General features: G+C 40.6%; 1 protein-coding gene across 1 annotated transcript; it reads left to right on the top strand.

Moving 5' to 3' along the window:
- The first annotated feature begins 11,970 nt into the window (after positions 1-11,970).
- SERTM1 (serine rich and transmembrane domain containing 1) lies at positions 11,971-54,371 on the top strand. Its single transcript, XM_063429226.1, has 2 exons — positions 11,971-12,069; positions 53,306-54,371. Exon 2 carries the CDS (start codon positions 53,423-53,425, stop codon positions 53,750-53,752), a length of 330 nt encoding a protein of 109 aa, XP_063285296.1. The 5' UTR covers positions 11,971-12,069; positions 53,306-53,422; the 3' UTR covers positions 53,753-54,371.
- Positions 54,372-72,089: the final 17,718 nt, after the last annotated feature.

Genomic DNA, 72,089 nt, shown 5'->3' with positions numbered 1-72,089 from the left:
TGATGCAAGGGGATTGATTAGACTAACTGAAAGAATCGTAGATGGTTACAAAAAACACTCTATTGCTCAATAAACAATCAACATACTGCACAAGCACTGTCATATTGTATTTGTGGGCAGAACAAGTGATTGAGTGTCGATTTTCCTGATTCCACATGTGCCCCATGGTATTTTAAAACAAGACAACCCATACAGAGCCTACAATTACAATGTGTTATATTTGAAGGGGTCTCTTTTTTGCTTAGAGTGCTGTTTAAAAACATGTTTAAACATTTAAATTGTCCAAATAGAAAACAATTAAAAATCACTGTTTAGCAGATATCCGACAAATGACAACTTGCATTTTGTCATTGGGGTTATATCTAAAAACAGTTTGCAAATGCGGCAGAGCTCTTGTCTACTGCCTTCACAAGCCGTCCCCTTTTAACCCCACCCAGACTTTCTCTGGCTGTCCAATCACAGACTTCCCAAGGCTGCACAAATGAGAAGTCTTTGCGAGGCAGGTGCTCTGGGCAATTGCTGCCTCTTGAGTTCAGTGCAAATAAGCTAAGCAAATCAAGAAGTAACAGGACCTGCTGTCCATTTGAAAAGCCAGGATGGTGCAACCAGGTTAATTAATAAAGAGTAAAGTTTCATTGAAATCTGCACTTTTTCATTTTCAAATGAAAGAAAGAAGACACATTTCTCATACATAAAACTTTTCAGCAAGCTAAAGTGCTTTATGGGCCTGGAGTGTTCCTTTTAAAAGTTAAATGATATCATACTTAGTGTGACTACAGTCACATAGTTCTGTGATGTGATATAACTGCATACATATATTTATACTCTCTCCGTGTATATATTCCCTCCGTGACAGACAAGCAAGTGCTGGCCAACCAACCAGACATCGTGGTGGTAGACAAGAAACAAAAGACTGCAGTCGTGGTGGATGTGGCAATACCCAGTGACTATAACATCAGGAAGAAGGAACATGAGAAGGTGGACAAATACCAAGGACTGAAAGAAGAACTAGAAAGGATGTGGAAAGTGAAGGCAGTAGTAGTCCCAGTTGTGATAGGAGCACTCGGGGCTGTGACTCCCAAGTTGAGGGAGTGGCTTCAACAGATTCCAGGTGGGACATCTGAGATCGCTGTCCAGAAGAGTGCAGTTCTAGGAACAGCTAAGATACTGGGCAGAACCCTCAAACTCCCAGGCCTCTGGTCAAGGACCCGAGAAGGAGGAATAAACATACCACCCAGGAGGGGTGAGAAAATAAATTTAAATTTAAATTTATACATATATATATATTAAATATATATATAAAAGGTGTTACAAGATACGAATTGTATCTGTTTTATATATATATATAGTTTTCAGTGATCAGCACTCTCGGTCTTTAAAGGGTTAAAACCTGAAGTTTATTAAATATTCATTAAAAATTTGATCAATAAATTTGATCAATATACATATCATAGGTCCTCGGCACTTACTCATTTCGTTGCTGAAGCCTTGGTGCAACCAGCATACTGTATATATTTAAATTAAGCAAAGAGGTGCACTCATAGGTCTTAATCCAAACGTGTAGTTTATTCAATATTATTCATATGTTGTCCCAATCAACGTTTCAACCCTGTTTCGACATGAATAATATTGAATAAACTACACATTTGAATTAAGACCTATGAGTGCACCTCTTTGCTTAATTTAAATATATATATATATATATGATTAAGACATAAGACATAAACAGAAGAAAATGTCATTTTATATGGCAATATAATGTATACTAAGTCATGCAATTCTGGATTGTTTTTTATAGAGTTAGAACAGTAGATTTCCCTGACTGGAATGGTCAAATCTGCATATAAAGTGAATACCTCCATCAGAACTATGCAGGATCCTAGTTAAACTGGATAACATAGGCGTAATGTATAGCAGCAGTGCAATCATGGCAAAATCTTATTACGTAACAGTAGTCAAAAACAAATACTTATCTTTGCAAACAAAATCCAAAAGTATGTCAATTCTACCTCTGTGTCAACACTGGCAGGCAAAGGGAACACCAGACTGGCAGTGAGAAGTGTGCCCAGTTAGAAGCATTGGAGTCAGTGCTGCCGCCCATCCCATGTGTTCCCTATTAAGGGTTAATAAGTATGTAGGGGTTTAGAAAAATACCCCTCTCTGTCTCATTAGAGATTTTCTTTTGCCTGAAGCTGAAGCAAGCAAGGTGAATTGTTAGTATAGGGCCCACCTAAGAGGTTTGCCTTGACGTGGCAGGTGGGCATACATCTAATGGCCATTGGAGTGGAGCTAAAAACCTCCATTTATATAAATAAGCATAGGGATATGGAATAGTGTGCAAGTAACCTTTTTCTTAGATTTTTTAATTCCTTTTAGTATGGTTCTTAGCTGGTACGATGATAGTAAACCTGGTTTGTTTGGCCATTGACTTAGCATGTGATGTTGAATGCCTGTTAAGTATAGCTTGATGGTGTCATAGGTAAATTTTCACTTAAGGTGGTAAATGAGGTAAAACCCACAAAAGATTTCATAGCAAAACCATCTCGTATGTGACATTCTGCTAAAAACCCGTTAAATAATTGGAATGCCCTATCATAAGGTTTCCTAGTGTTAGAGAGTGACAATTGCGTGAAAGCATATTAGAGAGAACCAAACTACCATCAAGATGTGACATAAAACTTAACCACTAGATGGCCACTCTCCATGTCCTGAAACTGAATATATCCTTGAATACCAATAATACCAAATGCATTTCGGGTAATTAAACATTTTTGGATGAAAATAGGGGGATTAGCACATAAGATCTAAGGAGCATTCGTGTACATGTGCTCGAACGCTCTTTACGGCCATAGAGCGTTTGCGCATCAAAGAGACCAACCTATACAACCCATGAAGCATTTGTCTGTAAAGGGGATGAATGTTCCGCTGAACCACGTTAATGTAGACAAATAGAGAAAGCGTTCATGTGTTTAAGGAGCCAAATGGGACATCCATATGCATGCTTGCAATAAGTGTCAAATGCTCTCTTTGTGTAGAAGACAAAACTTTGTGTGAAAATTTAAAGCAAATGAAACATACAAAATTGAGCATTTGAGTAAATGAAATTAAGAAAACAGAGCCAAACCGTGATGACACTGTGCTACTGTGACCAAGGCGCAACAGCTGAGGCCTATGACTCACGGTTCAGAAAGATCTTCCAAGCAGGCTCTGTCGATTTGGAGGAGGAAGCGGATTCCTCAGGAAGAATGAGGCAGAGTTGGAAGAACAACTCTGCCAGAGGAGATTCAGTAAGCCGAGGAGAGGGTCCACATGGAACCAGGGTAAGTCCTGCCGATGGAGATTTGCCTGTGACCAGAAGTAGCCACAAGCAAATCACCAGACCAGGTAACGGTGTGGGAAACAGGATAGGAGTCCCTTAAAAGGTAACCCAGGCCCCTTTCACAACTACAGACCCATCTTTTTTGATATATATTTATTATTATTTTTTTATTAGAGTGTTCCTTTAAGATAATGTAAATAGAGTAAGGAGCACACCAAAAAACTTTATATATATGAAAAGAATAAATATTATTTACATGGGTATATACTCTGGGTCTGTCTCTTTAAATAGTATCCACAGAAATACAAAGTCATGCTATAATAAAGCATTTACCAAAACAACATATGTATACAGACACATATGAACACGCAATGCGTGGTATATAAATGACAGAAATATCATACAAACAGACCACTATAGTGATGCTCCCTTGACAAAGGCTCTGTAGCCGAAACGTTGTTTTTTTTTTTAAATGACTCTGTCCCTGCTTCTGACTTATCTTGGTATGGTTTTTTGCATTTTTTTATATGTTTGGGTTTTGTTTATACTTTATACTATAGTGGTCTATTTGTATGATATTTCTGTCATTTATATACCACGCATTGCATGTTCATATGTGTCTGTATACATATGTTGTTTTGGTAAATGCTTTATTATAGCATGACTTTGTATTTCTGTGGATACTATTTAAAGAGACAGACCCAGCGTATATACCCATGTAAATAACATTTATTAATTTCATATATATAAAGTTTTTTGGTGTGCTCCTTACTCTATTTACATTGTCATGTTTTTTGGGTTTTTCAGGGGATAGAGCCTTATGTGGGTGAGCACCCAGCAATTACATTAGCCTTTTCCTGGGGCTAATTCAACGTTTAGTCGAGTGTGCCCACCTTGTCTCATTTTTTATTACCTTTAAGATAATATGCCAAGTGTAAAAATTATTAAGAATGTCACTAATCTTATTCAAACTGTCTGCTAGTAAGAGGTTTATAATATGGAACCGTTTATTAAAGGAGTACTCCAAGCACCATGATCACTACAGTCCACCTTGGTGTAATTCCAATATAATTTGTCAAATTTGTTTTATAACGGTTTGACAACTTACCTGGGCCCTACTGTTTGCACGCAAAAGCAGTCCCTGCTTCTGGTATAGGAGAATACGGTTAGCTCCTCGAGGCTAAGCAGGGCCATGCAGGACTGCACTCACTTGCTGACAATGAGTGCATTCCTTTATCAGCCATGCTTTAACTCTATGGAGTCACCCAGGGTCACCTGCATTAGAAGAACGGATACACTAAAACACTCTTGGGATCTTTACCACTAAAGTCGGTTGTATTGGTTACGGTGCTTGGAGTGATCCTTTAAAGATTTGGTGATGAACCTAAAAAAAGTGTAGATACAGCGTGGACTGATTCGCTGTCAGAAAATCCAAACCAGAAATATAAGAAAGCTATACCAGGCACAGTAATTCTGACATTTATTAAAAAACAAATTGACCCTGAACTTGAGCATTCAAAGATTTCTAATCATCTTTTTTTTTAGCAGGTAAAATGTCTTGAAAAACTAATTAGAATAATTCTTTTCCATGGGGGATTTAAACCCATATGTCACATTTGATGGGCAATGTGCTTTCCTGGTAAACTCCTAGCTAATCATTGAAAATTAAACAGAATCAAAAGTGATTTAACATCTAAATGGCAGAGGATTGAGCTGTAAGACTGCAGGACATGATCTGCTACATTGAGCTAAAGTTATTTTCAAGCTTAAATTAACCCTTTAACTTGTGGGCTAGCTCCTCACACGTAAAGCAGGAAGGATAGGAAATAAAGTTCTGTTGTATAAATAGGACAGTTCTTTCTCTAAATATCGCTCTTATTAACTACCTCACTAACGCTATTTAAGGATGGGAACATAATACTGCCATGGTGATTAATCAGGAAAAGAAAATTACTCCGCAAAAACAGAGAATATGAAAACTCTGAGAAGGGACAAAAGCTTAAAGAAACTCAGTAGGTTGGCCTTTCGTTAGTCCCTGCTCAGGTCTCAAAAATCTTTTACTTACTTGTGCCATTACAAAGATTACCTATAGCATTGGCATATCAGACTGATCCCACCCATAAGGGCAGTCCAGAACCGAAATGCCAGCTAGTTCCCTCGTCATGAGAGATACAGCAACCCCGAACTATCATTTTGGCCTTCTTTGAGCCTCGTCAGCAAGGTGTAGCTGATACTCCTCTATGCACAGTGAGTGTAAAGAGAACTTGACGGTATTAGCAAACTTGAATATATAACTCCCAGATTACTGACTGGGACAAACTATAAAAAGTTATGAAATAGTGAAATCTCCAAGTTTCTGAGTATTTATACGCTGGTACATTCCTGCTCCAAACTAGTATATCTGTTAGGGTGTCATGTGTGCTCTGGTATCATCCCATGGTAAGTAGTCAAACTATTTTTTTGCGGCAAATTTTTTGGCACTTACCTGGGTTTTCTCGGGCTCAGGCAGTCCGACCCACTCTTCGGATAATGTTAAAGTAAATGTTTCCCTTAAGTAGATGTTTTCATTTGCTGGTGGAATTCATATCATTAATTCAAAAGTAGAGAAGAATCGTGTGCACAGGGGACACAGGAAAGTCTAACAGAATTTGATAACAGTTTCAAATGGTATTGTGGGATAGCGTCAGGGGACTCTTGGCAGCATAATTACAGTTAGTTATATGGAGCTAAATATTACTCAGCACTGTACAATAGGTAAAACAAGACAAACAATTCTAACAAAACACGTTTGACATATTGGAACAGTTTCGGTCTTGCCCAAATGAGCTTACAATCTAAAAGGATGAAGGACAAATACAAAGGAAGAAGTGAAGTAATCAAATCATCTGGAAATACCTGAAAGAATGGGAGGGTTTTTTGGGGAGAAGGAAGCTTAGTAGGAAGACAGCAGAGAAAGCTTATAAGGGATGAGTAGTTAAAGAGAAGCAGAGATGCTTCTGTAAATATGTGTGTTTTTAAGGATTCTTTGAAAGACTGCCAGGATGGGGAGAGTCACATGTGGCAAAAATCTGTTGTCATTTGAACAACCTCCCTCTGTATGTATTCAACTTCAGAATTCCATATACTATAAAAAATAAAATGGTGGATCCAAAGACGGACTTTAGAACCTTTGGAACTCTTTGTAAATGTAGTGATTAATAAATACACAAGGAAGTTTATCTCCCAATTGCTCCACGGTTTTATGAGTCAAGTTTTGGTGATTGATCGTATGAGTTTAGTGTTGACAGGACCGCCATCTTTTCTTACACAAAAATAAATATTACCTTTAAATATGTAGAAGAAGAGAAACTGAAAGAGTTTTTATCTATTATTAATAAGAATAAAAATATTGACCTATATTATAACAAGACCCTGTTTTATGCAAAGTTTTCCCAAAGAAACCATTACAGTTTTTAAATGAGTTAATAATAGAAAAAAATGGCCCCAACTACTCTACCTACAATCAAGAAAAGATTCGCAAATGTAATACTTTTAATACAATTTTTGAAAAAAAAAGTGTTTGGTCTTTTAAGTGTGGAGATTGCTCCACATGCCTATACCAAAAGAAAAATAAGAATACTGAGTTTAGAAGCTTTATAACTAAAGAGAAGGTTTATATCGTACATTTCATTAATTGTAAAAGCAAAAATTTTATTTATTTATTACAATGCGGCTGTGGGATACAGGACGTGGGAAGAACAGCTAGAACATTGCATGAAAGACTAGCGGAACATTTCTATGGGATTAGGAATAAAAGCTTCAAACATAGTGTCCCTTGACATTGCCACATTTGTATGGATTGTAATTTTAATAATTTTATTTAAATAGATATTGTTATAGAGGAGCCACATTAGAGGGGTGGTGATATAGCTCTGGCCCTCACAAAAAAAAAAGCAGAACTGATTTTTAAATCAAAGACATTGGGTTTTAATGATTTAAATGTCTAAAAAAATAAACTGGATATACTACCTTTTATGGATTAATAGGTTTTGTTTTTTCTTTCTCTAGATTTTAGATTCAAGATGTTTTATCGTGATTTTTTTTTGGTCTTGGATAAATATGTAAATTATTTATCTTATTTCTAATTAAAAATATGTATATTTCCACCACCACCCCCCCCCCCTTTTTTTTTTCTGTCATTCTTTTCTAACGTCCATTTTTAGATACAGGTGATTTTGGCATATGGGTTCAGGTATATTTAAGTTATACATATAAGTGAGTGTAGCCCCCTGGTTTAATATATATATATATATATATATATATATTTGCACCCCTCCCTTTCACAGGTGCCTCATCCCAGGGCCCTATTTAGCCTTGTACTGCAGAGAGCCCCAGATGGAATTTGTTCCCCAAGTAAGTGGGTTAATCTCATAAGAGCAGACATTAGGCTGTTAGAGTAGGACCTGACAAAGATGGGGTACATTGACGTTGTGGTAGGTTTATGCAATGTATGATCATATAATGTAACTAAACCCCCATTATTTTTGCCTAGATTAGGTGTTTTTAAAAAAAAAAAAAAATCTGTCAACATTGAAGTTGCTGTTTAGTAGATAGGTGAGTGCGCTGGATCTTGTGTATTGTATAAATTGGCCCCTAGCAGCACCCCATTTATGCATGTTCATGTGATGGCAGCCCCCTGGTTTCATATGTATATGTATAATTATGTATATATAGTATTTATACCCATAAATACATGTTGTTTTGCTTTTTTTTTCTCAAACCTTTTTAGGTATCTATTAGTATATATATTTGACTGGGGCCCTGGAACCGCCACCTCCCTCCTGGAGCCAAAAGGGGAAATTAGCTCTGACACCTCCAGGCACTGGACGACACTCAGTCCTGGCAACTCTGGAACCAAATGGGGAATTAGCTCTAGTCCTTACAAGGACTTTCCTTGTTGAATTTTCTGTAAGCTGGAACAGCAGACACAGGAGCAAATTGTCTTTCCCTCCATAACTGGACGATACACAGTTTTGGAGTGTAAGCAGGAATCTCTGTTTAATGAGGCACACTGGCCTTTCATACAATCCCTCCCCTCTGCCTGTGATACAATTAAAGTAAATAATGCAATAACCCAATTATCCCGAGGCAGAAAAACACACAATTTCCACAAAATACAGAAAACACCAGAAAACATAACATGTCCCCATATATATTACATCCCCTGATAGCCCTGATCTGGGTGAACAACATATCCAAAAATCACCCAGATCAGAGCAGGGGTTCAGGAAATTCCTGGAAGTCTCTTTTGACCGACCGCACGCATGATTTCATGCCCAAAACAGTTCCAGAGAATCAGGGCTTGCAGCCGGTCTAGTTTGGTAGTTTGCAAATGAACAAACAAATGAACAAACTACCGAACGGAGTCAATAGTCTTACCCTGGAGCTTGTTCCCTTTATCCAGACGAATGATCTCACCGAACAGTACCCTTCTGAGCTGAATAGAAACGAATGCAGATGATGATGGAAGTTCAGCGGTGTTCAGGAGTTTCTGTATCCGATTTTATTTCCAGGAGATTCATGCCCAAACACCTCTGCCTGCATTCATGCAAACAAGATGGCCGCCACTTCGTAGTTGTTCATAGGAATCGCGGCCGCTCAAACGAACAATTAGCACACTGCGATGAGAAACGTTCCAAGTTGTTAATAGGTGTTAACAAGCTCCAGGGTGGTGTCTGTTTGTGCAGTTGTTCGGTAAACGAACCATATAGTCCCAATTGCACAAACAGAGCCTGTTTAAAGTATATTAACCAGTTCTGTTGCAGGGGCCATAGTCACAGGGTAAAAGGCTGGCAAGTAGTCCCCTCCAAGAACTCGTGGCAAACTCACTTGAAAAGGGGAGTTTGTCACATATATATATATATATATTTACTGCTAAATTGAATATGATTGTTCTCATATATTTCCCCTCATCTGTAATATGTACAGTGCATAATTCCAGTTATTTAATGGGTATTTAATGCTTTTTATTATATAGATTTTTTTACATGTTCACTTATGGCATCTCTTTGTATTAATATTTTTGAATTCTGTATACATTTGATGTATTTTAGCATCAAACGTATAATTTTTAATTCACAAAAGAGGCAATATCAGCCCACAGTTCTCTTATGGCACACATTTACTTTGACCAATTTTAATTTACTCATAGAAAGAGATTGGTTTGTCTTCTGAGTGACCTAGAGTGATATGCATATATAAAGTTTTTTTTATGCAAGTGGTTTGTCCTTAAAGGGACACTCCATTCACCATAACAACTTTATCTAAATTAAGTTATGGTGCCAGGAAGCCCCCTGACGCACTCTTAATTTAAGGGATTAAACTGTTCTCAAATGGTTTAACCCCAAAGGTAGCCTCCAGCAATTATCTCCAGGTCCACCAGGGTGGCATACGGCTTCTGAATCTTCATAATTGGCTTCAGGAAGCGGTGAGTGCCTCTGTGCAGGGGCGCCACTGATTGTCTTGAACAGTCAGCCTACGCTTTGAGCCAATCAGTAGTTCCCCATTGTAACGAACCCTCATGTGGTAGCTATCGGTTCGTCTGTTTCCATCCGAACTGCTATGAGTATGAGTGATTATAGCTCGCAGTTTGGGTTTCCATTCATCTCTTTCTCCAGATCAGATACAGCTTTCCCAGCAGATTCTCCCATGGTAGTGAACAGGTACCCAAACATCAGCCAAAACTTGGTGAAGGATGTAACAAGACTGAACCTTTATTGGTGCCACACTGGCTTTTCTACAATTCCCCATGAAAGGGGCACTCCCCGTGGACCTTGTGGATAGAGACACAAAAAGTACAGCCAATGACAATGTAGTGACAAACTGTGACACTCCCAATACAAACAAGTAATTCCCTCCTCGCTGCCTGGAGATAATTGAGTCAGATAAAGTAATAACTTAATTAGCTCCAGGCAGAAAAAACACAATTTCCCCAAAACTTAAAAAGTACCCCAAAACAGACAGGATCCCCATAAATGTCATATTCCCTGATAGCCCTGATCTGGGTGACCAACATATCCAAAAATCACCCATATAATTTCAGGGGTTTTCGAATTTCATGGAAGTCCCATTTGGACCGACCGCACACGAGGCTCCTGCCCAGAAATAGTTCCATGAGTTTAGGCTGTGCGGTCGGTCTATTATGAAAAATCACAAGACCGAACTAATGCACAAACGGAACCCTCTGGCTCATAGTAGCGATTTTCTACCTGGTTTGTGGGAACCAAACTACCGAACAGCGCTCTCCTAGCTGTTCGGGAAAAGGATACAAGCATTCATATAGTTTGACTGGTGTTCGGGAAGTCGAGTGTTCGATTTTAGTTCCAGACACTCGACGACCAAGTCCTGCTGCTTCCTCTCGTCCAAACAAGATGGCCACCATTTTCTCTTGCACATGGCGTTCGGCTATATGAACAGCAGCCACACAGGGAGAGTGCTTAATTGATGATTTCCTTTGGTCATAGTAAGCCAGAGGGGTGGTCGGTGGTTCAGTAGTTTTGAAACTACCAAACAAATAAACAAAAACTGTGGGAATAGGCGAAATATTGTTAGAAAAAAGTTAGAAAATGCTGGGTTTCCACCCATTAATAAAAAAGTTACGTACTGGAGATAGGCACTGAAGGCAACCTTTGCGGTTGAACTATGTAAGAACAATTTAGCCCCTTAAGGTAAGAGTGTGCCCAAGGCCTCCTGGCACCATAACAACTTCATTAAGATGACATTGTTATGGTGATCGAACCCGGTAAACACTGGTTTTGTTTGCACTTTAGTGCGCTATCACTGTTAGATATGCACGTTGGTTTGATTTTGCGCCAGAGACACTTTCTGTGTTATAGAAATATGTAGAATGCACATGATGTTTCTCATTGGAAATCTCTGAATTTGCCCATCAGCTGTCAAATTTGGGGGCAAATTACTTACAATTATTAAACAGTCAGAGTGCTGAAGCTCTAACAGCAATTTAGCGCTTTTTTTTGCAAACCCCAGAGTAATAGATGCATATTCTGGGACAGCAGTCAAACCTACATTACACCTATAGCAGAATTTAGCAACATTGGTGCAAATATGACTAGTAGCTAATCCTCTATAAATTGTGAATGTAGCTAATCCTCTAAATTGTGAATGTAGCTAATCCTCTATAAATTGTGAATGTAGCTAATCCTCTAAATTGTGAATATAGCTGTTGAAGAGATTTTTTTCAAATCATCTATTTTGCCTTTAATGTTCCAATCTTGTCTTGAATTCGTTAGAATTTCCAGCTTAGAGAATTCCTAAGACTACCAAGTGCACACATTTGATTCGAATACCTTTCTGTGATCATTGGATTCACAGCAAGGGACCCCAACCCTCCACTTTGTTCAATACTCTGTGCCTCTTTGAAGATAAACAGTTCAACATTACCAGGAATAGGTGATGACTAACACACTTCAGTGACACACATTGGGCTAACACAGTGAGGTCCTGTGTGTTTTACTCACACAAACACTGCAGTAGCTCCTTATTGTCTGATCCCCTGCACCACTAAACCATCCTCTCCTCCTCCTGCACGTGTACCAAGTATAAACCCCCCTCCTCTGCCACTCAAGGCTGCTCATCCCGTACTAGTTGCAGACACAGTGGATGTTGCTAGCTCAGATCAATGTTTCCTTTTGTCTCTGACTGAAACCTTTCTAGTGATCTGAAGGAACTGCAGTGAGCCAAGACGTTTCCAGGTACAGTAATCCACAGATAAACCAGTGTTTGCCTCAGTAGTATTTACTAGTAAAAGATACAGGCATTGATTTCTTCAACACGGTGAGATTTGATTGACATATTGACATGTTTTGGTTTGATCTATTGCTTTATATTTTGGAAAAATCTCAAAATACACCCATTGTGATACTTTGTTAATTTTGCTACATTGTACCATTTGATCAAGAAGTTCCTTTCTCGTTTGTAGAATAAGTGGATGACCCAGCAAATCCTCAAATATGTATATATATATATATATATTATTTGTATCATTGTTATTGGATATATATATTGTTGTTAGTTATGCATGGCTGTTGTGTTTGGACTTTGGATTTGTGTGTGCTTAATCTGCAGCTGCTATACCTCTCTGCGTTGATCAGCTGTGTACTTCAATGAATGTAGAGGTAATATTGCAAAAACATGGGATTTTGGTTTTCCAGGTGATGGTCTATTTATTGATATTGGGGAGAGGTACATCCTGGGATTTGTTTTTATTTGCAAACCACATTACCCTCAGACAGACAGAGATCATGGGAGTTTTAGACAAGTGTCCTTGCAAAACCTTTCTGCACAGCCTTTGTACCAATGATGCAAATACTGGCTACACTACACTTGGCTACACAGAATTTTATCAGACATAGGTACCTACTGGGACTCTAGCTGTTTTGGAATACAAACCTCATTACCCTCAACCAGGCAAGGATAAGGAAGATTTGAGTTCACCTATTAGGTGTTCCCTTGCAAAAACTCTAATGCATAGATTATTATTATTATTATTATTATTATTATTATTATTATTATTATTATTGACCTGCAGGTCATCCAAGTATCAGATATACGGTAAGCAGATTCTAACAATCAGGCTGTGTTTTGGGTACAAATTTAATATATCAGCCAAGCAGTGTGAGTTTACGTCCAAAACATCAGTGGTGTCAGAATAGCCTCTCCTTGTACTGAGATTATTGGCAATAAACAAACTGCATTTTTATTCTTGAGTCTCTACTTCCCAGTTTGATTTGTAAATAATTTACAATCACTTGTCAGCTGCAATGGATGCCTACAGGAAACCACTTGATGTGATTTAATCTTCTGAACTCTTCTTTGGTTCTTAATGGGTTTAATGTTAGGTTCTGTGAATCAATTACAAGCTTTTACAGGCAGTGTATATTCCCTTATGACAATTATATTACAGGAAGCACTCCATGTATCTCAAGCAGTTGATGCTCTGTACATCCATACCCCAAAAGGGGTAGACTAGCAATTAAAATCTGCAACTGATGGTGGAAAATAAATCTTTTGATGGCAGGACCTCCAGAATGTCCAGCAGATCTTAAAATTAAAGAAAGATAATTTTTATTTTTATTTATTTTTTTTAGCAATAAAAATATATGGATAGATCTAACTCTAAATTGAAATAAAGACAAAAAAAACACATTTTATAATTCACAACCACAAATGGCAACATAACCAGTACTTAATTGTAACCACGCGGATTTCAAACTGATTACATAACCCCAAATAGACTATTTCAAACATTCTAACAGAGAATAGTTCTTTTGGAGAACTCTGACTGTTCTGTATAATGAGCCCCCTTGCGGACTGCTTTATCTACCCCACACTTCAAGTCAGCTCTTTTTATATCAGTAGCTGGGCTCTTTCAGATGAAATTGCAATAATTGGAGCTGCAACATACTGAGATGTTAAACATACCTATAACGTGTATTCTAAAAGTCAATTACATCTTATATTGCATACTTGGGTATATATACACCAGCATATCAAAGTTCAGTAAGGAGACAGGTTTTCATCAATAGATAATATTGCACATAGTGGTCTCTGTGTGGTTTACAATTGATAAATCAGGAGTGGGGAAAACACTGACCCCCACAGCTGGTGTAGAACTACAAGGCTTATGATGCACTAGCCCAGGCATAGGCAACCTTTGGCACTCCAAATGTTTTGGACTACACCTCCCATGATGCTTTGCCAGCATTATGGGTGTAAGAGCATTATCGGGAATGTAGTCCATAACATCTTGAGTGACGAAGGTTGCCTATCCCTGCGACTAGCCTGAAGGGGTGGAAAAGCATCATGGGAACTTTAGTTCTGTAAAAGCTGTGAGTCTACATTTTTTGCCACTTCTATAACACATTGTAGTTTATATTATTTGATTTGATGTTATATGGTGTCAGGGAAAATAAATAAACTGTGAATCTAATTATAAATTGTGTCATTAATGCATAGTGTAAGTGGTCACAAAAGCTACAATTGTCCAATATGACATTTTTTATATGTCAAATATGTATTAAAATTCATTGGCAATATAATACACTATTAGTAGCGAGTGATATAGGTCATTTGTTTAATTCAACATATTTTTACTCATGCAATCCTCATAGGTTTTCATTCGCCCAGATGTGCAAATTCAACATTGCACCCTTCAGTGACTGAGAAAATGAGTATAGTTGAATTAAGTAATTATAGCATAAAAAGAAAAAAATAATTTTGCTTCCTGTTAAAAAAAAAATGTATTATTGTTGTTATTATTTATCTTTATTATTTACTATCAATTGGAAATATTTGAAAAGATTTTAAAATAATAAAGATAATAATTACATTTATGTATATAGTGCCAACACATTCCGCAGTGCTGTACAATAAATAAGGAAAACTATAATTTCTAAAAACAAAACACTTTTAGACAGATTGATAGACTGGTAGATTAGACTCGTATTCCCTTTAATGTATGGGATATAAAATGTATAGCAATACATTTACTCAAAGAATCCCAAAAATGGGACAGCAAGAAAGCTTTGAATGCGTCTTGCAATTCTCTAGAATAATTGTATCCAGTGTAATCCAAGGATTACATATTATATATGATACATATTGATCATGTCTTGTGTTTTTTTCCCCTAATAATCCCTTCATTCTACATCTTAGTGCCATAGATTTAGAAATACATGGTATTAATATTTAATGGTTAACCAAAAGATAATGCCTGACCGTGGATGCTTTGTATAAAGTGATGCTTATTGAAAATGAACAGCTCATATTTCATGTTAAAGAAATTATTTGGCTTCTAAAATAGTATGTTGTGTTTTTGTTGACTGGATGGCATGCTCCTCTATCACATAAAAATGGCATTAGCATTTAGAATACTAGCCGGGTCAAACATACAATTTATTGTAACATGTTTGATATACTTATGTAAACTGTAGAATAATGTTCACATTGTCGAAGTTGTGTCCATGTGGCAAAAGTTAACACCCTCAATAAAAACAAATTCTTCACTTAATCTATAGATTGCTGTTCAGGGATAACAAACATTTTAAATTATGTAGATTTACACAGTTTTAAAGAAACACTTTAGGGCCAGGAACACAAATATGTATTCCTGACCTTATAGTGTTAAAAACACCATCAAACCTCCTTAAGCCCACCCTTTGCCCCCTCCTCCCCTTAAACCCCCCAAAATATAGTAACATCTTATCTTTATTCCAGTCATATAGGAAATAGGAAAGCATAGGATTGGCTCCTCCTTGAATCAATGTATCTCTATGAGTAAAGTTTATTGTCTCCATGCAGAGGGTGGAGACACTGAATGTCAGTACTGTACACCTTGCAGCACTGTCCCAGGAAGCACCTCTAGCAGTCACATGAGGAGTGGACAATGGAGATATCCCTAGGCTGTAATGTAACCATTGCATTTTCTATGAAAAGACCGTGTTTACTGCAGAAAGGGAATGATTATACTCACCCAAACAAATACGATGAGATGTAGTTGTTCTGGTGACTATAGTGTCCCTTTGGTTTTTCATTTATTTGTCCCTTATTAAAATACTGGATGAATAAAAAGTTTTAGAAATATTTTGTGCACAATATTTCAGGAACTGTCAAAAATATTAGCATACAAGAATAATTGCAATCTTTGTCATTTTCTGTAGGTGTGAAAAAGAATGGATAAATAATAATGGTGCTTGTGCATATTTGTTAAAACCGTAAATCATGTTGATTGGACTTGTGCATGGGAAAAAAAAATTCTGAAAAGAGAAACAAACAGTTTGGGTAGTCTGATAGTCACCCATGTGGTGGTTTGGCTCATCCAAATGTCGTCCATGCAAAAATATCAGGGAAAACAATTCGAATGAACCAAAAAGGTATTAAAATGGGCCAATTAGTGTACTACTTTATACATATTTTCCAGTATGCAACAATTTCATGCCATTTGCTTCATAGATGCTTGTTTGTTTTTTTTTTTAATTCTTTATTTTGTTCGTGCAGAGGTTTAACATGTGGATTTGCACTGCCACAATAGCTGGTGCAACCAGGTTGGTATTCACGCTTAATCATATGGCATTAAAGACATTGCACTTTTTTTTCTAAACGTAGTTATGTAAACAGGATCATATTTTAAGCTTATAAAAACAAGGGAGAACAGTAGCTTGGTTCACAGATGTGTTTCACCCAGTAGTCACAATAGATGCTTGTTTTAATTACAGATCAAGTGAGAAAAAGTTACCATTAGAAGTAAAAACGGAGGAACAGCAAAATACTACATTTATATAGTCTATATTTATTAAATCTATAATATATGCATAGAGTTTTTTTTTTCTGTTCCTTCTTTTTTTCTCTCCATTAGTCACTTCACACTTGATCTGTAATTTAGAGGTTACCCCTAACCACAAATCATCTTTTTTACCATTAATCTTCTTACTTTTGGGCACCATGGGTGGAACTCGGAATCACGAATCAATCGAACGCGCCTACCCACTGCGCAAATAATTCTTCAGTTATAAATCAATTTGTCGCTTTGCAATTACCTAATTCGAACAACCCCCTGATTGGCCTAAATTCAGGCGCATTCAGCCAAATGAGCAATTCTAGTATTTATAGAAAAACAGCTTTCAACCAAATAGTTAGAACAGAAACACCAATTATTGGTAGTCTATAGGCATTTGCAGAGTGCTTTTATGGCATATAAAGAATACTTGATGTGTTCTGTGTGCGCAGAGGCATCCCTCTGGTATAAAGCAAACATGAAGTTTCACTTGCAAAGATAGAGAGGAGGGAAGGGCAGGCTGCAATTTTCAGTGCCTCTGCAGAGCTGCAGAGTAAGAGAACAGATCACTAGCAGATGTGTTTAAAATTAACGGTGGAGTAAATAGAGAGGTAAGTGGGGTTTTATGGGTTATGTTTAAGTCTGCATTACTTCTGAATGAAAAACATAATGTATTCCATCTGTACATGTTGCTGGAATAGGTTTAAATTGAAAAGTAGTAGGACTTGATCTGAAAAGAAAAAGTTTCATATAGGTGTACTGTCCAACAATTTCCATACTATCCCTATTCATTTATGTATCTTGAGAGGCATGTGGTCTAATTGTTAAGCTGTTCATTATTAGATATATCCCTTAAAGTTTGTCTTCAGTTGTTAGACCAATGTTCAATCTGTTTAACAAAAAAAAAACAGATCTCCCCCTGCTCCTAAACCGCAGCCCCTTACCTGCTGGTTGATTACACATTATCAGTAGCCAATGATAGTCAGTGAGTGTTTGGAGAGGAAAGACTGTTTGCACTATAACCACATTGTAGGGTGCTCATTTAAGTGTAAAAATTCAGGAACTGAGATACAACATTTAGGCCAAATATCCAAATTTGAAAATTAGCTAAGTTACAGAACTTTTCCTAGTCAAATATCTTAAAGGGACAATCCGGGCACCAATGCTACTTTAATGTATTTGATAAGTTTTTGTCCACTATTTGCATTTTTTTGCATGCTCAAATCTTTTTAGTTTTTGCATAAAGTAACTAAAGGTTTTGCAGAATGCTGCACCATAAGCCAGCCTCCTTAGCCACACCCCCTCACTTCATAAAAATACTTCCTTATCAAATGAATGCAAACAGCACAGCCACTGACAGTACTGAATGATCTGAACTTTATTGAAACGAAACCTGAATTAGAAGGAGAGGACACCCAGGGAGAATACATAGTAAGGATATCACTGCCTGTCTGTAGAGTCTGCTACCAGGTTTTGAATTAAAACTAGCTCAAACAGTGTCTTTGGGGCTGAGACTGTGTGAATACATTTGATATGGACGTCTTTCTGATACAAGGGTGTGTGGCTAAGGGGACAGACGTATGGTATAGCATTCTGTAAAACATGTATATTTTTTATACAAAAAAAACTATAAAGATTTAAGCATGCAAAGTATACATACAGCATTTTAATGAGGCTAAAATTTATCAAATCCATTTTTTGTATTACTCTTTTCTTCTGCAATTCAATTTTCGATTGTACACATTTGATTGCAGAGACTCCAAAGTCTAAGTAGTATTTCAAGGAATACTCCGTCAGATCAAAACCTCAAGGGCGGCAGAACCACTTTAAAAAAAATTGTGTGATTTATGACTCATGAACTTGCAAACTATGATAAATGACCTACGAAGTAACTTAATTTCTCAAATCCTCTATATTGTATGTTTTTTTTAGATGCTGCTCTCCAATCTCAGTGTAATATTGGATAAATTGTGTTTTCAGAAACCTTATTTTTAGTACTAAGATGTTTTCAGGTTACAAAAACTATTATAGAAAAAAAACTGAAATCTGTAAAAAAAAATACTCATTCGTGGTAAATTAATATACAAATATAGGCCTTGATTTAATAAGCTTTCCGAATGATGTATCTATATTCACCATTAAAGTCTTTGGGAATATTTGTGGATAAATCATTTGCAACATGTTTCTGATAGTACTGAATCATTTGGAAAGCTTATTTAATGGAGGCCATAATTAGGGTGTTCAATCTGCTTGTGTTAAACAAGGTTATTTTTGTTGTAGTGTCATTCTCTGCAAATGCTTGAATACAATGGGATTGGCACTCTTTAAAAAATCGATTTTCAAGCCAGCATAGTATACTCTGGGTTTTGTTTGACTTCAGCATATTCATACCAACTGATATCATGCTTGGACAGCGCTAATTGGCTGAGTAATTTTGCTCATACATTTATGTTCAAAGACTACTAAATACGTAACTTTTTATTTATTAATTTATCAGTTTAGGAAGTACTGTTGTAAAGTTTTCAAGATTAAAAAGTATCGTGCCTCACAATCTGACACCTTTGCTAATTAGCTAAGAATAATAAGGGGTTCGAGGCAAAGAGAGGGCTTTTGCCCCCCACGGGTGCACAAGGTTTGCAGGAAAGACAATGCCAACAAAAGAGATAAAGTGAATATGATCAAAGTCCTCATTATGTTACTCTGGTTCTGTACGAGTAAGTGCTTATATAAAACATTCAGGAACAGAAGCGCGTACATATAGTCAAGTATAAAGTATGAAGAAAGGCACTTCATATTAAGTTCAGCACTTCCATGACTTCTTAACAGCTCGTTGACTGGGCTTCTTATCTTCTTAAGATAAAAAATAGAAGATAAATGGGATTTCTTCAAAGTAATATTACAAAAATGAAACCCTTGGGAAACAAACAGGCACGGGAAGGAAGATGCATTTTGATTTTATAAGTAATTCCATCTGGAGGCTTCGTTTTTTTTTCATTTAAGGTTACTACGCATTTATTTAACGTGAATGTCTTCCTAAAATGTCAGAATAAGGCTATGGAAATGATTTTATATTTTAAGCTCTTAGGCACGTGTTACATGAATTACATTGTTTTCACGTGATTTTAACATGCCATGTCTATCTAAACAGTGTCCTTCATTCTGCACTGAGAGTTAACTGTGGTTGTCCCCAGTATTCAATGCACAATGACACTATTAGACTTTTTTGGATATCAAACAGTATCTAACAAATACAGACATTCAGAGAAACTTCGAGGAGATAATTGGTCACAAAGACACAGTGATCAATTATCAACTGCAGTCTAGTGATGATGCTGATGGTCAGAGCTTGGAAGGTCCTGTTTTTTGGGTTATTTTTCACTGAAGATTAGTACAATATGTAAATCTGTCACAGTACTCAACAAAGATGACAAGGGAGATAGAGTGCCTCCTCAAATTGGGTTATCCTACTTCAGCAGTGGCATCTGTACCTTTCTAACACACAAAAAATAGCCATTCAGAGATGGGATTGATCTGGTATGTTAATATAGCGTGACTAAGTCCCCATAATTTAGTTTAGACAAGTGATTTTAAGCAGTTCTGTAAGATTTCAAACGGTTATTTTTTTGTTTGTGCGCGGTTTAATTGTTATGCATTTTGTATGATTCTGGCACACAGGGAATGGGTATCAACAGAATAATAGAAAGGTTTGGTTCTGGAACACGACAAATCTATCAGGAATAATGGGACACAAGGTTTCAGGATTCTGGATTCTGTAAACCCCGGGTGATTAACGGAGGGAGAGCCCATGATACTTAATGCACTTTGCTGAGAGAAAGGTGTTATCGGTAGGTGTTTGGCTTTTGCAAAACAGGGAATAAAGAATAAAAGTCCTGATGATTAAACAAAAAGCAAGCACAAAGCGGGCAGGTGTCTCAGTGTCAATGAACATTAACATGTAGCAAAGATGGATCAGATCCACACACAATATAATGAACAGCTTGCTAAACTGTCCTTTGCCAGTTGCATATTATGAACATATACTTCAAACAGGTCTTTAACTGCTACAATGTGCACCTGCAGGTAAAGGCTTTGGCTTGTGATGTGCCGCACATATCGTTAGTACTTTAAATCCATGATTTTCAACAAGGAAAAAATAGTCAGACAATACTTTGGAAAGGTTGTCATTCTACCTCCTGATGTATAGATTCATTCAGCTACAGCTTGAATTAAAACGTCCAGCTAAAAGAAATGGCAAAGGTTCCATATGACAAGTGTGTTAGAAATAGCCACAGCTTCCTTCTATGGTTAATGGGAATAGAATTCAGGTACAATGACTGAAGACATGGATGTTGTTAGGGGTAGGCGAATGGAGCTGAAGCCTGGGTGTTCTGCTGTAGATCCCTGAGTGTTACTCTATCAGGGTTTGCAACAAAGAACAATGCCTTTATACTGGTGGAGAAAGCGGGCAAGACATTCTGCAAGGCCAAGTGTGCAACATGTCTCTGATCCTGACCGTAGCAGATTATTACCCCTTTACTGACCCCCTGCCTTCTTTACTTCATGGTCTCACTCAAAATAGGGTCTCTACCTGTAGTGCCCTTTAACATCAGGGTATGTAAAGCATGTATTTAGGTGCTGTTTGAATCTGTAACTTGTCTCCTCTCCCTTTCCGTACCTATTTATCTCTCTCAAAGTTATCTAATAAACACTAAATTTTAGAGCAAATTTGAATTCCAAAATTTAGCTGTGACTAAAGCTGAATTTAAGAATTATTCGAAATAATTTATTTTTTGCTTGCCATTCAAATTCTGAGTTTAGTGATTCGTCCTGTTTATATATTGCTATGCAAAGGGGAATAGGACATGAAACAATGAGGGAAGTATAACATGAAAGCAAAGGAAATGGAAATGAGGATATAATTTCAGGAAAGAGGTGAATGACGAAATTATAAGATGGAAAGGAACATTGTAGGACTATCATGACATGAAAGGTGAGATGGCTGCAGTATTACTTTAAAGGAATATTCCACCATGGCTTGCTGAAGTGGATATGGTGCCAGTACAACTCTAGTGCCCACTGTCCATTTAAAGACGTTAAACCATTTTTGAATAGTTTGAGTTCTTACATGGGGTCTGCTGAGCTCCACACACTAACTCCTCTACCATCACCAAAGATCGACAGGTTCCTAAGCAAGGGAATGAGCAGAGAGCAGGTTCTTCTCAGATGAGAAAGAATATAATTTACTGTGGTTGGCAAGGCCATGTTACAGAGAGGAGTAAGAGTAACAAAAATAGAGAGAGTAAAAGAAACCTAGGGGTAACAAATGCAAGGTAGGTAAAAGGCACAAAGGGGGGTGGGGGAGATAGAGACTCAAATGGAAAAGGAAGAGATACAAAGTCAAAGGGGAGTAGGATACAAAGGGGAAAAAAGACAAAGGTGTTTAAGAGGCCCGAAAATGGAGATAAATAACACAAAAGTGGCCAAGAATGGTTAATATACATTTTATGGGGTTTGACATTCAAAAGGGAGGATCAGAAACAAATGAGTGGGTAAGTGACTACAAAAGGGCGAAAAAGACACAAAAGCAGAAATACGAACGAAAGAAGAGGAAACGATACGCAAAACGGGTGAAAGGCACATAATAAGGGAGTAGATACACAAAATGAAAGGTTAGAGCGGCAAAAAGAGGATTAAGAGACACATAGTACTACACAGTTGGCTTTTGACAAAAATCATTCCAAAGGCCCTACGTATAGTCTGGTTCTCAGAAGCATTAAAGGTAGAGAATCAAAGAGATGCGGTATGAGAGAGGATGATTATGTGCGGAGGGCATAACAGTGTGGCAGAGTAATGGTTTGAGAGGAGAATATATGACCAAGTAATAATAGAGGTACTGGGGTATTTATGGTTCCTTGGTAAGCATATATTTATTTACTAACCACACCTCCTCTGCATGATAAAAGCGATTTCACTTTCAATCAGATGCTAACGTGCTTTAGTAGGTTTTATCTAATACTCTGTTAATTAAACTTGAATCACACATAGGAGACTCCTGCATAATCTAGAATGCAATTAACAGAGCAGGAGATAAGACATTCTAAGTTAGACAGAATGTGCAGGAAAGGAAGTTTAAACATTAAATCTCTCAATACAGGAAATGTTTAGGAAGGCCTGTATAAACAAAACAGAGTAACGTCAAAATGGCAGAGAATTGAGCATTGAGGTTAAAGAGGCATGATCTACACACCAAAACTGCTTTATTAAGCTAAAGTTGTTTTGGTGACTATAGTGTCCCTTTAACTGAAAATGTGATTGGTCACTGACACGTATTTTGATTTCTTACTTTGCCTGGTACATTGCTAAAAAGAGTGAAAAATCCATGCATTTCTCACACTACAGACATGGACATTGCGAGAAAAAACCTCAGTAAGTGCTCAAAGAATTTACACCAGCAAAATTCATGGATTTCTCACAGTTATGACATGGAACTTTCATGTATAATGTTTTGCGCCTGGAAAAAAAATTCAATTATATGGAATTTATGTGAATTATTTTCCTTCAAACCTAAATACTGAACACTATCTGTGATACTGCTTCACGGAAAAATAAAGTACTCAATTCAGACTACGTGGAAATAGCTCACAGACTGGAAATTCTCAGGGCATGATAAATTGTTATAACACTGAAAAGGGGGCCATGAGAAGCTTGTTTGTTTTGCCTCGTAACAAGCTAATTTTTTATGTACCAATTTTTTTTGTATCTTCTCAATGTGTTTTATTATTCATTATCAGCCCACAGAGTATCTATGTACATTTGTTTCTGGTGGGTTGGAGTGGCGTATTCTATTATGCCCATAACTTTAGATGTTCTATGGCTACACCGAAGTTGAAGGTCATATTGAGAAACAAGCTGTGCGTTGTCATTTGTTTTCACTTATAAGAGTAGGAGTAATGAAGAATACCAACAATTATATGAGGCAGCATAGCAAAAATAGCAATAATAAAAATGAAAAAAAACTCTGTTTCAATATTTTGTTTGTAATTACAATTCTCCCAGTAGTGTCCATCATTCCTCATTCTATAACGTGTCTTTGTTAGATCAAAGCATTGAAATGAAGTGCTTCACTACCATAAATATTTATAGGGCTTCAAACTCTTTCAAGGCACGGATTCAGACAACCTGCAGTGTCACTGACAAGTAGTCGAAAGGGTTTTTTCAAGCACAATTAAAAGGACACTTGAATGTAGATTTCTACCCAATTTTAAAAGTGTGCATGGATTGTTTAAAAAAAAATGCACGTAAAAGACGTAAAAGAACAGACAAATATTATTTTCTTGAGAGCAATCTTTAAGCTTATAGCTTGAAAAATGTGTTATATAGCTAGCATATAAAATTAGGGCAAAACAGCACTTGTGTATATAATCTGATCAAGGAAACGTAAAACAAATCTTTGTTGTATCATTTTAAGCATCTTTGCGAAACATCAGGAGAAGGGAATATAAATTGTAAGAGATGTTATAGGATCTTGTGTTTAACAATCGTTAAAACATGGGCATATCAATTATTGTACAAAGGCAGTAGATAATGTAAATGGGGAAACTATAGGTTCTCTGCAAAAATGTTGCTCTAATGGTTATTTGAAAGGAAACTGTTGGCATTTTTGTAAATGCACATTTCTACAATGCCATCAAAATATTAATTGTTTGACCTAACTAGACCATTGTACTATTGCATTATTGCTATTACAGTCTGCATTTGATTACAATTTAGTTATTCTGAGCAGATTTTGCTAATTCAGGCTAAATCCAATTTTTTTTGTGAGTAATTCTGTTTGTAAATAAATGTCAGAATTATATTGATCCAGCACTCAGAATAGTATCACACCCTAGAACTAAGGGTAACGTCTTACCGGACCTTAGACTGGCCATATTTAACATACCCGAGAATAGTCAGACAACTAGCCGAGGTCAGGGACACAGAACGATACACAGCGATAAGGAAAAGCCAAAAGTCAAGGGTACCAGAAATCAGGGAAGTCAAAATGAAGCCAAAGTCAAAAAACAGAAAAACACGATCAGAAACATACTCTCGGATAACCATCTAGGGGAAACCACGACAGGGCAATGAGCTAAGGGAATATAAGAGTTTAAATAACCCTTTTGCAGATCCGATTGGCTGTACCTAGCCCTTGAACCCAAAACGTGCGTGTTTGTCTTTTGCGTGAAGTCACCCTCACGTTGATGTCGTCTTTACCGTGGATGGATGTGGGGATATATAATTGCGTGGGTCTGCAGCGGCCGGCGTCCACCGACATGCCGCAAAAGCCAGGCATGATAGCAGAAGACCGCTGAGCGGTACTCCCCTCTTTCTTTGGAAGGTAATTATTTCTGTTTTTGTCACATGGAGATGAAGAATACATGACAATAAATAACCAATATCCAAAAATATTGCTTTTATTAGTTACTAGTTAGTTAGGACATAAATTTATACTCTGAATTGATGGCATGTGCAAGCTTTGTTAGGTAGTAATAAATGCCTTATGCAAAGCCAGCGCCCCAAACAGCATTTCTAAGTTTGCACTCTGGGCTCACAGCTACCACATCTGGCAGATGTAGTTTTACTATTAACTTCCACCCACCCCATGGTACTCACTACCTTTATAGATAGTGCAAATGATCTGTTCTTCCAAACACACAAATTATGTCTAAAAACCTCTCCCCACCTCCTCAAATTCACTGGGCATGCCTATTAACCATTCACCACTTCACTTTCTCCTATGGTTTAATCAGGGCCGGCCTTAGGCATTTAGACGCCCTGTGCGAAAAATCTTCACAGCGCCCCCCCCCCGTCATCCATGTATGCTGTAATGTTTGTGTTGTCTGTGTATGTGATAGTAGGTGTGATGACTGTGTGTGATATGTATGCTATGTGTGATATTTGTAATGGGTGTATTAACAGTGTGTGATATGCGTGTATTGGTTGTATGTGACACACACAGAGTCAGACGGCCATACACACACACACACACACAGACACACAAAGGCAGACAGTCTCACACACACACACACAGACACACACAGGCAGACAGTCTCACACACACACAGACACACACAGGCAGACAGTCAGTCATACACACAGACACAGACAGTAATACACACAGATACACACAGAGGCAGTCAGTCATACAGACAGTAATACACACAGACACACACAGAGGCAGACAGTAATACACACAGACACACACAGTCATACACACAGACACACACAGAGGCAGACAGTCATACACACACACACACACGCAGACAGTCATACACACAGACACACACAGGCAGACATAGGCGTGCGCAGCCTATTGCATTAGGGTGTGCACCCTAAAGCACAAACACACGCCGCGTGTATATGTATGTGTGTATTTATATATATATATATATATATATATATATTTATTTATACACACACACACACTGCTGTGTGTGTGTGTGTGTGTGTGTGTGTGCGCGCGTGTAAGGGCGCTGTGTGTGTGTGCTGTATGTGTGTGGGTGTGGGTGCTGTGTGTGTGTAGGTGCTGTGTGGGTGCTGTGTGTGTGTGGGTGCTGTATGTGTGTGTGCTGTATGTGTGTAGGTGCTGTATGTGTGTAGGTGCTGTATGTGTGTAGGTGCTGTATGTGTGTAGGTGCTGTATGTGTGTAGGTGCTGTATGTGTGTAGGTGCTGTATGTGTGTGGGTGCTGTATGTGTGTGGGTGCTGTATGTGTGTGGGTGCTGTGTGTGTGGGTGCTGTATGTGTATAGGTGCTGTGTGTGTGGGTGCTGTATGTGTGTAGGTCCTGTGTGTGCTGTGTGTGTGAAGGTGCTGTATGTGTGTGTGTGCTGTGTGAGGGTGCTGTATGTGTGTGTGTGCTGTGTGAGGGTGCTGTATGTGTGTAGGTGCTGTATGTGTGTGGGTGATTGTGGGGGGTGGAGGTGGGGGTACATGACTCAATATCCCCCCTCCCTTCTTACCTTATGTAGGGAGGGGGGATTCTTGTTCCTGCTGCCTTCCCTGGTGGTCCAGTGGAGGTGAGGTGAGGTGCCGTTTAGTTAATATCCCCCCTCCCTTGTTACCTTATGTAGGGAGGGGGGACCATGCTACCACCATCCCTGGTGGTCCAGTGGAGAGTGAACTCTACCCTGCGGGGCTAGAGTTCACTCTCGCGAGATTTGAGCGTTGCTGCGGCAACGCTCAAATCTCGCGAGAGGAACCCGGCGGAGCTGCTGGCAAGAGCTCCGCCGGTCCTCTCCTGCCTCCCTCCCTGCCTGTGGGTCGGTGGGGAGGGAGGCTGAGAGCAGAGCCGGCGCTCGGACAGCGCCGGCTCTGCATGAGCCGACAGCGGAGATCCTGAGATCTCCCCTGCCGGTCTCAATACATAGGCGTGCTGCGGGGATTAGGGTGTGCCCAGGCACACCCGGCACACCCCGTGCGCACGCCTATGCAGGCAGACAGTCATACACACAGACACACAGAGGCAGACAGTCATACACACACACACAGACAGTAATACACACACAGAGGCAGACAGTCATACACACAGACACACACAGGCAGACAGTCATACACACAGACACACACAGGCAGACAGTCATACACAGACACACAGAGGCAGACAGTCATACACACACACACACAGACACACACAGGCAGACAGTCATACACACACACACAGAGGCAGACAGTCATACACACACACACAGACAGTCATACACACACAGAGGCAGACAGTCATACACACACACACACACACAGACAGTAATACACACAGGCAGAGAGTCACACTCACCTGACAATCACAGTTACCTGTGGAGGCAGTGCAGCTCCTGGTGACTGTTTGGTGGGGAAGCAGGGACTCCTTCCTGCTTCCCCTGCATCAGTTTTCCGGCGCTTTTAGCTCCGCCCCCGCCGCACGTTAAGCTCCGCCCCCGCTGCAAATTTAAAAAAAAAAAAAAAAAAAAATTTTTTTTTTTTTTTTTTTTAAATCCCGGCCGGCTGTGCGGCCGCACGGCGCCCCCTGCTCCATGGCGCCCTGTGCGGCCGCACAGCTCGCACACCCCTAAGGCCGGCCCTGGGTTTAATTTTCTCATCTAATCTACTTATCTATATTAAAAACTCTTTATTCTTCTAATAATGTTCTCCCATCTATTTTTACTCTTTTATCCTAACTTTTCTCATTTCTAAAATCTCTTCTCGCAGACTGCCTACCTCATCAGACTCTGCCCTAGTCTTCAATCATTTAACAAGTCCCTCAAAACCAACTCTTTAAGCTTATGGCCTCCCACAATAACTTCTATTTTACAAACCTGTCTCTTGCTCTCTCTTAAAGAGCCCCATTCAACTCTCACCTTCCAATTCTGCTACTTTCCCACCTAGTTGTTTGGTTGCTATCCCCCTCGATGCCCTACTTATTGTATTTTTGTACATGACCTACTCTAGACGTTAAACTAGTTTGAGCAGGTTCCTCATCAACCTATTGTTCCTGTAACATTTTGTAATTGTTTCATTTATTGTTAAATTCCCCCTTTTATAATATTGAAAAGTGCTGGGGAATAAGTTGGCTCTATATAAATACCAATAATAATAATAATAATCTACAGGAAACATAATAGTTTAATGACACACTTGTCACCTATTAGTATCCTCAATTCATTTAGCTGTCTGTAAACTTGTTGTAATTAAAAAAAAAGAACCAATTTTCTTTTTGTTCTTAACCTTAACAAGATCAGCCTATTGAATTTGACATTAATAAAGATTAACAAAGAAGTCGTGGTTTTGCCAAGAATAATATACAAATATTGCTGGATTCAGATATCCGACACTATCCATGAAGCATACAAAAATACTCAGGGATAAGATGTAACCACCTTTTCACATGTTCACAAGTTCGAAAACATGGTGTTGGTTGACCTAATTACACATAGAACAGGTTATGCTGTATCCTAAGTAGGAGCACAAAATGAAAGCATTTCTTAACACTTATAGCCTGATTTAGAATATGCTGCAGATCTCCAATTACATTCAAGTTAAGATGGATTTCCTGCACATCACAGTAATCATGAGAAGTGCATCGTGATTTGTCAAGTGTCCTTTTAAATTTTGAGCACTCACAAAGTATGTATTCCCCCAACAATTGTATTCAGTATACATGCACTGTATGGTTTTATTCATGATTAGCCTATAACTGGAGGCAGAAAACATCACCCACATCACGAATGACACTAAGCACTAGTGGGCACTCACTAACATCCACTCTAGTGGAGCTTTGTTTGGTACATTGCTAAAAAGTGAGAAAAATCCATGCATTTCTCACACTAAAGACATGGACATTGTGAGCAAAAACCTCAGTAAGTGCTCAAATAATTTACACCAGCTAAATTCATGGATTTCTCACAGTTATGACATGAAACGTTCATGTATAATGTTCTGTGCATGGAAATAAAAAGTAAATTGTATGGAATTTGTGTGAATTCTTTTCTTGCAAAAACCTAAACTGAACACTATCTGTGATACTGCTGCATGGAAAAATAAATGTACGCAATTGCAGACTATGTGGAAATAGCTTACAGACCGGAATTTCTCGTGGCATTAGATAAATTAGTTGTTGATAGGGTGTCCACCTGCACAATATGTTTGCCACGGGAGCACCATCCGCTCTCTTGTAGCTTATCACCTAACAATACATTTTGATGATTTTGATGGTTTGCAATACCAATTTGCTGCAGCAAAGATCGGAATTGTGTCTCTCTTGTCTGCTTTTTGCATGTGTTTTTTTATGATTTGTTTTTATTGAACTGTCTTGTCTCTTAAGATGTGTTTAACCCCTTAAGGACCAAACTTCTGTAATAAAAGGGAATCATGACATGTCACACATGTCATGTGTCCTTAAGATGTGTTTAAGCAATGCAGTTAGTTTCATTGTATTTTTCCAGAAAAAGAGTACTGCAACAAAACTATTGATTTAACTGATCAATAGACTCAGGGGTCGATTCACTAGAGGTCAAGTTTTCAAAGGAGAAGCAGTTGAAAAGCATGTCCTGTCGACTGTTCCAAATCAGCCAATATTCATGCTATTCGCAAACAGCCCAGTATTAAAAAAATTTACCCCTCGGGATGGCTTGAAAATTATATAGAGGCATGCAAGCAGCTTTCCAAATATTTGGCATATTTTTAAAACACGAAAAATAAAATATTCTGCAGCCTTTTTTTTTTTTTTTAGGTAAAAGGCATTCCGCATGTTGTGGTAAAAGCATTTTCTCCCCCTTTTTTTTGCTTGCACTTTTGTACACTTTATTTGTGCACAGTGCACTTTCACCTGAGTGACATTGTATTAATGGTGTATGAGCTATAATTGTGTATATTAAAAGTGTCGCACCATATTTTTTCTGCATGAAATTCTGATTGCATTTGCACTTTCTAAATAGATAGATAGATAGATAGATAGATAGATAATCTCTTTTATCATTTAAAACCTTTTCCCTCTTTTTTTTTTCCTCTTGCTTTTTTTTTTATTTCCCTCCTTGTTTGTGCTGCTGCTGAGCTATTTAGGGGGAGTGCCCCTTAATTTCCACCTGTGTGGGATTTGTATTGCCAATATACACCCACTACTGACTCACAGAGCTTGCTCACTGGAGTTTGCTTGACCGGTGTATAGTGGCCATATGGGCAGTCGGAATCCAGGACAACCACCCCACATACCTATCCCAATAATGCACTGACACTAGGGTATATGGGAAAAAATTTCCACAGCTTTATCAATCTCAAATATTAACAAATAGAATAATTATAATAATATAATATAACCATAATAACTTAACATGTAAAACATGGGTCATTGCCCCCCATACTCTGTCCTTGCACCCGTATCCTTCTGTTAATATAAAAGGCAATGACCCCAATATAAATAACACATATATACATATACATAACATATATGAACATTATTCCAACATGAACCAACTTAAAGTGCCCAAACATAAATTAACCACGGCAGAAGTATACCCGGATACCCCTACCCCACCAGGTTCTGAGCCACCGACAGGACTCGAAACCTACCAACCACCAATGACCACGATTTTCCATTTCCATCAGCTTCCTCATGGGGAGCCTATTTCTTCTCCTTCAGCTCCCCATCCCGCCACTAGCTCAGACCTTGACCTCTTAAGCCGTCTGAGCTCCGCCACCCTGAAGAAAAAGTACCTTCTGCATCCCTTCCTGCCAACCCAAGTTCAGTAGGTCCCATCCCACTGCCGAGAGATTAACCCGTCTGGGTGGTAGTACCCCTGCAGCCCACCTTCCAACTCACCGTGCCGCACTACCACCCCCCCCAATTTCCTAACAAAGCTTGCCATCAAGCTGTTCACTTTCTTCCTGCACCTATCTATGGCCCCCGGGTCCCGTGTGTGGCGCCATCGCCGCCTCAGGACCATCTCTGACCAAACAAGCATCACTCCAGGAAGCAGGTCCCTCAGCTTGTTGAGGTCCTGCTTCATCCACTTCACCAATCGACACTGCGGCGTCAAGCCCAGGTCATTGCCCCCAGCATGGAGGAACAGCAGATCCAGCCTCTGCACGCCGGCCACCATCCTGAACAATGCCCCGCAGACATCCCCCCAGCTCCCCTGTACCCAAACCATTGCACTGCCAGGTGTTCCCTCGGAAAGTCCAGCTGCTGGCCTTGAGCTCGAGCTACAGCCCTCCTTTCAGCCCCGACGACAAAGGAATGTCCCACGATCCATGCGACGCGGCCTGGGGAAGAAATAAACAAACTGTAAGACACCCCCATCCCCTTTGGGATCCCCAATGGCCCATCGTATCAATCCAATAAGGCCAAACGAACATAGGAACGGAACCTCACAGACTCCCACCTTCCAATCTGTTTCACTAAATCATCCCCCAAACCCAGGCGTGCGGCCTCCGTGGCTGCCCCGATGCGGAAGGAATGTGTCCCAAACCTATCCGCGTGTAAACCCAGTTTACCCAGGCCTGTCCGAAAGACTTTGGTGAATTGGAAGCGGGACAGGGAGGACCCGTCTGCGTGTACCAATAGTGATCCCGCGCTGGCCGGCCTCTTGGCCACGTACCCCGCCACCGCGGCCACTGGGCACAGTGCGGAGCCCGGCAGGGTCCCCAGCATCACATCCCGGCCCACCCCTGTGACGTCCGTCTTGGACTTGGCCAGGTGAACCACCAACCTACTTTCCAGAACCCGAACTCCTGAAACCTACAGCCCCCCCGAAGCCACCCGAGTGGCACTCACCAACTCCCCAATCTGGAAGGGTCCGAAAAAGACCAGGAGGAAAGCAGCCCGGAACAGCGACACCTCAAACCCGTCTAAACAAATCTCCGGCAAGACCCTTATTAGGTCCCCCAGCACCCATACTGACACCGGGCGCCTAGTATCGGGAGATCTGCGCCCCCTCCGGTACCCTTTGAGCGCTTGCCTAGTGACAAAGGTCTTAGTCAGATCCTCCTTCCTGTGCAGCTTAAACCAGAACGCCATTGCCGCCATGGACCTGTCAACCACCGCGGGGGACACATCCCCCGCCAGTAGCCGAAAGGCAAACCACAGAAAGGCGTCAAGGAGCGATTCCCCCACTAACACTTGATCCAGCCCTCATGGTGAATGTTCCCACAAACTCCAGACCTTATTGTAGGCGGCCCAAGTGGCCGGCGCCAGTGAAGCCTTCACTAATCACCCAAGCAAGACGCTCCTAGTTGCCATATCTCATCTGGGCACTTCTGGCCCGTTTCCAGCTCCTCCGGGGCCGCCGTCCGGAATCAGGACCACTGAAAACGAGATAAAGCGTCAGCCACCTCATTCAAATACCCGTGAAGCCCCACCTCCCCTGGCCGCGGTAGAGACTCCGGCATTCCCCGACTTCCCTCTCTTAAAACATCGGTTGAGCCTGTGGGAGCCACCACAGCCTGAGCACTCATGTTTAAAGTGACAGGTGGCTCCCGATTTGCACTGGCCCTCATTGAAGAGCCAGCAGAAGCCCTTTTGCAAGGCGGCAGACGAGGCGGACTGCCCCTTTGCTCCGGCCATGTGCTGAAAGGGCTGCGCTTTCTGCGCCATCATTAGTTTCATCCAGAGAGGTAGGTCCATTTGGTCCCACCTCATACCCAGGTTGGCCACCAGCCGCTGCCGAAACTGCTCATCGTACCGCCACCATGCCAATCCGCCATAGGTGCAGTACGCTTCCCAAATTCCATCCAAGTAGCAAAACAGGGAGGAGCATAAACCGGGGGATTTCTCACCCAATACATTGGCCAGCACGTAAAACGCCCGTAACCAATTCCCGAAAGATTTCGGTATCTTCCGATACCGCTTCCGTTTTTCTTCCTCCTCCTTCTTCTCATCTTTTTTATCTTCCTCTTTGAGGTCGATATAATCTTCCAAAGGGAGAAGGGAAAAGATCTCACAGAATTCACCTTTCCAGATATTTTCCTTCACCTCCAGTTTGAGGTGTACCCCCAGCGGACCCGCAAACGACACATATGCGTGTTGCCTGGCCGCCTCGGGGATCCCCCCACCGGTCAACTCAGCCCGCTCACTCACCGTGCCTGTCGTCCCAGCCGCCTCCCCAACGACCGTGCTTGAACCGGGCCCTGCGGCCACCCCCTCGCTGGAACCCACAACCGCAGCCCCTTGCGCTCACACCCGTCCTACGCTGCCCCCTGCGCCATCCCCCGCTCCCAATGAGTGGTGTAGTGTCTGTAGCATGTTAACTAGTGTGCTGGATTGTAATGATTCACAGGACTCACCGGCCAAGCCCCTCGTCCCAGGAGCGCCTGGGGCTGCATTGCCAACCGCCACTTGTCCAGGATGAGCGACATCCGTCAATGCTCCACCGACCGGGGAGCCAACCCGGTGCCTTGCAACAAGGAGAAGAAGTCCTGGGTAGGGTGAACCATTTCTTTGCCACCCTCCCGTCCCGTCCCAGGGAGCACCTGCTAGCCACCAAAGCCTCCCACCACGTGGCCCCTTTGCTGTGTGCCTTAGAGGCCCGGGCAGTTCCCCCGGGGACTATGACTCCTACCATCCCTACCAGAGGACCGCCCCCATCTACCATGCCTGGGGGCCCTATCCCTCTCCCCCGCAGAGCTATCTGAAGTGGACTGGTTGCGCCATGACCCACCCCATGCCTCCCCAGCCCTCCTGGCCCTAACGGGTGAAATGCTGACACTGCTGGACCCGGAGCCCCCCTTAAGACTGTGCCCCCCAACTGCCCACTGTCCCGGGATGAACCCCACCCGCCACCCGAGGGTGTCCCCCGGCTATCATAACCACGCTGTACCAGCACCTCCTGCCCAGCCACAGCCCCTTCAGCCGTCCTCCTCTCCCTATGTGAACCTAACTGCCCTTGGCATGCAGACCCAGTCCCAGACCCCAAGGAGGAACCCCCCTCCCTGGAGACCCCTCTCGAAACCCCACCCCAGACTCCACAGGTGCTGGCCCACCCCCCCGGCCCCTAAGCTCACCTGTGCCCCCCTTAGCACTCCCCCTCCTCTCCTAGAGCCCCAGTAGGTGCCAGCCTGCTCCCCCTCACTTCCCCCCGCCTATGGCTCCCCATCCGGGCTCCCCCTTTTCCCTGTTCGCCAAGGGGGCCCCTACCAGAGCCCCCCGTACCTGCCTGCTGTTCCGGGGGCCTGTTGTGCGTCCTCCCCACTCTGGTCCCGACGTCCAAGGCCTTCGCTGGATGGGGCATCCTCCCGGGCTGCGATCCTGTGCCTCCGGTCACTCCAGGGGGCCGCACGAGATCCGCAGCGGTCCCCCCTCCCGACGCGGTCCCTCCTGACCTGGGAGCCGCAGCGTCTCCAGTCCGGGCAGCCGCCCATCGCATGGTGAGCATCCGAGGTCCCGGCAGCACGCTGGGAGGCCGGGCCTCGACCACGCAGCTGCCGGACCTGCGACGACCCGCTCCAGCCGCCACTCTATCTCTGGGGTCATCCGCAACAGGCTCCGAGCCCGGACTCGGGGCAGTGTTCCTCTGAGACCCCGGCGGCGCGCTGAGAGGCAGGGCCTCAACCACGCGGCCGCTGGACCTGCCGCGGCCCGCTCCCGCCGGCCTGCAGACCCCATGGATATCTTCACCGGGCCCAGTGCCCGAGCTCAGCCTCCTCGGTGGCCTCCTGGCCCGCACAGGACGTCCTCTCCCCGGATCTGCCGCCAACGCCAGGGCCGGTCCAAGTTGGGCCCGCAGCCAGTCCGCTCCTTGATTCTGGGCCGCCGACCAAGCAGCCTCTCCACTTCGTCCATGGCCCTGCAGCAACGAAAAAAGAAAGAGAAAATTCCCACCAGGCCAAATCTCTGAGAACAGGAGTGCACACAAACTCAGCCAGGTAGGAATTAAATGTGATTGCTCTAAAATGGCTGCCTATTTGAATAGCCAGCCCACTTACCCATAACTCCAATCCCTGCTTCCTTCCTCCTATGCCCGCCTCCTAACCCCTGTCAAGGCCCTTTTCCGCTAAGCTGCGCTTTTGCTACATGGGGCTACATGAAAGTAGGCTATTTCAAGTAGTCTCTTTTAAGTAGGAGTTAAAACAACAGGAGTTTAAACTATAAGCGAGTTTAAACAAGAGAGGGGGTAAATATTGTTTTGCTCACTTGTGATTTGGTAACTGGGGATGAGTGCTAGCAAGATTGCGAGTTTTACTCAGTGCACATCCTGCTGCATGTATGCATGCCTGGATGAATCTGACCAGGGTTCATACTTCTATGGCGGGTGTGAGTGAGTGGCTTTTCTGGAAGCTCAGATTGGAGATCTGGAGAGGCAAATTGCAACACTGAGGGAGATTGACAATCTTGAGAGGAGTCTGCTGCTCACTGAGCAGAGTTTAGTGGAGTGGACAGTGGAGTGGGAGGAGTTGAGACAGTAGGTGAGCAGGCACATAGCTGGGTAACAGTGAGGCGAGGAAGCAGGGGGGGGGGGTGGAAATAGGAAAGGTTTAGCTAGTCCTGATCTTGTGCAGTCTAACAGATTTGCCAGTTTGAGTGAAGATGTTGGGAGCATCAGCTCAGGAGTAGCTGTACTGCAGGAAGCTGTTCCTTCTAACAGCTGTGGGAACAGCCCCTCTAGTACAGGTGGGGTTGAGAGTATAAGGAAGACTAGACAGGTTGTGGTGGTCTAGTTATTATTAAGAGAAACTTTCCACTGGGAGCCTTGTTACTAACTACAGCTGTTTGCCGATCGAGGAACAGAGAGGGTAGAAACACTAACATCAAGTCACTGGAATCCCTTACCCACGCGCGGACCGAGTTGGCAGTGTTAGAGATATTTCCCTGCATTTGGCTATTTGCCATACCGGCTTGTGTGAGTAGCGGTATCTGGAAACCGTATAAACTTGCTTTCTATCATCTTATAAGCAGCTGTGCTATCGATGCTTTTATTTGTTTGTTTTTCTGCAATAAATTGTTATTATATATTTTTTTAACCATTTGTAGCTTTGCTATACAGACTATACTATTATCTAACTTTTGATTTTTTTTTTCTTTATGTAAATGATTCTACATGGAACCTCTTCTATGCAATATTAAGTATTTACATTTATATTTTTACCTCACTTGCCCATTGGTCTATGACCACTACCCACTTATGCGCTCCACTTATATTTCTTATCTATAGGATTGCTATAATGTAGCAAATTACATCACAAAGCAGTTCAGTCCAGGTCTACATTGCAAATGAGTTGGAGTAATACAACAAATAAAGCGTTATTCACTAAAATTATAATTCAAAGTGAGTTCAAAGACAATTTCAAATTTAAGGCCAGAGTAGCCAAACTAAAAGCTTAGCGGACTTTGAGAATTTTTCCAGTTTGGCTATTTTGACCTTAAATAGGGCACTAAAAGCACAAAAAACAAGTATAGCATAATTAAGTGATTTTGGTGTATCGGTCATGTCCCTGCAGTATCACGGCTTAACTCTCTGCCTTTTAATTAGTTTGTTTACGCAACCCTAGCCACACTTCCCCTAGCTGTGACTCCCACAACCTCCGTAGAAAAAGAAATACAATTCCTGAAAAATGTGTTTTACCTCTCGTTCTGTTAATAGCATTCTACAGGCTGCATTCTGCAATATAATCATATAGTCTCCTTTGTGTGATTAAAGTTCAATTAACAGAACAGTAGATGAGAACTTCTAAAGCAAACACACTGTGCTGTAAGATCTGATTTAAAATTAAACCTTTTTTTTCTGTGAAGGCTGTGTGAGTCAAAGCCAGGGCAGGTGTGATTAAGTCAGCATAATCAGATAGAACAGAAAAGATCTCCAGCGTATGTATTTTAAAAAGGTATAAAGGTACTGCCATTTTATTTATCTTGAAGGGTGATGTTGTGCTCAATTGGTGCTCCCCGTGTGGGGCCAAACTGATATGTGCTTTTGGATGACAGCATAAACAGAATCAAAAATTATTCCACTCCTAAATGGCAGAGAATTGTGCAGCTGGACTACAGATGCATACACTAAAACTGTTTCATTAAGCTAAAATTGCTCTTAGAGTGTCCCTTTAAACAAGTAGTCCCTCTTTTGTAGATATCTTGTGTTTAAGCTATTTTCAGGAATACCAGTGTTTATGTATTCTCAGCTGCATTCAAAAATACCAAATATTAATTTTAACACAAATTGGCAGATTCTGTGGGATTAAACATGATAGCTGCTCACTGTTATTATGTGTTATTGCATAAACATTGTTATTTTCAATTTTTGAACTTTGACTGTGCCTACAAAAAGAATTTCTCAAAAAGAATCATGGCTTGATGGAGACACTTCACTACCTTAGTAATTCCCAGTCACAGTCCACAAAATTAACGACTGGCACATAGGGGTATGAGTGCTAGACACCCCACCTTTCCCTCCTCCAGATATAACTATTTCCCCCTCCTCAGGCTCCCAAACCACCTAAGGGTCCAAGAGTGGCTTACTAATTTTCCCAACCATTCATTCGGTTAAATTCCCCCACCCTTCTAGTTTACTACTTCCACCTTCTTTTTCCATAAAAGAGGACCCACCTGGGGGCGGGGCCTGACAGCCAAGATGGCCGGTTGTGCTCTCTGAGAGCTCCTGCACCAACTGGCATGGCACATAAACGCGAATCCCATCAAAACTAATAATGCCAACAGCACACGATGCCCAGAGAGTGATGCAGGACCACAAGAGGAACAGACAGATACCCGTCTGGCACCGATACGCACTGAAACCATCTGAACCGGCCACGTGGCCTACTCTGGAGCGGAGCCTGAAGCCTGGGGGAGGCGGCCTATCTCCTGGCATGGGATCCGCTCACAAGCGAGAAACTAACACAGCCCTGCTACCCCCCCCCCCCCCTCTGGACCGGCGGGGGTCATCCCGGTCCTCGCTGGGGGCAATTACCCCCGCAACACAGCTTGAAACCCAGCGGTCTCGATGTGCCCCTAGGTCTGCTGCTATGACAGCACTCAAGCAACCCGGGGAGAGCACGGAGACAATGAACACAAGCCTTACCGACAAAGCTGACTACAAAGCACGGCTGGACGAAATCTTCGCAGCATTCTGGCTCAAGCTAGAAAGGCGCCTGCAACCACACGCAGAAATTAAACATGGCACCCCCTCACCACCACAGCCACGAGGAAGGCACAAAATGGCCGCTGCAAAACAATTGCGACGCACACAAGGCCGAACGAAACCGCCCAAACCAGCATAATCGACAGCGATTCCACTTCCCCGCTTGGAACAACAAATCTCCTTCTGGGCAGGGAGGCATACCGGAACAAAATCCAACCCACTGTCCACACACCCAAAGGGGCTTCGGGAGAGCGAGGCTCCGGAGGGCCCATGGTCCCATCACGTATGGCATAGGGACCCGAGGACACAGGGAAGTGCTTCCCGCAACACCCCGGGCTGGAGGACCTGAGCGGGTGCAGCCCCAACGCAACAACCTCCCGGGACGCGACCGACCAAAGAGCTCTGAAATAGACGGCGGATGCCACACGGCAATAACACCAGCATGGCCCGCAAGAGGGGTCGGTTAAACGAGGGTGAGATACACGGCCCGCGGCACGAACAGGGCACAGGGACATTACGTGTATTGCCAAACCGAGCAGCAGGACACAGCTTACAACGGGACAGGTCTCCGCAAGTGGTTCATCAATATGTGACTGTAATAATTATATGCCAGTGGTAACCAGACCAACCCGACATGAAACATATATGACTCACTGCCTAGCTGACATGTTCACCTGAATCAGCGTAGCATTCCCTCATAGAGGTTACATGCCTGAATTGCTTATTATTTTTTAAATGCTCGGTGGTGCAAGGTAGGCTAGCTGAGGAGTGACGCTTAAACATCTCGACTTAAGGCTGCAGACAAAAAGCCCATCAACACTAGCCTGACTGCTTGCCTAACAACACATACCTGTACTACTCAAGCTGTTATTAACTTAAAGCCTTATAGCCTGTTTATAGCTTAAACGTACAGCCACAGCCAAAGTTAGGCTGTAGGGTCCGCTTATAACATAAAAATGTACGACCGATACCTGTGTTATAGTGACTCACAAGACCTAGCCTGTAAACCACTTAAAATTAAAACGCACTAGTCTGTTTAAATAGCTACCGTTATATGTATGCAAACCATGTGTTGTCCATTGACTAGTTTAAACAATGTTCAAGCATACTCACAGTTTAAAACTACTCTCACCAATTGAATACATGAGTAAATAATTATATACAAATGTGCCTGATAATCAATTGTCCCGCATGTTTAGCGGAGAAAATGCCTGAGGACTGCTTTTGGGGCACCTCATGCCTGCTTGTAACCCTTTATGCGCACTGCAAAAATAAAGAATAAAAAAAAAAAAAAAGAGGACCCACCTTAAATAACTTGACTCTGTCACACACAACAAAACCAACTCAGTCCACTAACTTCTCTAAGTACTTCTCCAAACCCATAAGGCCATCTTTAAGCTGACTTACGGGCCAGGCTTCCAGCCCACGAAGGAACCCTGACTCTTTTGTCCCCAGTACTAAGACGCAGCCAAGAACCTTAATATATGCTAAAGGTAACTGTAAATAGTACTTGCAGAGTCTGTCTAACTACTGCTATGTCAATTTGATGGTTGTCTCACCTCTCAAACGCTAATGGCATTGTTATCTTTCTTTTTGTCATTGTTTGTTGACAATCCCGTTATGTACCTAACAATAGACAGAAAATTAAAATAGAGATAAATATTTTATCAGTATAGTGTGCTTGGTAAATTGCTAATTAAATGCAGATGTTTCGAAAAACAGCTCAAAGCACATGCATTGCATTATTCTCATTTTGTTTCTCATTTTGAAACGGAACTCCTTAATGACCAATGGTATACTAGTTATGTGATGATTTAATGGAAATTATTTAATCTCTTAATCACGAAAGAGTTAAACCATGATACACTCTAAATAACGGAGTTTACAAAAAGATTATACAAGTTTATATAGGAAAATGTCAAACACAGAAGAGCGTCATTCAAGAAGAGGTCATGTTTTGAAGGTTCTGGATGACAGGCAGGGTAAAAAAGTAATGGGATTATGTCTTGTGCAATAGAGCAATGACTAATACAGTTACAGGATTCAGCATTGCTTGTATGAGATAAAAGGCTGACAAAACATGTCCAAAGATGCAGTGATTGATTCCTTAACAACCTTTTCACTGATAGTGTCAGCATGCTGTAGTCTCTTTTCAAATTAAGGTGAGCTAGTAAACCTTTCCTTCTAGTTCCAACCCACAGAGTTTATTGTATTCTTATTAGTTCTTAAGCTTACTTTTTGCACATCTGCCAAATTCTCTGATTTCTGGGGATAGTTCAGAGTTTTGTCTTTTAACATCTCTCAGATTTTAACAATTGTTTCTAAAGTGTTTCCATGCTAATGCCACAAAGTATGCTTTGCATGTAACCAAGGACAGTGTTGCGGAATATTACCCCCACATTTAGTTTAAACTGTAGATTTGAAAATAATTTTAGAGTTTTGTGGTGTGCGATCTCACTTCCTTTCAGCATTCCAAAACACAAATAGAGGATTGGGTAGAATGCATGGCCTCCCCATCCAGCTTGTATAGGTGCAGAAAATGTGAGGAGGGACGGTTAACAAAAGACACATGGTTTTACACACTCAAAAAGTGAATGGACTGTTTCACAAGGGGTTTTTCACGCTATCACAAAAATTGTGTGGCACACTTTTCAGAAACCAAAAAGAATTATATTCCAGGAAAAACTTGTTTCAAACTCATTAGCAAGAAGCAAACCATTAAACCAAAATAAATTAAATAAAAACCTTCACCAGTGCCATGTGGTACGAAATTTCTAGGTTTCCTTCCCCATCAACTTCCAGTTAAGTTTGCCATCCTTATTGCCCTCGATTACCTTACTATGCAGGGGATGTTCTAATGCCAGTCAATATGTCAAATGTTTTTTGGCACCAAAGACCTTTATCTTTCTTTCCTGTTTCCAATACTTATAAAATCTGGATCATTGAGGCTACTTCTAGTGTAAAGCATTTTTATTTGATCCAGTTAATGTTAAAAAAAATACATTACATGGGCTTTTTCTTCTTTGATTCATGACATGAATAAAATTAATTTCACATAATCGAATCTACCAGCGTACAAATATTTTTTTATTTTTTTTTGAGAGTGAAACAAAAATGCAAACAGGGGAGGAGAAAGTAAGTTATAGACAGTACAAAACACTTATAGTGAGTTATTACTGAAACTCAGTGTGAATAATAAAGATAACTTGATAAACTATATAAAATACACTCCTAACAATTAACCAACACCTCTACATGTCTTAACTGTTCACTAACACCAAAAACAACTCATCAGAGTTAATGACAAGTGGAAGCAATGACTCCAAACTTTTACAAATGATAACTAGCTAATCAGTTAAAGGGAAACTCTAGTGCCAGGAAAACGATCCGTTTTCCTGGCACTGGAGGGTCCCTCTCCCTCCCACCCAGGGGTGTATTAGCCGCGAGGCAAACAAGGCATTTGCCTTGGGCGGCATTTTCCAGGGGGCGGCAAAAAAAGCCGCCCCCAAATGCCCAGGGCAAATGCCTTGTTAGCCTTGCGGCTAACAGACATGCCGGCGGGCTGCTGGGCGATCGGGCGGCACTGCCTGGCGGGCAGGCGGGCGGCCGGCCGGCCGGCGAGGGAGCACTTCCCCTGAGCTGTCTGCTCAGCTCCCTCGCCAGCCGCAGAGTGAGGCTGGGAGGCGGAGCCTGAATATGACGTCATATTCCGGCTCCCAGCCTCACTCTGAGGCGCGCGAGGGAGCTGAGCAGACAGCTCAGGGGAAGTGCTCCCTCGCCGGCCAGCCGCCCGCCCGCCAGGCAGTGCCGCCCGATCGCCCAGCAGCCACTGGACCACCAGGGAGGAAGAGACACCCCCCTCCCCAGCATTCCCAAAGGTAAGGAGGCTGGGGGGGGGGGGGTGTTAAATAAAAAAAAAGTGTGAAAAATAAATTTTAAAAAAATGTGTGAAAAATAAATTTAAAAAAAAATGTGTGAAAAATAAATAAAAAAAATGTGTGAAAAATAAATAAAAAAAAACGTGTTAAAAAAAAATAATAAAAATGTGTTAAAAAAAATAAAAAAAAATGTGTTAAGAAAAATTAAAAAAAATGTGTTAAAAATACATTAAAAAAAAAAGGTGTTAATGTGGGTGGGTGAGTGTGTGTCTGTGTCTGTTAGTGTGTGTGTCTGTTAGTGTGTGTCTGTGTCTGTTAGTGTGTGTGTGTCAGTGTTTGTGTCTGTTAGTGTGTGTCTGTGTGTGTGTGTGTCTGTTAGTGTGTGTGTGTCAGTGTGTGTGTCTGTTAGTGTTTGTGTCTGTGTCTGTTAGTGTGTGTGTGTCTGTTAGTGTGTGTCAGTGTGTGTGTCTGTTAGTGTTTGTGTCTGTGTCTGTTAGTGTGTGTGTCTGTGTCTGTTAGTGTGTGTGTGTCAGTGTGTGTGTCTGTTAGTGTGTTTGTGTGTGTGCGTGTGTCTGTGTCTGTTAGTGTGTGTGTGTGTCTGTGTCTGTTAGTGTGTGTGTGTCTGTTAGTGTGTGACTGTGTGTGTCTGTTAGTGTGTGTTTGCCTGTGAGTGTGTGTGTATGTCAGTGAGTGTGTGTGTCTGCTAGTGAGTGAGTGTGTGTCTGTTAGTGAGTGTGTGTCTGTTAGTGAGTGTGTTTGTCTGTTAGTGAGTGTGAGTGTGTCTGTTAGTGTGTGTGTGTTTCTGTTAGCGAGTGTGTGTGTGTGTGTATTTAGAATGCGGGGCGGGAGGAAAGGTTGGGTGGGGGTAGCGCGGGGGGAGAGGGGGGCGCCTGAGTTTTGTCCTGCCTAGGGCAGCACAAAACCAGGATACACCACTGCTCCCACCCACCAATCCCCGGTTACTGAAGGGGTGAAAACCCCTTCTGTCACTTACCTGAGGCAGCGGCGATGTCCCTCGCCGCTGTCTCCTCCTCCGCGACGCTCCGCCTCTCCATTGCGTCGGCCGGTGGGCGAGACTGATCCCGCCCACCGGCCGAGGAGACCTAATGCGCATGCGCGGCAATGCCGCTCATGCGCATTAGCGCACCCCATAGGAAAGCATTGAAAAATAATTTCAATGCTTTCCTATGGGGATTTGATCGACGCTGGAGGTCCTCACACAGCGTGAGGACATCCAGCAACGATCTAGCACAGGTTTCCTGTGCTATGAAGGAGGAAGTGACCTCTAGTGGCTGTCTAGTAGACAGCCATTAGAGGTGGAGTTAACCCTGCAAGGTAATTATTGCAGTTTATAGAAAACTGCAATAATTACAGTTGCAGGGTTAGGAGTAGTGGGAGTTGGCACCCAGACCACTCCAATGGGCAGAAGTGGTCTGGGTGCCTGGAGTGTCCCTTTAAATCAATGCTGACCTCAGTTCAGAGGTTTTTGAGTATACAAGAATACAGTAAGAAACGAATAGCACAAACCATTGACTACAGTGTTAAAGAGATATATTCCAAAGACAATTCCAATAGGAACATGTGTGCATTTCCATCACATCAAAAATCCAGAACAAATTATTCTGTACAGGGACATTTTAGATTTCCTTATTAGCCATATCTGTAACCCATCACATTAGAATTTGTCATGTAACATCTTTTCAAAGGTTCCAGGATTTGAGAAATTAAGGATGGATGAGATTGCACACAAATAAACATAAAACATACAAAAACTGACGCATTTCCCCCTCCAATGTTATATCTGTGACATTTAAAACCTGTCTGTTTATGAGTTCGCTCTATCCATTAAAAATGGCAAGACGTGCAGAGAATTAGCAATGCTGTTTTCGGAAAAGATATTTTCCTGTATCCATATTGCACAGTTGTCAATCAGGTAGAAATTGCTTATTTGAGAAATACCACTAAGCTTCACATTGAAATATATAAAATCACATTTTATTGTAAAATAATAAAAATATAAATTTTTTAAATAATATAGAAAATAATAACAAAAATAATTGTATACTTAGGCTATATGACAACACTTTTTAGTGTTACATTCATTTTTATAAAAATAAATACTTTAACACTATTATTTAAATGTGAAAATTCTAAAATTATCTGATATTAGGGTACATTGCAATCTGTTGTTTGATACAGGATGAATAGTTAACAGAGTTAGGTTACCCATAAGGGGGCATTGGCAACAGCTTTGAGCCTGTGCTCAGACAGAGAGTCTCGACCTGCACCTGTGGCTCTGGCTGTGAGGGAACCCTCCCTGTTACAGCAGGGAGATAAAAAAAAAAAGACCTCCTTGCTTGGACCTGTGCCCCTTATCTGCTCGAGACAGCACTGTTGTTTGCACGTCAGTCAGGTACAGATCACTTTAACTGTTCCATCTTAGCTCTTTAATTTTTGATGGAGAGACCCACTGCCAGTTCTCTGAGGCATTACTAAGCGCAATACCATGAGGGAGCTGTTAAAGTGATCTTCACCCAAAACTTGTGCAGACCACAATTTTTCTCAACCATACATCTCTCAGCCTCCTCCTGGGCAAACTGGGTAATTGCTCTGCCATTAACAATATCAAAGCAATCACAAACCCACCAGTCATAATAATTCTGAAGTATAGTTATCAATGATTTAATGGAACCAAGAAGCATTGTGAACTAAGCTCAGCAGTACCTTCAACATATAATGTAATCGAAAAAAATTCACAAAGGCACCAGATTTTTTTGTTTTGCATTTTTAGTTATTGTTAACCTCACAATATTATTTAGAGTATTATTAAAACGTTCTTCATAATGAGATTAAAAAGTAAATACTTTTTTTTTATGTTAATGTTTTCTGATTGCATTATTGACAGTAAAATGTTCTGTGGATTTTGGATTGAAAGATCTTTAATGACTTTTGGTCAGAATTTGCTAGTCAGTTACCAATGATGGGTCATACTGCAGAGAGATTCAAGATATAATTGAAAACAAATTTGCTTCTGGAAAAAGAAGATTTTTATAGGCGCTCTCTATAATAAATAGTAATAGCAGCAGTGAATAAAAAGGGATACCCAGACCTTAAAAGCAAAGCAAATACACAAACAAGGACACCGCGCTAAATACAATAAAGTGCAGCGAGATGTATACCTTACAAGATATTCGCGATGTAAATAACCTCAAAGGTAAAAATCGAAACAAATAATAGTGTAAAACAGTACAAAGTTAAATATACATGTTCTGGTGGGGGTAATACACTCACATGTTCTAGAGCTAACTAAGAGCTCTGCTGGATTGAGCACGGATGGTATAATCCCCATCTAAGGATATGTGTGTTTCGTGATAATGGAGACACTTGGATTGTGTATTGCTCTTCAAATCAAGTGCTCCCGGGTTCCGGTTTTCTCGTGTCCGGCACTTCTCACGTTAGCAAGTCGTGAAAATCGGTTAGCCCAGCCAGTCCACTATAAACCAGATGGCCACTAAAAACTTTCAGACAAATGGAGAAGGCCTCATTTGCAAAACACCAGCCATTTTTAGTTAATACCCATCCCCCCAGAGCCTCATTCCCGCTGCCTCGCCATCCCTTTAAGGGCCTTAAAGAGAAATCTCTGCCGACAGAAAAATGCTTTTTCACATTTTCAAACATCAATCAGTTACCAATGATGGGTCATAATGCAGAGAGATTCAAGTTATAATTGAAAAACATTATAATTTTCTTCTGCTTACTGACAATGTATTTGAAATTAATTCTTCATATTTTATTGATTTTTCTGATCTAAGCCCCGTGTTCACTTCTATTTCTGCATGGTTGTTTTAAAATTCCAGTCATGCATTGCCAATCAGTACACTGTTTACTTATCAAAGCCGAAAGACGGGGTGTTAAGTCAATTATTCTTGCCCTTATTACCCATGAGGATTTATAGAACATATCTAGTCAATTCGTGAACTTAATTTTAATGCAGGTATCCCTCCTAATCACCCCCTAAATCAATTCTACCAATAGTCAATGGTCGGAGGTCATCCATGCACTGATGACAATTAGAAATGAGCAAAAACCAGATGGAGGAGGAGAAGATTGTCTTTGATGCAGTATCTTTTTTTCGTTGCTTTATGGTGTTTTATGCAGATTATTCCTGCTTTTGCATCAAAAGATTATTGTGATTTATTTTCTTTGTGTGATCATCAAACACAAATAAAACTTTAAACTTGATATTCTTCAATGTAGTCAACTGGAAAAATTTTACCATAGAATATGTTTATATTGGAGTTCAAATACATACTTTGCTTTCTTACTTATTTATTCATGTTGCAAGCTAGATGTAAAGGTTGAAATTCAAAACACACTCTAAGGATGGATAAAGAGAGACGCGGTACACTGAATTCTTAATGTGTTTGCATGACGTCCACTACAAAAGATGACTTTGTCCTTTTGATTGTAGTTATATGAAAGGATCGTGATAGGCTGGCTACTAATGATAGAGTTCAGTCAGTGAACTCTCAGAGAACCAAAAATGAAAATCAAATGGATGTGGAATTGGAGGTTGATGACTAATAATAACCGTATACATAAACAGAAGATGTGAAGAATGACTAAAATCAAAATGTAATCTTGGAAAGATTCTAGGAATTTTAGCCTGCTAAAGAGAAATAGTAAGGGATTCGTTTTCTAAACAGCCAGATGTGATGAGCTGTTTTGCAAAACATAGAGCAGTTTAGCTGGAAAATGAATCTAGAAGCACTGTATATGTTGAAAATTGACATTACTACACTATATTTGCATTTTTATTTTCTACATGTATTCCCATTCTCTGATTTTTCATCATAGGTAAAGTATTCTGGAAAGACACTTTTCAGAGAGAGAGATTTTGTGAAAAATTAGCACTCTCTTAATATAGTATCGAATTGGATCATATGATAACTCCATTTTATAAGATTGTATATAAGACTGAATATAAGTTTATACTACACCCTTGTTACTTGTTTATATTGGCAAAAGATGTATAATTTTACAAAGCGATTAGGGGAATTGATGGAAAACGTAATGAAAACAATAGATAAATATGACACAGCGTCCAATACAATATATATAGTATGCGATATATATAGAACATTTATACCTTAACATTTATATCTGTTACATGTCTGTTTACTTCTGTATTACCTTGTTGCGCACTATGATCACCGACGCATGACAAAAACACACTCGGTACATTAAAAACATTGTCATGATCACTTGTTTGACGTCTGCATAAACCAAATAATAATAATAACAACATATTTAACCAGGAAAGGTACATTCAGACTACTCTGGTTTCCAAGTACGTCCTGGGGATGTTACTATCACCCAATTTAATGGTACTCATTTTATTCACCTCGGAAGGATGAAGGGCTGAGTCAAAAACCCTGCCGCGATTTGAACCTGTGACCCCCAAGGGTTGAACAGATTCTAGGGATGATGCATTAGCCAACTAAGCTATCTTAAAAAAAATCTGAATGAGTCTTCAATATTGTAGGTTTCAATATTGTAGGTTTCAGGCTTTGTACAGATATTTAAAAAAAAAAGTGAAAAATGAATTACTGCTTAAAATGTTTAAACCAATGGAGGATGTTGAATTTACATCAACTAGTATGGTCCTTAAATTGAGTCAGTAGCTCTGTAATGTATAACATGCAGTGGTTATCAGACCGTTTAACACATCATCGGCAAATTATGTCTCTTATTAAAATACATTTCTGTGAACCACCTCTGCAAATCATATACACCTGAATCTAGTTAAATAGAGCTCATTACACTTCCGCACTCTATTTTACATTGCAAACCCATTCATCATACCCATTCATCGTAAAGTAAATAACCCATATCTGGAGCTGAGCCAGCTTGTTATCAAATCAATATACCCATATCCATATATTACAGAGTGTATTGAGAAAAAGGAAGCTATATTGCTAATAATTACTTTTTCTAATCAAAAAAGATTTTTAAAAGTGCTATGCTTCCTGCACAATTTCTCCTTATGCCATTTTTTAGTTGATATTTATTTGAGCAGAAAATATCTTGTAGCAAGACCAAACAAGCTGTGAAATTCTGAAAACAGCCTTGCTGCAGGACATTTGTAATATATCCCAATTTTGTATCGACCTAAGAGGATAATTATGGCTTGTGCTACAATCTTTATTTTTGTCCAGATGGTTGAAAGCTCTCCCAGGCTATCTGCATGACCACCAATGTATATATGAATCAAACAAGTCACAATTCACACGGATTTTACTACTAAATATAAGAAGCACAACTAGAATGTGATTACTGTAACGAATGTGAAAATATGCTAATCAGTGCTGATGTAGAATACAACATTACTTAATCCCCAGGTGTTTTAAATGGCTAACGCATATGCTATATACAATATCCTATTAGTCAACCTGTTAGCTGACATTTGATCTTGTAAGATAAAACAATGATGTTCTGAAATTTAGATTTACCATGAAATTATTTTATAATAGTTCAAACTTCCTATAAAAAAAATGAAAAATAAAAATTAACAGATAGATTACCAAAAAAAAAAATACTAAATCATGGAAGGTTTTTCCAGAAGATGCTGCATTGTTATAAGATGTTCTTTTTAAATTTATAGTAAAAAAAATAATAAAATAACAGATGACATAACGATCCACTTCAGACAAGGCAAAGTCAGGGCAAAAAATGCAAATGAGGAGATGGAGAAACACTGTTTAAATTTTCTGAATGCTTTTTTCTATGCTGACTGCCAGGTACAAACGACAGAGCTGATAACTCAATGAGCTAACATGAAAGCACCCATTTGCAGGATAAAGATTTGTGGACTTCTACATTTAATTTAATTTTTTGCCGCTTATAAATATATATATATATATATATATATATATATATATATATATATATATATATATATATATATATATATTTGTTAAATACGGGGGTAAATAAACTTTATATTAAAAACCTGTGAAATTATAGTTTCTCTTTAAGTGTATTTTATTGCACAAACGTAAACATCACTGCTTCTGACCTCTGTTGGTCATGTTCAAGAAAAGTTGATTAAATTTAGAAGCATCTCGAAACAACAAAGAAACTGATTTTCACGTCCAGTCTGAACAAGTCCGAACATTATGAATGTGATAAAGGGTAAAAAATATAGTGGCGCAAACAAAACAGAAATAGCACTGATATAGTCATTAAGACTAAACTAGACATAAAAGAAGAATCTAGTATTAAAACATTACAAAAACAGAGTAGACAATTATGCTGTAAAACTGACACATGCTTCTGATTTATTTCTGAATATTTTTGGGGGGTTAGTAAATGTATGTCACTGTGACTCTACTATAATGTGAATGCTGGAACAAGGACTTTCTTTAGAATCTATCGAGAAGTAATTCGTGCTCAAATGGCTAACATTACAAAGAAGATCTACTTATAAGATAAAATTATCTTCTCTTCAGCATTGATGAAAAAAATTCTGCTTTATCCTTGGGTACATATTCAACTGTTCACTGCTAACCCCTTAGTGACCAGAGCGCTCTTCAATTTTCTTACCGTTTGGGACCAGGGGTGTTTTTACATTTATGTGGTGTTTGTGTTTAGCTGTAATTTTCCTCTTACTCATTTAATGTACCCACACATATTACATATAGTTTTTCTTGCCATTAAATGGTCCTTCTAAAGATTCCATTATATTCCTTATATCATATAATTTACTATTAAAAATATTATAAAAATATGATGAAATTTGTTTTAAAAAACACACTTTTTCTAACTTTGACCCCCAAAATCTGTTACGCATCTACAACCACCAAAAAACACCCAGGATAAATAGTTTCTAAATTTTATCCTGAGCTTAGAAATACCCAATGTTAACATGTTCTTAGCTTTGTTTTGCAAGTTATAGGGCAATAAGTACAAGTAGCACTTTGCTATTTCCAAACCATTTTTTTTCAAAATTAACGCAAGTTACATTGTAACACTGATATCTGTCAGGAATCCTGACTGTACTTTTACTTGTGATTTCATAGTTGTGATAAGTTTTACTGTTGTGATAAGTTTTACTGTTTTAAACACTCATATTTGTGTTCAGCGAAGTCTCCTGAGTATAACAATACCCCCATGTACAGGTTTTATTGTGTTTTTTTAATTTATATTATACATATATATTTAAATATATATATATATATATATATATATACACATATATATATATATATATATATATATATATATAAACAACTATACCTTGCACTCAGGCTTCAATTGTGTGACCGGGTGCATCACCGAGGCTCCAATATCCAAAAAGTAGTTATGGTAGGCTGCACTCACGGATTCTTTAAAACGTAGCTTTTATTTTTAGTATTAAGAGCAAATCAACGTTTCAGTCCCTCTTGTGGACTTTCATCAGGATAAACGTGTGTGTGTGTATTTGTATGTGTGTGTGCATATTACGTAAATACATATATATATATACACAGATATACATATATAATACGTGTGTGTGTGTATATATATATGCATATATATACACACACACACACTTTTATTTCCTATATATGTAAAATATATATTATAATTAATGCATTTTATATTATATTATACATCAATAATATTAATTATTATTATGTTATTTATATAGCGCCATCAAATTCCGCAGCGCTTTACAATGGGTGGACAAACAGACATGTAGTTGTAACCAGACAAGTTGGACACACAGATACAGAGGGGTTGAGGGCCCTGCTCAATGAGCTTACATGCTAGAGGGAGTGGGGTAAAATGACACAAAAAGGTAAGGATAGTATTAGACTAGTGACAGTTGCAGAAGAGGAATCAGTCGGAGCTATTAACAGTTTAATTGATACGCTTTTATGAAGAAGTGAGTTTTTAACGATTAAATAATGCAAATATATGAATTACTTATGTGTATTTTGAGATATATGTGTATATATCTCAAAGTACAATTATAATGAAATCATATATATGCATTATACATGTATAATATATTATAAAATGCTTTAATTATTTTATAATATATTATACATATATAATATATGTATAATATATTTATTTTATTATCATTTTTTTTTACCTTTTAGCAGCCTGGTGGACTGCTTGACAGCTCAGACAATCCCCTTGCTGGCAGCTCCATAGACTCCTATTGTGGCCATGTGATCATGGTGATCACATGGCCCTGGAGGGCCGGGTGGCTGAAGCTGCTGCAGGGGGACTGCTGGGATCTCTGGCAGTAACCTCTGACCATGATCATCACAGATCGGCGGTCCAGGTAAGTCCAGGGCGCCTATTTACCACGGACGTACTAGGTACGCCAGCGGTCCTTAACGACCGTTTTTTGTTGGACGTACCTAGTACGTCCACGGTCATTAAGGGCCTAAAGTAAGCAACCTTGATGCTTTTTTTTGTTTGCACAAACTTTTCCTTTCACTTAAGGAGATTTCCAAAAAGAAGCATGAAGTACTCACTAAAAAATAACTACAGATTAAAAAAAAACAAAAAAAACAGGTCCTGGGAAAGAACCATGTTTAACAAAAGAGTGCAGCTATATTTAACTGTAATAATAATCTGGCATAAAAAAATAATATTGTTCATATTTGTCATTGCAGAATAAGGCAAAACATAGACTTTATTACAAATATTGTCTTAAATCATTAGAGAATATTCATTTTTGCTACCGTAGGCTATATGATTTTTCTCAGAATCTGTGTTACATTAAAACCTTGTAAATAATATCTGTTATACTCGAAAAGCATCCAGCATTTTATTCAAAGTTCTTGACAGAACCTTCCAAGCTATCCTTATGTAGTAAGCACTGTACATCCCTTTTAACATATGTATATACAGTACATTGTGATATTTAAAGCAAAATCTATTTTGCTCTAACCTTGGTTTTGATTTAACATTTTTGGAGAAACGTTTACAATTATTTTAACATTTTGAAAAATATTTTGATATTAGGATATTTTTTAACATATTGATTATATTTATATATATATTTTGGATAATTTAATTTTTAAATAAAAACTTTTTTTTACAAAAATGTTAAAATATTTGAAAAGTTTATTCAACAATATTAAATTGAGTCCCAGTTGGAACATATGCTTCATTCATAAAGTTATTTTTCCTCAAAAGAAAAAATAACACTTTTGTGACTAAAATGTTCAATCAATCAATCTTATAGCTTATTTTTGTCTATTTCTGATTATTTTTTGGGGAATTCTATAATTGTTTTTTTTTTCTGTAATGGCTTTTTCTTTTTTTATAGTGATTCAGTTCTGCAAGAAGAGACTTACAGGTATATTTACTGAAAGGGCAGTTGTGGGGGATTCAAATTAAATTCAAAGTCAATTTCCAAATTAGGGCCCATGTAGCCAAACGGGATGTGTAGTTGAATCTTAGAATCTTTCCAGTCGGCTATTGTGCCTTTATATTTCAGATTCACCTTCAATTCCTGACAATTCTCACTTTAGTGAAAAATCCTTTCAAACTGGCAACAAAAGTGTTCCAAAAATATGCTGTGTCCTATTTTAAAAGAAAATGTTCATTACCATCATGCTGTATTAGAATCAGAGTTTTGTTGTTATTTGAGTTCGGCAAGAAGATGCTAAGTGTGCAAACAGAAGTGTTCCAAAAGTATGTTATGCTTATTTCCTCCAGTTAAAGGAATGTTCCAAGCACCATAACCACTACATGAGTAATGTAATAATTATGGTACCAGGAGTGCCCTGGCAATTACCCAAACCATTATAAATAGTTAGTCTGTTGGGTAACAGTTTGACATCTCACCTGGGGTCCAATGGGCTCCGACACTTGCTTCTCTACGTCTGGTGCAGAGAGCCAGCTGCTTTTGCTTGGAGCTTCCATTAGCACTCCTACGTCCTATACTGCAGGCTCAGCATGGCTGAGAAAATCAGCTTATCACTCCCAGCCAATGAGCTAAGGCTTACACCACCAAGCATAGCTTAGGCAGAAAGCTTTAGCTCCAGAATGCTTGGAGTACTGGGTAACCAAACTGACTACTTACATTTATTTTCATTGAAGTGAACTGATCCCTTAAAATATTAGTCATGTTTTTAACTTTAAAATCACTATTTTAAGTAAACATACAAATCCAAAATTGTTTCTTTCTCTTTCAGAGTTGATCTTCACAACTAAACTAGATGTCTCTCAGGCAGCTTCTCTACCTGTCTTGGAAAATGTCATGAGGTCCTTTTTTTCAAATAAACTCTGATAAAGGTTCATCTTGTGGCATCATGTCAGGCCTTAGTCCTTCATTTGGTTCTCCAGAGGTCATGGGAAATGGAACTTTCCTGGAACTTTTTCCTACCTCTATCTCAACTTCAGTGGATTCGTCATCGTCGCCAACCCGGTTATCAAATGTTTACGTCTACGTTTCCATTTTCCTCAGTTTGTTGGCCTTTCTCCTATTGCTGTTAATTATTGCTCTTCAAAGACTGAAAAATATAATCTCTTCAACCTCTTCTTATCCAGAGTATACTAGTGACGCAGGAAGCTCCTTCACTAATTTGGAAGTTTGTAGCATTTCTTCACAGCGGTCTTCTTTTTCTAACCTGTCTTCATAAGACAGTATAAAGGGGAATCTCAAATAAACTATAAAACATGGAAATATCGCATGTGACATTTTACTATAAAACTGAAAAGGCATCTCTTATTCATTCTGTTTGAGTCAATGCTGCTTTTTAAATCAATTTAAATGTTGCCATTTATGTACTTCATCTGCGTATATTGACATTGGCCTATTCAAGCTATGTTAATATACTCTCATTGAGTTTGAAAGTTGAAGCATTTCTCATTAATGAGATACATAAAGCAGATAAAATAAATACAATTAAGGCCAAAATATAAATCTGTCATCCTCTCTTTAAAATTAAAAATTCCGTCAATAGTTTGATTTATGTGAAATCATAAAATTTAGATGGTCTATTGCATGGGTCACCAAACTTGGCCTTTCAGCTATTGTCTACATTTTCTATTACACTCTGCTAGCCAACAGTTAATGGCTGGCATGGGAGTCCAACAACAACAACAGCTCAAGGGCCAATATTGGACAGCCCACATGTATATATCCTGCCTCCTGTAGCTTTTAGGCTCTAAATAATTTCTGCAATACTATTCATTTCGCAGCTGTCTTTTCATTTGTTGGCCATGTAAACAAGAATGTTGAAAATATTTTATATAATTAATTAGTCCCTTTACTTTTCATAAATAAAAATACAAAGTGAAAAATAAATAGACTATCTGTACAGTATGATGGATCATATTATTATTAGCGTTTTTATAGTGCAAACATACTCCGCATAGATTTGCAAATACATTTGCAAATATAAAACAGTAAATAATAGTACACAGACAAAAAAATGTTGACAGATGCAGTAGGTGAAGATCTCAAATGAGTTTGCAACCTCAGAACCCATAAATAACAAACCTTATGAGTTTTGAATTGATAGACATCATGTACAAGGAATATAATCAAAAAGAAAAAAAAACACTGCAGTAAGATGTACATGTAGAGGTTCTTCAAGAAGGGTCTGCAAGACTCGTGTAGAATGTTCATGAGCTTCCTGTATTTAACCTCCTCCTTCTCCTCACAACTCCCTTTATGTAGCTAGACTTCTGGCTGGCCAGTAATCAAAGTGCAAAGCATAAAAAGCCAATTTCACTTCTGGCACTGTCACAATAAAGAGAGGCTTGTGTTTTTTAAGAAGCTCCTACAAGTTCGCAATCACTTGAAAGGCACACACGCAAGAAAGAGAAAAAAAATCAACAACAAAATATACACATGGATGCTTGAACAATCTACTTTAATATAGGTGGAAATAATTTTCCCAACTAATAGAATATAGATTCAGATATGGATACTATTAAATGGAAAAAAAAAATATGAGTTAATCTATATACTATAAAATACAAAACATTTTTAAACAAATTTAAAAGAATTTATAGTTTTACTTTATTATTAAAATACATCCTGGAGTGTTAACCTCAGTATAGTTTATTTAAATATCCCCCTCTTGCCATGCAATATTGCCCATGGTGTTTTATATAACGCGTAAGAAAAGTTTAAATGATGTGGAACATGCCAAAATGAGGGATGTTAAAAACAAATTCCCCCAAATATTGCTTTCACAGTGTTATGTAACATTTTGGATGACCAATAAAAACAAAACAAAAAATTTAAAACAAATTCCATCTGATTGACAATCCCATAAACATAAGATCTGCCTTTTTAATAGCACTAGTTTTTACAGCATATATACGGTTTTCTTGTTATTACTAATTATTCTGTATAAATGTATAAGACTTTATTCCGACTGTAACGGTTTAGTAATTGATAAGACCCCATTAATTAAAACTTAAGACAGATTTTAGACTGGAATTAAAGGACGCAGGAGAAATTACCGTAGTTGCTTCTAAAATAATGCATAATGATAACCTTAAAATGGCCATTTTACACAATTCTCCTAAATTGCTAAATTTACCTGATGCATAGGATCAAAAGTCTTTATAGTCATTTATTTTACTACTTGAAGCATTTTCCCACAGGTGGTTGATTGCAGTAATAAGTAAATACTGTGGTTGATATATATGACAGCCAGGGTCGGGTACATAGATTAATGATATTCCTTATCATAGGAATTCATCTTCACATGAACACAGTGGTCAAACTTAAAATGTGATGATGAATCAATTTACCCGTGGAAGTAATGTTTACAATTATTAGCTTGTGCATTGAGCTTAACAATAAATACATATTATGTATGATTATTTTTACTTCTTTTAATACTTAGCCTTTATTTTTGGAGGTTTATGAAAGTTTTAACATCAGACATCCCAACTCTCCTAGACATTCCGTGAGTCTCCCGCATTTAATAGCGGCTCCCTGATGCTTGCAAATGATGTACAATATCCTGGAAATCACACACACACACAATGTATAATATAATTATAAATACAATGCATATATAATTTGCGGGCCACCCGATGGGTATCGCTGAACAGGCATCCAATCCGGCGCTGCAGCCCAACAATGACCCTGTAGTATTAGTCGTCTGGCAGGAAGTGACAGTCAATCCCTTCCTCCCAGCTTCATAAGAGAGCTCTGTGCAGGAGAGAAAGAGGAGGCGGCGGCACCAAAGACAATATTGGGAGGAGAGGCAGAAGTGAGCTGCTGCAGACCTTCATGCTCACTCACATCAGTCAGCATCACCAGGTCCCCAAGCAAGTCACCCTCCTGGACACAAAAGGTAAGCTAACATAAGGGTGCCACAAGGTAGAGGGGTGCCACCAGGGCTGGCCAGGCTTAGGGTTCTGTGAGCTGTGTGGCTGCACAGAGTGCCATAGCAGCAGGTTCGCTGGGCAGCCGACACAGCTCACACACGCAGGGGCCGGGAATACATCAGGAGAACTGCATGGAGAGTTGGGGGTTGAGTCAAATCTGATGTGGGGGCGGAGCTAAAAGCAGACTCCTACTGCTGCACACAGAGGGGAAGCAGGAAGGAGTCCCTGCTTCCCCAACTACTACACCCCAAGCTGACCATAAGTGAGAGAGAGTGTGTGTGTACTGTGTGTAAGTATGATTGTGTCTGTCTGTGTGACTGTGAATGTGTCTGTGAATGTGTGTGTGTGTGTGTGTGTGTGTGTGTGTGTGTAACTGTGTGTGTGACTTTATCTGTGAGTGTCTGTGACTGTGTGTGACTGCCTATGATTGTCTGTGTGACTGTGTGTGTGTGTGACTGTCTGTGTGTCTGTCTGTGACAGTGAGTGTGTGACTATCTGCCTGTGAGTGCCTGTGTGACTGTCTGCCTGTAACTGTGTGTGACTGTGTGCAAGTGACTATGTGTGTGGGACTGTGTGCATCTGACTGTGCCTGACAGTCTTCGCCCTGCAGTGAGCCAGCAGCCGGGATATGATGTCATCGCGGCCTCGGCGTCATTACACGGCATGCGAGGGACCTGTGCAGGAAGAGCACAGAGATCCCAGCAGCAACCACTGACCACCAGGGATTGATGGTCCACTCCAGCCCTTCCAAAGCAAGATAGGGAGGCTGGTGGACCTCTTAATTATTAAATGTGTGTATGTATGTGATGTTTATGTGTGTATGTAATTGTGTGTCTGTGATTGTATGTGTGTGGGTCTGTGATTGTGTTTGTGTATATCTGTGATTATGTGTGTGATTGTGTGTATCTCTTTGGTTAAGTGTGTGTGTTGTAAATATGTGTGTTTATGTATGTGATTGTGTGTGTGAAGTTATGTGGGTTTATGTCTCTGATTGTGTATATATATATATATATATATATATATATACATACACATATATATTTATATATATATATATATATATATATATATATATATATATATATATATATATATATATATATATATGCACACACACAACCACAGAAATACACACAGAGACATACATCTCTTGTGTTATTGTGCGTATATAAATGTGTATGTGTTTAGTAGATAGCTCCCTTATTTGGTGTCCTTAAATATTACAATCCCACATAAGGATAACAAATAAGGGAGTTATCTACTAAATAACTGAAATTAAGAAAATGGCTTTTTACATTTTGATATTTTAGCTGTTTAGTAGATAATTCTCTAAATTGGTGTCCTTATGTGAGATTTCCTTATTTAAAGATACCAAATTAGAGTATTGTTTAGCAGATAGCTCCTTATTTGGTGTCCTTAAATATGGCAATCCCACAAAGGATAGCAAATAGGGGAGTTATCTGCTGAACACAGATCAAAGTTAAGAGGTGTCAGCCAGCCCACAACAAGAAATCTGGGTGGCTAATGGGAATAATATGCAAATGTGTTATCAGATACCAATATGCAGAGCACAGCATGCTGGCATCAGACAGCCAATGGCAGAACATTACCACATCCCGTAGTGAAAAGATGTAATGCTCCCTCCACCACCGTTTTGACTGTGGTATCTTATGTGCCCCCTCACCTATATATTATTCCTAGAGTCGCCACTATGTCTGCATGTGTGTCAATGTGTATCTGTGTGTGACTGTGTGTCTGTGTATCTGCATGTATGTCAGTATGTGTGTATGTGCATACTAGGGATGTGAATGGGCAAAAAATGTGGTTCTGTTCGGCACTTCCGAAATTCAGGACTTAAGCAATTCGGCACTTCCGAAATTCAGGACTTCGGGAATTCAGGACAATTCTCTAGCCCTAATCCTACCCCTAACCCTACCCCTAACCCAAACCCTAACCCTACCCCTAACCCCTAACACTAACCACTTACACATCTAGGGTTACGGGTAGAGTAGGGAGTGGGTTAGGGGTAGGGGTAGGGATGGGGGTAGGGTTAGATTCCTGTCATCATTCACATAATTTTCCCTCCCTCTCTTGTTTTGCCACTTTTTAGAAATCCGAAGAACTTTGGCACTTCTGAAATACGTCACTTTGGTTTGGCAATTCCGCAATTCAGCACGTCGGTAGTTCGGCAATTCGGACGCATCTGAATGTCCAAATTGACGAAAGTCATCCGAATTTACATTCGGAACGAAACTAATTGCACATGTCTAGTGCATACATCTCAAAATCTCGCCAACACTACACACAAATACATTCATGCATTTCCACGTCAACTCTACATACAAACCCCACCATTACATATAACCATACCACTGCATTCAAATACCACAGAACACACAAATGCATGCTTACATTCAAATGCCAACACTACATACAAACACACCCCTACATTCACTCACACATACTCCATACAAAAACATGCTTACATGCAAACACACAAACACTGCTCAGTGCTAAATATATATTTTTTTAAATTGCGGTTGATTTCTACATTTAAAGTGGGGGAGGGAGGGTGCCAAAAATGGGACCCATCCCAGGTGCCAAATGCTTTAGGTACGCCCCTGCTGCAAATATCAAAATTATAACATGTATTTCAGATGTGTGTGTGCATCTGTGTGCCAGTGTGTATCTGATCAGGGCTGGACTGGGGATACAAAGCAGCTCTGCAAACAAAATCTGTCAGCCCCATAAGTTATTGTGCCGTGTGTGTATATTTATATCTATGCTTATAAATGACTCAATCATCTCCGGTTGCAAGACATATCCATATTTAAATTGGATAATAATTTATCACTGACACAAGCACACAAGCTTGATGATAGACAGGCTCAAAGACAGACAATCTATTTGATACACTGGTATAAAACACAATTTGAATTATTGGCTTTTGCTTCAATAAAATCTCCCACAGTGTGGAAATCATTAGTTGAGAAGCTTCCATTCCAAACACTGAAAGCAGGATATATGCTCAGTCTTACACCACTGTATCCTATAATCATGGGAAAGTCAATGCTGAAGATAACTGACACACAGAGACAAGCTTACTGGTACACACACACAAACTTAGTACAGACAAACTCTGACACACACACACAAGCTTACTACGACAAACTCACTTGTAACATAGAAACATAGAATGGGACGGCAGATAAGAATCATTCGGCCCATCTAGTCTGCCCAATTTTCTAAATACTTTCATTAGTCCCTGGCCTTATCTTATAGCTAGGATAGCCTTATGCCTATCCCATGCATGCTTAAACTCCTTTACTGTGTTAACCTCTACCACTTCAGCTGGAAGGCTATTCCATGCATCCACTACCCTCTCAGTAAAGTAATACTTCCTGATATTATTTTTAAACCTTTGCCCCTCTAATTTAAGACTAGGTCTTGGTCTTGTTGTGGTAGTATTTCTTCTTTTAAATATAGTCTCCTCCTTTACTGTGTTGATTCCCTTTATATTTAAATGTTTCTTTCATATCCCCCGTCTCACCTTTCCTCCAAGCTATACATGTTAAGATTCTTTAACCTTTCCTGGTAAGTTTTAACCTGTAATCCATGAACCAGTTTTGTAGTACTTCTCTGAACTCTCTCGAAAGTATCAATATCCTTCTGGAGATACGGTCTCCAGTACTCCGTACAATACTCCAAATGAGGTCTCACCAGTATACACAGAGAAGCTTACTACAGACAAACTCATTGGTATACAAACAGACGCTTACTATAGATAAGCTTACTGTCTCACACACATGTTCACTCCAGACAATGTCACTGACACACACACACACACACACACACACAAGCTCACTACAGACAAACTCACTGACGCACATATGATCAGGAATATCATTGATCTATGTATATGGCCCTAGCTGACATGTATATCATGCTCAGTATTTACTTATTATGCTCACTACAGACAAGCTAACTGACACACACATGCTCACTACAGGCGAGCTCACTGAAACACATGTGCTCACTACAGACAAGCGCACTGATACACGTATACATGCTTACTAAAGACAAGCTCACTAACACACATAAGCACTACTGACAAGCTCACTGACAAATACATGCTCACGACAGACAATTTCACTGACACATACACAAAAGCTCACTTGAGACAAGCTCACTGACATACACATACTCACTACAATCTCACTGACACATGCATACTACTGATAAGCTCACTGACATATACAGACAAGCTTATTCAGAAGCAGGCACATACGCACATAAACCTACTTGGCACTACAGGGTTATTAGGTTCCCCCCTCCCTCAGGGCCCCCCTTCAGCCACTTACCTTAATCCAGCGCCAGGCTCCCTCAGCACTGGTGACCTCTTCTCCCCCTGCCGACATCAGCTCCAAATGTGCATCAGCAGCCAGAGCCACGCACGCATTCAAACCACCCGTAGAAAAGCATTACTCTTTCCTATGGACGTCCAGCATGTCCTCAATGTTATTTTCGCATTGAGGATGGTGGAAGCGGCCTCTAGTGGCTGTCAGGGAGACAGCCACTAGAGGCTGGATTAACCCTCAATGTAAAACTAAGGGGACCTGGCACCCAGACCACTTCATTGAGCTAAAGTGGTCGGGGTGCCTATAGATGTCCCTTAAAATGCATCCCTTAGGACTAGCCTATGGCACCTAACATTCATCAAGCATATATCCTACTCTCTAAACTTAATTAGTATCTATCCCCCACACTGCCCTTCCTATTGTGTTTTTATACCCCAGCCTCCAATCTCTAGATTGAAAGCTAATTTGAGCAGGGCCGGATTAAGAGCATCCATACCCCTTAGAAGCAGTATCTGGTGAAGCAGGATTTCGGTGGGCAGGTAAAAGGGTGGGTGAATCACTTAACCAGAACCATGCCCAAAAATAATTAGTTGGTCAGCCTGGCATGAATGCACGTCAGGCTTGCTGCCAATCATGCAGGATGACCAAACAAGGGCATACTGTGCAGAGAGCACCGTGAGCTTGGCATAAATGCGGCTAATGATGCGCTAGCTTTACGCTTTCTAAGGACTGTCCCCTAGCACTCGCTGATCCACTCCTCTTCTTACTAGCAGACAGGAGCTCCTGTTATACTGTCTGGGACAGAGAAAAAGTGTATGTAGTGAGTGTAGAAGAAAGGGAACGTTCCATAGTATTAAAAAGACTGAAGCAGCAAAAGCATTTGCATAGAGCGCAAACTCAGCTTTACCTTAAATAATTTAATTGTCAGCCAGTCCACACAAGTTTTGTTCCCCTACATACCTATTAAAGCGGCACTGTCATGCCAAACTTACCTTTCTTTAATTGATTCCTCTTCTCTCCCTCTCTCAGCAAACCAATCAGTGTGCTGTGACAGGTAAATGTAGAGACTGTCAGTCAATTAATTTACCTGTCAGAGTACTCTGATTGGATGACTTAAATCAACCAATCAGAGCACTCTGAGCCTAACTGCAGGGCTTGGGACGGCTTTATAAGCCTTTCCCCGCCCTGCGGAGCTCAGTCTGCACCATGCTCTCCATGGGTGAAAATGGATAAATTTTTTAGAGTTGTTTTTTTTCTTTTTCGGCAGATTTTTTTGCGCTTGGTTTTTTTTTTTCTTCTTTTCACAAGTTCAACGGATATTATGGATTTTTATTTGCCCTTTTATGGGGCTGAAAGATGAAGATTTTATAAAAAAGAAGACATCAAATGGCAAGTTTGATTTTTTTTTTTTTTTTTACAGATTCTTAGTTCTTTTATTCCCTCCTCACTATTTTTAGGGTAGGTAGGGTTTTACTATTTTTTTATTTGGGTTTGGGGGTGACTAGGGGCTTGGGGACCCCTAGTCACCTTGGGGGGGGTAACAATTTCATTAAGGGCCCCCACCCACCGCTCAAGGGTGGGAGCTGGGGGGAGGACAGTAGGTTCCCCCCCACGTTCTCATTTAGGGCCCCCAACCACCGCTCAGGAGTGGGGGCCGGGGTGGAGGACAATAGGTCCCCTCTTCATTGTTATTTAGGGCCCCAACCCGCCCGCCACTAAGGGTTGGGGGCTGGGGGGGGGAGGACAATTGGTCCCCCCCTCATTGTTATTTAGGGCCCCCACACTGCACTCAGGTGTGGGGGCCAGGGGTAGGACAATAGGTCACCCCCTCATGGTTATTTAAGGCCCCCACCCGCAGCTCAAACAAAGTCCCGAAAGGTAAGTTCACCATGACAGTGCCGCTTTAAGTTGCCATACTTAAGCATGAGCATGTGATGAATAGTAAAAAAACAAAAACTTTTTTTTATGTTTTTTTTTAAATCAATGGGCCTATTGAATAGACATGGGCCTGGAGCTACAGCTTCATCAGCCCCTATGTTAATCCGGCCCTGCATTTGAGCGGGATCCTCATCAACCTGTTGTTCCTGTAAAGATTTGATATAGTTTGTCTTATTTGTTGTTAAATTGTTTGTTGTTAAATAATCCCATTTATCTTATTGTAAAGAGCAGCAGAATAACTCTATAAATGGCAAATGATAAAAGTAGCAATAATAATAATTATAATAAACTAATTTTGCTCTACCTTTAAATGCCCAATCTGGCCCTGTCTGGAGATCTACTGTTTGCCCACCTTTGCTCCAGAGCAGGGGTGCCTAAAAGGTACATCCACAGATGTTGTAGAATTACAACTCCCATGATGCTTTGCATGCCTTTAGAATGCCTTTAGAATGACAAAGCATCATGGAAGCTGTAATTTTCAAACATCTGGGGATCTACCTTTTGGGCACCACTCTTCTAGAGTCCTGCTAGCCAAGCTTCTTGCCTTTGCAATGGGAACAGAAGCTTTATTTCCGAGTGTGACAAATTTCCCTTCCCACGTGAGTTTGCCTCGAGCTCCTGAAGGAGACTGCTTGCCAGCCTCCTGCCCACAGACTATGGGCCCTGTAATATGCCCTGTAAAAGTCTCTGTTTGTTTATTTGGACTATATGGTTCGGCAACCGAACAGCCGTATTAAACCAGAGACCACTCGGGAGCTTGTTAAGTGTAATTGCTACTTTGTAGCAATTTCCATCACAGTGTTCTAAGTGTTCTTCTGGGTGGCTGCATTTCCTATGGACGACCACGAGGTGGCGGCCATCTTGTTCGCACGAACGCAGGCAATGGTGTTTGGTCGTCGAATTCATGGAACTGAAAAAGGATACAGAAACTCCCGAACACTGCTGGACTTTCAGTATCACCTGTTTTCGGTTCTACAACACTTAGAAGGACACTGTTCGGTGGAAACGTTCCCACAAACAAGGGAAACAAGCTCCAGGGTAAGAATACTGGCTATGTTCGGCAGTTTGTTCGGTTTTAAACTGCCGAACTAGACCAACCGCTAGCCCTGATTTTATGGAACTGTTTTGTGTGCGGTCTGTCAAATTAAGAGTTCCAGGAAATTCTCAAACCCCTGAACCGATCTGGGTGATATTTGTATATATTGGTCACCCAGGGGATGTATTTTAAAGGTATTTTTGGGATGTCTGTAAATTGTGTTTTTTTTGTGTCTAGAGATAATTGAGTTAAGTCAGTTCCTGACTCAATTATCTCCCAGGCACAGGGGAGGAGTTTGGAACTGGTAACTAGTCCCCTCTCAGGTCTAGGAGAGGGATTATCTTGTTTGTGTGGGAGTGTCAGTAGCGTGCTTAACTGTGTTCAGAATTGTATAAAAAGAGGCCATCTGGCCAGATTAAAACATCCCAGTTTGTATGGTTACTGGTTACTGGGAGGGCGAGTCCCCATTCGGCTCCAGGAGGGAGCACTTTCAGGACCCCAGTCAAGCCACGGCAACTGTGGGCAGAAGTGCTGCGGTTTGTCCCCTGTTCCAGCTAGGAAGCGGTCCTTGGCGGAGGTACCCAGCCGGGGGTACAGGGAGCTCTGTTACATTGGTGATAGCGGTGGGATGGCTTCCTAGCCATGGAAAAAAACAGCACTACTTCAGAGATGGGAGGCAAGTACTGTCGGGCAGTATCCGACACCGACACCCAGCTTCAACAGCAGTTACAGAAGGTGCTGCGCAGTTCAGATTATCCTATCTCCACAGAAAAAGAGACAGAATGGAGGGTGACGTTCCAAACCGAACTCTGGGTGGGGGTCCTCTGAGAAATTTTCCCAAATTCCAACCAACGCAGATCGGACCAATTCGACCTACGAATGCCATTTCTGGGAGAGCAGCCCATAGACGAATGGGTAAGAGAACTAGAGCGGTTGGTCGAAATTGAGATATGGTTGGACAAATCATATCGGGCCTTACGGTGAAATCCAGGCCAGTGCTACTACCCTACCAGCTTGTCGAGGGAAAGGACTATGTTGGGCCTGGGCTGTTGTGGGAGGCTTTTGAGGATCCCCTGGGGTTTGAAAATCTGGACAGTACCCGCTACGGGTGCATCCGCGACAAGCTGGAAGTCAGCTTGGGGCTTACATTGGTGGCAGAATTGCAGCAGGATTTGTCCTACCTGGTTACCCTGGAGTGCGAGCTCAAACAGGATTATGCTCGCTTGCTCCAAAGTGTAACATCAACTGTCTCCGACATGATGGGGCTTATGGACTGTATCACACCGGGAGAGTTGAGTTTCGTCCCTCCTCCCCAGCAGCTGTACCTGTCACCAGGAGATCCGGGCACTGTACGACCTACTTCCCAACCAGCCCCAGAAATAAGAGACCTTATAGACTGGTCCTGGGAAGACAATCAGTTGGCAGGTGGAGATGGGACCGAGGTCTCTCCACCAGCCCTACAGGGATGCTAGGCAGCCTGTTCAGATGTCTGACCACAGATGGTGATGTTAGGAGTGGGGATAGTTGGTCCCCCTTCCCAATGGCCGAGCGAGTTATTGGGAGAGAAGTGTGTCATCCTTCCTCCCTAGCAGCAGAGGGCATTATTGGGAGAAGAGACGGTTGGCCTCTCTCCCCAGCAGCAGTATATCATGCAGGGAGAGAAGAAAAACTCTGTGGTTGAGCAGTGTATCATGCAATGGCAGCCGGAAACACCTTGGGATGGGGACAGTTGGTCCCCCTCCCCAACCACAGGGAAAGAGACAGGGAGTGGAGACAGTCAGTACCACACCCCAGCAGCTGGGGCTGTCATCCAGAGACAAACCCCCTGGTATGGATGGTGCAGATGGGACCGAGGTCTCTGCACCAGCCCTACAGGGATGCTGGGCAGCCCGCCCAGATGCACAACTATGGAATCCTGGCCAAAACGAGGATGCCAGCAGCAGTCTTCCCCAAGAGCAGGGTGAGAGCCTGGGAGTAAAGGGTGGCGTCCCTCGCCAGCCAGAGCAGGAATGCCAGGGAGAGGGAGTAGTTGATTCCTCTCTACAGCAACCAATTCCCAACCATGTTCCGGGTGCAGTGGATGGAACTACGTCCTCTACTGACATCCTTCCAGCAGAAAAACTGGCATCAGGGCAGAGCACAGCTGGCCTCTGCCCTACTGGTCCATTAGATCCAGGGCCTGACGACAAACAGGCCACCCCAGCTGAAGCGCTGGCTACAGGGCAGAGCGCCGTTGGCCTCTGCCCATCAAGCACGGATGACTTCATAAGTGAGGTCCAAGGAGAGGAGAGTGTCTCTCCCCAGCAGCAGTATGGGTTAAAGGGAGAAGGAACAACCGGTCCCTCTCCCCAGCAGCAGGAGTTTCCCTCTAGAGCGGGGAATTGCGTCCTCCATCTCCAGCAACAACTTGGTCCAACCGGGGAGAAGTGCCACTGCGTCATTTCTCTGCAGGACCCTGGATATATGTGACAAACTCCCCATCCCACGTGAGTTTGACAAAAGCCCCATCTATCAGGGGTTGTAACTTTTAGGGTGTTTTTATGTATTTTTAAGGTAATTTTTGGGATGTCTGTAAATTGTGTATTTGTTTTGTCATGTTCCTGACTCAATTATCTCACAGTCACAGGGAAGGAGTTTGGTACAGGTAACTAGTTCCCTCTCAGGTCCAAGAGGGATTATCTTGTGTGTGTGGGAGTGTCAGGGGCATACTTAACTGTGTTCAGAATTGTATAAAAGCAGACCAACTGGCCAGATTAAAACATTCCAGCTTGTATTCCCAGAACTATGTGTCATCTGGTTACTGGGACTGGAAAGTAATCACTAATCACTGTTCCAGTGTGCCGGGTTCAACAGGTAAAGTCCTTGTAAGGACTAGAGCTCCCAGGACTGAGTGTCGTCCAGTGCCTGGGGGGTGGTTAGAGCGAGTTCCCCATTCGGCTCCAGGATGGACCGGTTTCATGACCCCAGTCAAGCCACGGCGACTGGGGGCAGAAGTGCTGCGGTTTGTCCCCTGTTCCAGCTAGGAAGCGATTCTACCCAGCTATGGGTACAGGGAGCTCTGTTACACCGAGTATGGTTAAATGTTTGGTTATAACAAGCTGTATAGTTGTTACCTATGTGTTAGGTACTTTCCATAGTTTTCTGCATTTTATCAAAACCTCTGCTGAAATATTCTTCTAGGATCATCATAAGTTTTCTTCTGAGATTATTGCTGTCTGACAACATTTTCAATAACAACATCAACGTCTGCTAAGGGATAAATGAAGCACTAATACATCTTGTAATGCAATTTATAGATTTAGTCTTGCTATGCTTTCTCCCTTTAATGTGCTATTATATTTTTACATAGAGAAAGAAGATTACATTTTATTTTGTGTTTTATTATTTATGTGTTCAATAACATTACGAAATAAAAAAATTGATTGCATGGCTTAAAAGACATCATTACTGCAATAAAATCCGCTCAACAGTAACAACTGCAGCACACATACATTTAGATTATAGTGCTAAAGAAAATGTTTGTGTAAGAATTAACTGCCATAAATATCCATGGTGTAAAGAGTTTATTTGTAAGTATAACATTTGTATGGATTGGATAATAAATTCACAAAAGATTCCCAATCTTTTGGAGCAATTGCAGGCATAAAATCAAAAATTATAAAAAGGTAAAGCTTGGAATTGAAGTCTTTATTCTAATAGTTAGCACCAAGCTGTGGTGAATGACATGAAATGTGGCCAATTAGCTAAAAAGAATTGCTGAAAATGTGTGAATTAATAGGTCCATTGGCTGCATGTTGACAAAGAAAATAATCAAAATTATGATTTACACATAAGTACGCATTCCAGACACTCTCAACAGTACACACACATGCGCCTTTATACACACTGCCTGGCACACACAGATACACATTTAAACACTCACTCTGTTAAACATGCACACAATCATAATGATACACACAGGACTGCCACCAGAAAGTTAGAGGCCCCTGACGCAGCCCCCAGGGCCCACTACCGAGCCCACCCACATGACCCACCCCCAAGTCCGCCCACATGACCCACCACCGAGTCTGCACACATGACCCAGCCACATGACCCACTCCTCGAACCCGCCCACATGACCCACCGCCGAGCCCACTCACATTACCCACCCCTCGAGCCCGCCCACATGACCAATCCCGAGCCCACCCACAAGGATGAAGTGAGTGTGCACTGAATTCGGTGTGTGTATAGTGACTGTAGAATGTGTTTAGTGAATGCAAAGTGCGTGAGTTAAGTGGATGCAGTGTTTATAGTGGATGCAGATTGTATGTTTGTGTGTTTTAGATGCAAAGTGTGTTTGTGTAGTGGATGTGTCATGTGTATAGTGAATGCAGAGTGTGTGTTTGTGTAGTGGAAGCAGTTTGTGTGTTTATGTGGTGGATGATGTGTGTGTTTGTGTAGTGGATGCAGTTTGTGTTTTTATGTGGTGGATGATGTGTGTGTTTGTGTAGTGGATGCACTAAGGATGGAATCTATAAGCTCACTTCAGTTGAATGTGCTCTGTGTGTTTGGAGAGTTCCTTAAAAAAAAAAAAAAGGAAGTCCCATTGTTTACTATCTCTTCCCACTTGTATATCTGCGTGTTATGCTGACGCAATGCTTTACAGGGCTGGTAGAACATTTTTCCAGAGCAGCTTTTAATTCCCAATCCAGCCCTGTATATATGGAACACAATCTTGCAGTATGTGCAATAAAATATCTTTCAAATATAAAATGATTGCATTGCTATATACACTTTCTATATGGTTTGCCTTGGTATAGGTAGGTGATCCACAGTAATATAATATATATACACGTAGCTTGAAAAATTAATCCCTTCTGAAATCTACGAGTTACATACCATTACTAATTACCAACTAATCTTAGTATTTAAAGCTTTTCCCAATTACTTTATAGCAATACTGTAGTGTCAGCTTAGAATTACAGTAGGTCGATTTTGCTTTCTTAATTTTCCACCACGGTGAATTTGGTGAATGAAGCAGACTGGGAGCTGATTGTATGACAATTAAGATCATTCCTTTATTATGAATTTAATATGTTGAATGCGTGTGTGCACTGAGATGAAAAGTCTTAGACTTAAATATACATTTTTGGGGCACGTAGGAATAGTCCAACATGTCAGCTGAGTCACTACAGGTACATAAATAATTTTTAACATGGTATCAAAAAAAATAACCAAAATAAAATACAGTGAGATTATTTTCATTATTATGATTTTAGTGTAGAGCACACATGTGGGAATAGAGAGTAAGATTATTGGGAGCATTTACCCCAGAGTCTACTATTGTCCAGTGGATTTGCACAGAGTAAAAAAAAAAGAATGACAGTTTTCAATTAACAAAATGTTTCCATGAACAGGGAAAGAGTCCCATCATCAAGATTTTGAGTTGGGCTCCACATGAAAACTGTTCTTAAAGGGACACTATAGTCACCAGAACAACTACAGCTTATTGAATTTGTACTGGTGAGTACAATTATTCCCTTCAGGCTTTTTGCTGTAAATGCTGTCTTTTCAAAGAAAATGCAGTGTTTGCATTACAGCCTAGGGATAACTTCACTGCCCACTACTCAAATGGCTGCTAGAGCTTCATTCAAAAGAGCTGCAGAGTAAGCAGCACTGCCATTCAGTGTCTCCACCCTCTGCATGCAGACACTGAACTTTCCTCATATAGATGCATTGATTCAATTTATCTGAGGAGATGTTGATTGGCCAGGGCTGTGTTTGACTTGTGCTGGCTCTGCCCTGATTTGCCTCCTTGACAGTCTCAGCCAATCCTATGGGGAAGCATTGTGATTGGCTCAGACCACCACGTCTGATGGTGTCAGCAGACAGAGGCAGTTCACAGGCAGAGGCAGCAGCTTCAGACTTGAAAACAAGTAAGGTTTTACCATATTTAGGGAGGCAACAGGGATTCAGGGGGCTAGATGGTAGTTTTAACACTATGGGGTTAGGAATATATGTTTGTATTCCTGACCCTATAGTGCTCCTTTAATATCCAGCAGAAGATATCATCCAAAAAGTATTCAAAAAGATTGCAAGATACAAACATGCTATAGTGTTATCTTCAACAGCTGAGATGCAAGACACCCTAAATGAAATTAAAACTGAGTAAAAATTTTTGAACATACCTTTTTTTCCAGCGTCAAGACTCCCTTGGTGCTGCTGCTTGCAATGTCATCCTGGAGGTGTTGTTTCCAAACTTCTTGTCCAATCCAATGTCCTTATTCGATTAGGCAAGAGCTGCACATGATAACAGTCAACATCTTCATGGAATGCGAACATCATATGCAAGAGTCAAGCTCATTCTATCAAGGTTGTCAGGAAGAGTCAAAGTGGTGTCACCAGCCAACCCAAACACTAGTTGCAATTCCATGCAACCTTAATTTCCAGCAGGCTGTAGTGGTTATGATGTTTGGATTAACCCTTTAACGCTATTATGTAAACATTGTGTTTTCTAGAAAACTCCAATGGTTTACATTGCATGGCTAAAGCTGCAAGGACAGTGCCCCAACCAATTCTATTGAGACAAGTGGTCTGAGTTCTTATAGTGACCCTCTAACTTATATAGCATGCAAAGCAACCTACTGCATACTACCTGCTAAAGTTAAAAATTGTTTACATACTTACCGTAACTTTATTTTCTTCGCTATTCTACATGGCAGCATCACTTATAGGGTTAGCTCCTCAAGACAGGAATAATTAATCAAATAATTAAGGAATAGTCAATAAAAAACCCTCCCTCCCAAACTCAGTTTTGTTAAAAAGCAATAGCTGAAGAAAGAGAGGTTGCGTGATGCTGCCCTGTAGAATAGCCAGGAAAAGAAAATTACGGTAGGCATAGAAACAATTTTTGACTTTCCAGGTAAAACATGGCAGCATCACTTATGGGTATTACCCAAGCTCCTGTGAAGTATGATATAAATAAAACTAATAGTAGCCCTTATTGATGCTCCAATAAACAAAAAGTTTCCCAAAATGAGAATTAATAGAGGAAGACAATTGCAGGTTGTATAGTCTTACAAACATCAGAGCTGCCTAACAATTATCCACTAACGGCACCTCCACCATATAAGCTTATGAAGTTGCCAAACGTCTGGTCGAATGCTTGGAGCTTGGTGACCCTAAAAAACATAAGCTTTAGTAATTGCCATGAAAATCCATCAAAGTGTTGCTATGGAAGCAGCTTCTCCCTTCCTAGTGCATGATGGAAGAAAGAATAGAATTTCTGATGGATCCATTCTGATGCAACTCACCACATCCAATATACTCCAACTTGTTTCTTCCTGGTTAGATGGATAATGGAAAAATATGGACTATTTCCTGTTGAATATAGAACCTAGAAACCACTTTTGGGAGAATTTCAGGCCTGGGAATAAGAACCACTTGATCCTGGTGACTAATCCTGTATAATTCCGCTGAACTTGATACCTGAAGCTCAGAGACCTTCCTGGCTGATGTTATGGCAATAAGAAAAAGAGTTTTAATAGTCATCCAATATGTGCCCAATTCTTCCAAAAGGCATTCAAACCAGCGGAATGTCCCAAGTTGGGGCCAATTTCTTTGCTCTGAAGAATCTCATAATAAGAGGATTTGGAACTCACCTGGTTTTAGTTAAAGGGATACTCCAGGCACCCAGACCACTTCTGCCCATTGGAGTGGTCTGGGTGCCAACTCCCACTACCCTTAACCCTGCAAGTGTAAATATTGAAGTTTTCATATACTGCAATATTTACCTTGCAGGGTTAAGTCCTCCTCTAGTAGCGGTCTACTGGACAGCCACTAGAGGGACTTCCGTGTTCATAGAACACGAAAAGTGTTTTCAGCGTCACCGAAAATCCCATAGGAAAGCATTGAATAATGCTTTCCTATGGGGAGGTCTAATGTGCGTGTGCGGCCAGCCGGTGGGGAAGGAGCCGGACTCTGGTAAGTCACTGAAGGCGTTTTAACCCCTTCAGCAACTTGGGATAGGGGTGGGAGGGAGAGGGGCACTCCAGGGTCCTGTAGTGCCAGGAAAATGGATATGTTTTCCTGGCACTGGAGAATCCCTTTAAAGCAGAAATGGTGAAAACTTGTACTTTCAAAGTACTAGGGCTTAGATCTTTGTCCAAACCTATCTGAAGGAAGTTCAGGATATCAACCACTGAAGACATTCGCTAATTTCCAGGTCCTGAAACGTTACCACACTCAGGGATAGGAGGCTGAGTTAGAGTTCTTTCTTGATTTTAACAATGTATTAGAGATAGACTCAGA

This window comes from Pelobates fuscus, chromosome 1 (assembly GCF_036172605.1).
Source record: "Pelobates fuscus isolate aPelFus1 chromosome 1, aPelFus1.pri, whole genome shotgun sequence".
Taxonomy (NCBI): domain Eukaryota; kingdom Metazoa; phylum Chordata; class Amphibia; order Anura; family Pelobatidae; genus Pelobates; species Pelobates fuscus.
This window is presented reverse-complemented; position numbering and strand designations above follow the sequence as displayed.

Coding starts and splice junctions, on each gene's coding strand:
- SERTM1 (XM_063429226.1), top strand. CDS start 53,423: ATGTCAGGCCTTAGTCCTTCATTTGGTTCTCCAGAGGTCATGGGAAAT.